The sequence below is a fragment of the Myotis daubentonii genome, chromosome 9, assembly GCF_963259705.1.
Source record: "Myotis daubentonii chromosome 9, mMyoDau2.1, whole genome shotgun sequence".
Lineage (NCBI taxonomy): Eukaryota > Metazoa > Chordata > Mammalia > Chiroptera > Vespertilionidae > Myotis > Myotis daubentonii.
In genome coordinates, this window is record NC_081848.1 from 77016664 (window position 1) to 77087467 (window position 70804).

Sequence of the window (70804 nt, forward strand, 5' to 3'; positions counted from 1 at the left end):
CTAGTTGTATTATAAATGGCAGAGGCTAATGAGGCTTAAATGGGAAATAAGCTTCTATACTTGAATTGGTAAATGTCAATAGCACTAGACCAGCCGTGGGCAAACTACGGCCCGCGGGCCGGATCCGGCCCGTTTGAAATGAACAAAACTAAAAAAAAAAAGACCATACCCTTTTATATAATGATGTTTACTTTGAATTTATATTAGTTCACACAAACACTCCATCCATGCTTTTGTTCCGGCCCTCCGGTCCAGTTTAAGAACCCATTGTGGCCCTCGAGTCAAAAAGTTTGCCCACCCCTGCACTAGACTGTGATAAGTTATCCTATATTAATAAAAGGCTAATATGCAAATCAACTGAACGGAATGACTGGTTGCTATGACGTGCACTGACCACCAAGGGGCAAACACTCAACGCAGGAGCTGCCCCCTGGTGGTCAGTGCGCTCCCACAGGGGAACTCTGCTCAGCCAGAAGCAGGGCTCACGGCTGGCGAGCACAACGGCGGTGGCAGGAGCCTCTTCTACCTCCGGGACAGCACTAAGTATGTCTGACTGATGGCTTAAGGGAGCAGGCCTAAGCCATCAGTCGGACATCCCTAGAGGGCTCCTGGACTGTGAGAGGGTGCAGGCTGGGCTGAGGGACCCAACCCCCCCACCCCCGAGTGCACGATTTTCGTGCACTGGGACTCTAGTGTATATATAATGTCATATTAGATCAACCACTAAAAGAGCTATCAAAATGATACAGTTGAAAACATGACAGATAAATTAAATGTAATTCTAAAAAATATTCAAGTAATCCACAGGAAGACAGACTAAATAAAACAGAGAAACAAAAAACAGAGGCCAAATAGAAAATAAAAAATAAAACAATATACTTAAGGCTGTAATACCAATAATTGCATTAAATGTAAATAGTCTAAATATAGAGATTAAATGAGATAGATTGTCAGAGTGGATTTAAAAACATGGCTCAGCTATATGCTGTCTGACTTCAAATATAATGATATAGGTAAGTTGGAAGAAAAAACGAACAGGAAAAGCTATGTGATGCAAACTTTAATCAAAAGAAAGCAAGGAATATAATTATATGATAAAGTAAATTTCAGCACAAAGAAAATTACCAGAAACAGAGGACATTACATAATTTTTAAAGAATTGATTCACAAGAAAGACATAGTAATCCTAAAGGAGCATTCATCAAACGGAGCTGCAAAATATTTTGCCACTAAAACTTGAAAGGAGAAATAGACAAATCCAACATTATAGTTGGAAACTACAACACTCCTCTCTCAACAATTCATACAACGGCTAAAGAGACTATCAACAGAAACATGCAAGAACTCAACGACACCGTCAACCTAAAGAAGCTAATCAACATTTATAGAACACTACCCAGCAACAGCAGAACACACACGCAAGCATGCATGGAACATACACAGATAGACCCTATGTGGGCCACTAAGCAAACCTCAGCAAATCTATAGGACACTGAGTAGTTCAAATCTCCTGGCGGGTCAGAGTCGGACGCGAAAGCTCTGCCACAGGAGGAACAAGAGTACGACTCCAGCTCGCCCCAGGGAGAGAGGCAGAGGCGCTTCTGCAGAGATGCCCCTGCCACCTCCATGACTGTGCCACACACTGGCTCTGCCAGCACAACCCCTGCTGCCACTGACAACAGCTCCTTTGCAGTGTCCCCCTCCTCGTATTACCCTTTCAAGATCAAAGCCTGCTTTGGGGGTGTCTCAGTGAAGGAGCCTACGTCATGACTCCCCCCTTAGCTTCAAGAGGAGGCTGAGAAAGCTGGCATGTAGGTCCTCCACTGGGGAATCAAGGCTCAGAATGCAGAAACAAACCTAAGGAGATGTGCAAAAAGGATGGGTGCCTCCTACAGAATGAAGGACCCCTACAGGCCTGCACCAGCGCTGTCCCCCAGCTTCCGCCTCTGGCCCAAGGCCTGGACTCCCAAACATCTGCATAAGGAACCCCGTGGCTCTCCTGGAGAGCTCGGCTGCTTTCCCAGCTTCCCCTGCACGCCTGCCCAGACCCAGGCTCACTCCTCACACAGGAGAACGCTTGGGTGGAATAAGTTACCAGTTAAAATGAACTCACTGCAAGCTTCACATTATCTCATCCTCCAATCTTGCTTGAGTGAATTCTTATCTTCAGGTCGGGGTTGTTTTTCACTAGAAGGGAATCAAAGTCGGGCACAGGACCAGCTATCTGTCAGGAGGAGCAAGTAAGGGTGGAACAGGCGAGCGCACACGCACATTCACACATGACAGGGCTGTGCTTGCCGGCCTGAGAGAGAAAGACAAGTGATTTGTCTTTCTCTGCCCCAAACGCACCGTACAAGGTCCCCCTGGTCCCAGGTTTAAGAAATCACAGGCACACCACGTGGGCAGGCAGCAAATAGCAGCTAGAATAGCTCTCCGTATCACCCAAACTGCCCAAGTGCTCGCCCATCCGTGAGACACTCAGGACTTCCGGAGGAAGGGGAAGACAGGTGAGGAGACAGGTGGAAAGTTGCATGGTTAGTGGCTAAGAGCTTTGGTGTCAGGCTGACCTAGGCTCAACTCCTCACATCCTGGCCACTTCTCACTGTGTGCCTTGGAGCACATTAATCTCTCCACATTCAGTTTGTTCAACCGTAAAAACAGGATCAACAAGGCCTTTCCCTCCAAAATTTTTAAGAGGATTAAAAGGAGATGTCAAGTGTTTGGCACATAGTACGTTCTCAATAAATCACTGCTGCTCATAATGTGATTAAGGCAGTGTTTGGTTTTGTTGTGGTTTTTTTTAAAGTAGGGAATATAAAGGGCAGGAAGAATGCTACTATATTTGCATCCCCTTGAAAGTGGGGGGACTGAATTAAATCCCTTTAAGGAAAAAGCCACCTCCCTTCCCAGCGATGTAAATCCAGGTGTGGAGTTGTTGCCATGGCATAGCACCGAGCCCTGGGGTGGGATGCTGTGCCCACTGTAGCCACGTTTCCCAGGGCCAGAGCTGGGCTGGTGGCTCCGGTTGACCCAGCCACCCAACCAGAGGACTTGGGTCCAGCTCTGGATCCAAGGTTTGGGGACACAGAGGTAGCCCACAGAAGAGGGTGTGGCCTGAGAACAAGGTGAGAAAGCACAGGAGCCCCACCTCCTATGAGGGGAGCTCCCCTCATTAAAGAGGGGGAGAGAAGGACCTGGTAGGCTTGAGATCCCAGCTGAGTGAGCAGGTCAGGGCCAAGTAGAACAGGAACCGAGTCCACGGAAACCTACAGGCTGAAAAGAGCAAGCGCCCTCTCAAGTTCATTGTGCAATTCCACACCCCAGGAACAACTGTTCCCTCAAAAGGAAGTGGAAGAATGAGTCCCAGCGATCAATTCCCCCGTGGAACACCTCTGTGGCAGCTGCCAATCAGAAGCCAGGTCAGGAGACACAAAGACTCCAACATCAGCTTCCAGCAAGTTCTGCCAAGTGGATCCTGGGCACATGGTTCAAATCCCAGCTCCACAGTGGCAAGCTGTGTGACCTGAGGCAAGTTTCAGAGCTGATCTGTGCCAGTTTCCCATTGGCAAAAACGGGGAGAGTGATAATCCCAACCATACAGGAGTGCTGTGAGGACCAATGAGATAAGGTCTATTGAGTTCTTACAACAGTGTCCAGAACATACTGAGCATGTAGAACACAGTGTTCAATGTTAGTCATAATTATTGTGATTATCCTATATAATAAGAGAGAAATATGCAAATTAGGCCGGGACATCACTACCAGCTCAGAGCACGTCCCCCACCCCAGCGGACACCCACCACACACCAGGGCTGGGGGCGGGCTCTGAGTCACTGCAGCACAGCTCAGAGCCCGCCCCCAGCCCTGGCCGCGCAGCCTGCCCTGGGAGCAAGGCCCCTGGTGGGAGTGCAGTGCCACCCAGCTCCAAGGCCACTCCCGCCGGGGGTTCGTGGGCAGGCACGCCACACCGCCTGCCCTGGGAGCCTTCCTGCCCTGGGAGCAAGGACCCCTGCGGGTGAGTGGTGCTGCCCAACTCCGAGACCACTCCTGCTGGGGGTTCGTGGGCAGGCACGCTGTGCTGCCTGCCCTGGGAGCAAGACCCCCAGTGGACCTATGGACCCGCCCAGGGGAGTGTGCTCTGAGCTGCGCCATGGCAGGACCAAGGCCCCCAGCAGACCCTCGGACCCAGCCAGTGGGGTGTACTCCGAGCCACTGCAGCCAGACTGGCTTAGGCCCCCTCCTCCTTCCCCCTCCCCCTCCCCCCCCCCCGTCTCCAGGGAGCAGGGGGCGGGGGGCCTAAGCCATTAGTAGGACATCCCCTGAGGGCTCCCAGACTGTGAGAGGGGTCAGGCTGGGCTGAGGGACACCCACCCAGTGCAGGAATTTCATGCACCAGGCCTCTAGTCTATATATATATAAGAGCCTAAGTGACCATTTGACTGGTAGCTATGACCCTCACTGACCACCAGGGGTCAGACGCTCAATGCACAGGCAAGGAAACGGAACAGACTGATGAATCTCAGAGGGAAGTGGGGAGGGGGGAGGGCAGGAAGAGATTAACCAAAGATATTATACGCATACTAGAAGCCTGGTGCACAGATTCGTGCACTGGTGGGTTTCTCAGCCTGGCCTGTGGGGATCAGGCTGAAACCAGCAGTCTGACATCCCCCAAGGGGTCCCCGATTGTAAGAGGGCACAGGCCAGGCCGAGGGACCCACCAATGCACGAATCCATGCACCAGGCCTCTAGTTATTAATATTAGTATCTGTGCTGCTCTCCTCCCAATGTGGCTGTCAAGGAAACAGCCTAGGAAACCACCCTTTCTGACTGTTGCAGGGCCTAGGAAATTGGAAGGGAATCCATAAAGAAGTTAGTGGCTCAGCTGGTGTGGCTCAGTGGTTGAGCATCAACCCATGAACCAAGAGTTCACCGGTTCAATTCCCGGTCAGGGCACATGTCCAGGCTGCAGGCTCAATCCCCAGTAGGGAGCATGCAGTCGATGTTTCCTTCTCATCAATGTTTCCATCTCTATCCCTCTCCCTTCCTCTCTGCCTAAAAAATATATATCAATAAAAATATAATTTTTTTTAAAAAGGAGTGGACTGAAAAAACATAAGTGACCTCAATTCTCAGAGTCCACTCAGGAAGGCCAAGCAAAAAGGCAGCTCCTTCTTAGGCCAAACTGACGGTGGTTCCAAGTCCAGCTTAAACGCTCTGTGACTTTGGGCATGTTGCTTAACTTCCCTGAGCTTCTGAATCCTCATTCCCAAAACAGGGATAAAAACCCACCACGCCACCTTGACAAATTTACTCCTGTGGATAAAATGATGCAGAAATGCACACAAAGGAAGTTTTGCGTGGTGCCCAGCACCTGGTTGATCCCAGCAAATATTGGTTTCTTTTCCCCTGTTCTCAGTAGAAAACTCCTCAGCTTCCGGCTTAAATATCACAGCTATGGATACAACCTCTAAGGTAATAAGAGAAGTCTTCCCCATGTGCCCTGCCATCGTTTCTTCCTCCCATCTGAATTCTACACGACCTCTGGTAATACAGTAACAGCTCACCCACTACTGACCTCCCCGTGTGGGAGGCCCAAGTTCAAAGTCCAGCTCCTTTGATGACTGGGTAACATCACACACACACACGTTTCTTTGCTTCTCTGGGCTTCAGTATCCTCATTTATACACGAGGGATAACAATCTACAACAGCTAGTTTGCTGACTTAGTTCAATGGGTTCAAGCATTAATTATATAGAAAGGGGCCTTAAGTTAGCACCTGGCACATAAGTGTGGCTACCCCACATTTTGCATTCATCCTGTCATCTAATCCTCACAGTAACCCTACGTTCCCAATGTTCCAGCCTGAAACAAAGGCCCAGAGAGGTTATGGCACTAAACCAAAGTCACACAGGTGCTGTGGCTAGCTTACACAGTGGTGGCAAGACAGGTTTGTGGTGAGCCACATGGAGAAAGGGCTTGGCTGCCCTTTGTGGAGAGCCAGTCCAGGGGACCCCAATGTGGGCTCAGAGCCCTGTCAGCAGCCCTCTCCCTGCCAGCATCAAAGCCACCCCTGGCTCTCGGGGAGCCCCACACATGCCGTGGGGCCCCGTTGCCCTGGGCATCAGTGCCCACGGTTCATTTTCAGAAGCCGGGTGCATGCCAGTTTCACAAGGAGATTTTGCTGGCAGGCCCACAGCCTCTGTTACTGGAGACTGGATTGCCGGTGAAAGAGGCCCATTGTGCGTCCTCTCAATGAAGAATACCCCATTTAGAGAAAGAATTCAACTGGTCTTTCACAGAGAAAGAAGACAGCCCAGGTGGGAAAAAAAAAGTGAGAACAATGCAGATCTTTCACTTGATTTTTTACTTAACATCAAAGCTGGGTGACCAACGGGGTTAAGTGCCACACAGCAGGGAGCCGGCTGAGGCCACACAGGCCTGAGCACAAGAAGAGGGAACTCTGGCCCGGGAGTCCGGACAGGATGCAGGGCTCCAGGCCCAGCCCTGCACTGGCCACCTCAGCCCCCTTAAGCCCTGCCCTGGCGCTGAGTCAAGCGGCTGGACTGGCTCAAGGCTCTGCCCCTGGGGGTCGGTGGAAGGACCTCCGTGCCCGGGGCGGTCTCACCTGAGCCAGTTCTGAGACGTGGCTGCTCAGGGAAATCACCTGGAGCGCTTTCTTAGTCCCAGCGTGGGGGCAAGGGGGAGGAGGGAGGCGAAGGGGGGGAGTCAGATTGCACTGGTGTGGGGCAGGGCCTGGGCATTGGGAACGTTTCAGAGCTCCTGGGTGAGGTGAAGGTGCAGCCAAGACTGGGAACCAGTGATTCCCAGGGGCAGAAACTGTTTTGCCCGCAGCTGTATCCAGAGGAGCACAGGGCCTGCCCACCCGTCCATAGCTGAGGGATGAATGGGCGCCTGGGCTGCGCCAGGACTTTGGGAGAAGCTGGCAGCTGCAGCCTTGCTGACGGCGGCGTTGTGCTATCGCTCTCTCATCTGTTGGGATTTGGCACAAGGTTTCTTTCCTTTCTCTTCCTTTTGTTTTAAGATCGTCTGCCTTAAACACTTCTTTGAAAAAACCACTGGACCATAAAATCTCTGAGATTCTTTCCAACAGTGATTCCAAGGCCGTAAATCCCTGCGTGCCCTTTGAGAGCGATCATATTTGGGGAATAAATTATCAGGGTGGACACATCCCGGGAAGGGCCCCTCCGCAGGCTGCTCTGCACCCCACCTGCTCCAGCCAAGCCCCTTGGTTCCCTGCAGCCTGTCCTGGCCTCCGGTGCTGCCTCCTACCTCAGCCTGTCGATGCGCCCCAGGGTTCCAGTCTGTTCACCTGTCACTTTAGGCCAGTGGTTCTCAACCTGTGGGTCGCGACCCCTTTGGCGGTCGAACGACCCTTTCACAGGGGTCGCCTAAGACCATCCTGCATATCAGATATTTACATGACGATTCATAACAGTAGCAACATTACAGTAGCAACGAAAATAATTTTATGGTTGGGTCACAACATGAGGAACTGTATTGAAAGGGCCAGAAGGTTGAGAACCACTGCTTTAGGCTCATTCCCTGAGGGAACAGAACCACTCCCAAAGCTTCGGTGCGAGTTAGGATTGGTCGGTAGGTGACCCCGAATCAGTGTCTCTAGCCTGCCCCTGCCTTCCGGACTCTAGAGCCAGCGTCCCCCGGGCCTAATGGGTAGCTCCACCTCCACCTCCCCCTCCCCGAGGCACCTCAAATCCAGCTGCCCCAGGAGTGAACTCGCTCCCTTCCTCACCCTGACCTGCTCCTCCTCCTGGCGTCCCTATCTTGATGGACAGCATCCCATCCACCCAGTTGCCAAACCAGGAAACTGGAATCTTCTTCCACCGCTCCCTCCCGCTTGCCTCACACCCGACCCGGGAGTTTACCTCTAAAGCAACCGCTGGCTTCATCCTTGTCTTCCCTTCGAACGCCTGGATCCTGCACAGCACGTATCTACACTCTGCCTCTCCGCGGTGCTAGGTCCTGAGCACAGGCCCAACAATGGTCGTTCCCTCCGGCCCTGTTCTTCCGACTGAAACGCCCTGCTCCCCTCTACGTGGCAAACACCCGCTCACTCCTCAGAGCTCGGGTCGCACCGGCTTTTAAGCTCTCCCCTCCCGGCTCCAGGGCGTGCTTGATCAAGGGGCTCCTTAAATAGTAAACAGCAGACACCGGCATAGATTTGTTACAAGCTGCGCACGTTCCTAATTACCTTGCCTGTTTCAACTAATTTCATGCTCACAGCAGCCGGTGAGACAGGGACTACACTGATCCCGATTTTAGAAATAGGTAAACTGAGGTACAGCGTGGCGAAGCGCAGCAGCTGGGACTTGAACTCCCTCAGACGATGCTCTCGATTGCTGCCTCCTAAGAGCATGTATCTGGATACCCGTTTACCTGCCATGAGAAAACTGTCACCACATTTTTTAACTGAGGACACTTCTTCAAATAAAATCTTAGACCGATGCCCAAACTCCTGCACAGAACATAGGGGGCTGAAGATAGTAAGTAGAGAGAATGTAGGTCCCACGCTCCCCATGTCACAATCAATATTGGAGAGGATGCTGAGGAACCCCCAGTTTCCGAGGAGAAGAGTTTGAAAAGCAATGTCCAGAGACAGCGTTTCTGTGCCATTCTGTGGTTTTTTGACAAGAGCCCTCTGTAGCCAGACATCGTTATGAGACTGCAGGAATGTCTGCAGATCAGCCACACAGTTTCTGTCTTGAAATGTCCACGTCGCATCTTAATGACTGGAGGCTCCCACGCTGTTTCCATGTGGCTGAAAACTCAATAGGTTTCAGCCCTTTATCCTCATGGGAGCATATTCTTTTCCATTGACTTTTTAGAGGGAATAGAAGGGAGGGAGGAGGGGGGCAGAGAGGGGAAGCGAGGGGGGAGTAATATCAATGTGAGAGCGACACATCGATTGGTTGCCGGGGAGCAAACCTTCCCACCCTTGGGTCCGCGGGCTGATGCACTAACCGCTGAGCAACCTGGCCAGGGCTCAACACTTTGTTTTCTTAAGCCGATCCGAGTATACGAAGTCTAACTTAACCTTTCCGCAACTCAGGGCATCCCCGCTGGATGTCAGTTGGGCTGTGTGGGAATATCCTGTGCTACTTAGAGCTATTTTCCCACTCTCTAAACGAGCCCGCACTTGAGCCCCCAGTCCTGTGTGCTGGGCTTTTTCTGATCCTATCACTATCAGGGTGTCAGGGGTCACTTCTGTTTTGTGGTCTTATCTCAAACAGCCTCTTCCCCACCCCTCCTAATCGGCTCCTTCTAGCAGCTATGGATTTTGTAGACATCAAACTTGTCACCACTGTGCCCACAGTAGGAGCATATGTCTGAAAAGAAATAGGAACCGAAATAGTAAAACGAAGGCCCTTTAGGTCAGTGACTTTGCAGCTTCTGTAGTGAGTTCTAAAGAGGCGTTTCCCCCTTCTCTTCATTCATTTGATATTTACTAAGTACACATTATACACACACACAAAAAAAAAAATTGGGCTGGATGCTGAGGACAAGAAAGTGGATAAAGCATGGAGCCTTGTCTTTAAGGACTTGCCAGTTTAGAAAGAGAGACAAGTAAACAGAAATAATAATACTGACATGGTATGAGCCTTGTAACAATGATATCTAGAAAGTATTTAAAACGCACTTATCTCTGCCTTGAGGAGTGGCAGCAGTCAGGGAAGTCTTCCTGGAGGAGGTGGCATGTGAGCTAATTCCTGAAGCATCTCTCAAGAAGAAGTCCACCTGTCCCACCACAACAGCCAAAGAAGATAGACCGGGGAAGGGCACACAGGCCAAATGCAAAGACAAGAAAAGATGAGAAAGCCCCATGAGTTTTGAAAGTCCAAACAGCTCAGTCAAGCTGAAGCATGCGTGTGTTTGCAGAAAGGAATAGGGAGGATAGCTGAATGGAATAAGAAGGCTTGGGAAGTAAATTGCTCATATATTTTAAATGCTTGGAGGAAAGATGACGCAAACTTTTAAGGGCACATTAATAGCTCAATTTATCACACCCATATGTATTCAATGAGCCAAGTCAACTGGCTGCAGGGGGGAAAAAACACACCCTAGCTAACATTGAGCAATTCCCCTTTGCCAGGCACGGCTATAGCACTTTACACGTATAACCTCATTGCATTGTCCCAACAACCCTGTGAGCTGGGAGCCAACATCACATTTATAAACGAGGAGACTGAGGCAAGCAGAGGTTCGGTATGTTCCCAGGGACCCAGAGTGAGAAAGCGCAGTCTGCCTGCAGTGATGGAGCATCAGTAGCTCAGTGGCCTTGGAATTGAAGCAGGTGAGCTGACGAGGTCCAGGACTGAGAGTGTGGGAAGGAAAGGAGATGGGAGAAGGAGGGAGAATGGAGAAAGAAAGAGCAAGAGCGTGAGTGGGAGTGAGCAAGAGAGAGACGTGCAGGGGTGGATGTGGAGGAGGAAAGAGGACGTCATGGCCATGGTTTCCTGTGGGAGGCCCTCTGAGCAAAGGTCTAGGGCTGGAGACTCCACCTAGAGACCCTTTGGCCCACACCAAGGGAGCGTGGACAAAGGCTGGATTCCCATGGCTGAGGCCCAAGGCTACCAGCCACACCGGTGAGGAAAGAGCTGACCAGCAGCCCGAGCAGTGGGCGTGGGGCCGAAGCACGGACAAGACTAACACCTCCACAACCTGGAGACATCAGAGCAGGTGGGGCCAGAGGAGTCTGAGCTGGGAGAGCTGTAGAGAGCAGCTGGTACAGACCCTTCCTTGTGCAGCTGATGAAGCTGAGGGGCTAAGTGATTCTCTCACAGAGACTCAACATAAGTGTGTGATTTTTCTCTTTGCCTATAATTACCCACCTGGTAAGGGAAGAGGCAGGACCAAAATCTGGTCTCCTGATGTCCTGGAATCCAAACGTTTGTCACTATCCCTGCGTTTCTACGGGGTCCGTTGCTCAGCCACGGTCTGGAGACTAGAAGTCTAGGGGACTGGCCTGAAGAAAGTGGTAGGGCTTCGAGGGCAGGAGCAAGCGGTTCTCAACCTGTGGGTCGCGACCCCTTTGGCGGTCGAACGACCCTTTCCCCAGGGGTCGCCTAAGACCATCCTGCATATCAGATATTTACATGACGATTCATAACAGTAGCACCATTACAGTTATGAAGTAGCAACGAAAATAATTTTACGGTTGGGTCACAACGTGAGGAACTGTATTGAAAGGGCCAGAAGGTTGAGAACCGCTGGTTAGAAGGCGCTATTAGTGGAGTAAACATTGGCCCAGCCCCTGAGGAACGGGCATTTGCCTCCGGGTCGCATTTGTGAAATAGACGAGGAACCCCAATGTTCTTGCTCGCTCTTTTCTTGAAGAAAGTGGACTGTCACTGACTAAGCAAAGAGAAGGGAGACTTCTGGGGGGGAAAAAAATAAGTGAGGAGAGGCTGGGAGCCAGAGGGAAATGTTTTGTAAAGAAAGTTCACAACATGTGGTCAATGAAGGGATAGCCAGCAGTGTGTCCTGCAAACAGGCTGTGCACACATAATGGCGACTCTGATGATTTCAGGAGCATCTGCCAGTGTTGGCTTGCTGGCTGTTAAACTCTGGTTGACAAAAGTGCACACTGTCCCCCTCGCGGTGCCCTGCTTCCCTGCTGCCCATCCCAGCCAGGGACCGCCGGACTCCCAGGGTACGTTCTGATCCCATCAGCGCTTGCACAAGTACCGCTTCTAAAATAATTTGACTCTCTCCCTAGTTTACAAAACACTCTGCAGTTTGACTAGGTTACCAGAAATAAATGCTGTACTATCTAATGAGCCCGGTGCAGATGTGTAAGAATCCACTAAAGGTCAAGGGGCAAACAGGATTAAGGGGCAAAGTTCTGTTTACAGAATTGTACTCTTCGGTCAGACAAGGTGTTGCGAATAAACGATGCTCCTCCGTGCAGAGTCAGGCTAAGGGTTCCATGTTGTGAACGCAATCCCCACCGAACCAAAAAATAATAAATGTATATGAATATGCTTACAAACTTTTTTTCAGAGCGTTTGGGGGCATTTATTGAGAGCAGCTGCCGTGTATGAAAAGGATACCGAGCTTTTGTCCATCCTCAGTAGGTGTCAGAGCGGGTGGCCCTTCATTGGGCAGACTGGAACGACCACATGGCCACGGGCAGCGATAAAGCCACCCACCATTATCACCCTACGAGATTTTGACTCTCTGTCCAGCACAGTCACACGTCTGGTTTCAGTGGGCCGCGTGTCATCTGTGTTCCTCACCAGGTTGGCAAGTTCACCAGGTTGCCAAGTTCACTTCGTTCATGTAGCTCCTTTCCCAGTTTCCTGCCCCATTTGCTTTTGGCCACTTAAGATGGAATAACGGACACTGAGGCTCGCGTCCTCTTCTTGAATGTTTTCGTGCTGTTGTTGATGGATTTCATCAAAACCCATGTCTGTGGTCTCCCCTGGCTCTGGAAGAGCCACCGATTGGGTGTGCCTTGTTTAGCCCCCACTCCCCACTCCCATCCTCGTCCCCCTAGTCATCCGGCTGGACCTGATCTCTCTCACCAGCCCCGGGTCATCACCCTGAAATGCTCACTCCAGTCTCATATCTGAGGGCCTGCACACCCCCCAGAGGACTATCAGACACCACACGACCCAGCAGGCCCAATGTCAGCTTCTGCGTTGGTTTACAAACCCCACCCAGGACACACTCCCTCCATTGATTTTTGGTTTTATTTCTCCACAGAAGCAACTTGAGATTTTCTCTAGCTTCCTATATCTCGTGATCACTTTAAAAACACTCTGATCACATGGAGGTGGGACCAATGGGAAAGCTTTCTCCTCTTCAGCCGGCCCTAGGGGAGTGGTTTGCAATCCTGGCTGCATGTGAGACTCACCTGGGACCCATGAGTCCACATAGGAATGAATTCATGTCCTACCACCAGCCAGCCCAGTACACAAAGAGTCAAGTCCCTTTCTTGTCCTTGTTTTTTTTTTTTTTTTTAAATGAGCAATACACCTCCTAATCCTTGCGGTTTCCTTTCTTACCAGCCAGAGAGCATTGTCTCAACCCATACACTGCACCCTTAAGCTTCCTTTAAGTTGCCTCGGTCTAAGAAACAGCAGCAACAAAGGTATTATTTTCAGGCTTGGCATTCCCCCTAAAGTAAAGCAAACATCTCTTGTCCCCGGCCGCAGAGTTGGGACACGGCAGAATAAATTCTAGTGAGGAAGTAAGTATCTCGGACGCTAATCCATCGTTCAGCCAAAACTGCAAACTGTATCCCTGGCGTCGATCCTGATTCCCATAACATGACCGTGGGAGCCGTCGCTTACGTAGAGTGGACACAGAGTAAGACAGACAGTGGATATTGTTGAGTGAATAAAGAAAATGCTGAGCAAAAGGTGCAGTTGGTCACAGCCAGGTCTGGACACTCACCACACTGACCACACTCACCACACTCACCACACTGCCTCAACACATCCATTCCAGGGAGGCTCAGAGGCTGCAGCCTAACGCTGTGCCCTGTCTCCTATTAAATGTCAAATGCGTTTTCATTGATTTGGGTACATTAACCACAGTTGTTGCTGAGCTCTTATGCGCCGAGCACTGTACTCAATGCGCTGCCCGGGTCGCTTTAATTATCTCAGCAGTGCTCAGCCGGAGGCTCCTCATTATCTCCATTACACAGATAAGGAAAGTGAGGGCAACACGTTGAGCTGCATGCCTGAGATCACACGGCCGCAAAGGGATGGGGCAGCTTTCCAGCGCTAGCACCTTCTCCCCAGAAGGTAGCTGCCCCGCTCTCCGGAGACAAGGGAAGGCAAGTTACTGAACCTGCATTAGCTGGATCCCTTGGGACAGTGGTCGGCAAACTGCGGCTCGCGAGCCACATGCGGCTCTTTGGCCCCTTGAGTGTGGCTCTTCCACAAAATACCGACTTCTGCGCATGGGCCACAAAGTTTCTTATACGTGCGCGCCCGCACGTGGTATTTTGTGGAAGAGCCACACTCAAGGGGCCAAAGAGCCGCATGTGGCTCGCGAGCCACGCTTTGCCGACCACGGCCTTAGGATTCCAACACGTCCCACGGGGCAGTGTTTGGAGGCTGTTTCTAAAAGGGGGAGTTCAAGAAGCTGCTTCTAAATCCCGGAGCACCCCACCGAACCCTTAAGGAGCACTATCCCAAAAATTCGCTAAGTAAAAGGAGATGGGAGTAAAAAGTGTGTGTTGTCAGTTCCCATAGCTCCCAGGCTCTAAAATGCCAAGGCCTGAGGGCAGGGGTCAAGTCAGGGACGCATCCCCCAGGTAAGGGTTCCGAGAGCACCAGCACGTAGGGAAGAACACATGGCTTCCGGTGAACTGTCCCCAGGGAAGAATGCGATCCTTCTGGCGACTCCTCCCTGCTGTGAAGACCCAGGGGCCATGGCTGAAAATACCAGGAATAATCAGCACAGAACCAAATCTCCACAGGAATGCTCGAGCAGGCATCTCTAGGGTGATAGGAAAGAGCCTGGGGCTGGCCGCCATGGTAACACGAATTTTGCTCCAATCAAGAACCCAGGGGCCAGGCGTGAGTGTGCACAGGTGCACGGATCAGAGGCGGCTACTCCTCTGCCCTTTCAGTTTGGAGGATTCTATCAGGGACCTCTCTCCAGAGGGTCAGCTTTCACAGGATGCTTTAATGGCTCCACATGGGCACCGAGTCCCGACTTACTTACTCATGTGTGTTTCACAGTTTCTCACGCACCTCCCGTGACGGTCCCAGGCAAGCGTGGGGCTCTGTTGAAGATGAGTCGCTCCTGAGCTCCAAGGCATTCCCCCGAGTTCAGCCAGTTCGCAGCAAGGCATACTGAAAACAGGTGCACGGTGTGTGTCCCCGAGTCAGGGCAGCCCGGGAAATGTCGGGGGTCCTGGGGGAAAGAGGGTGGAACACCCGATGAGGCGAACCTATGACACGCGTGTCAGAGGTGACACGCGAGCTCATTGTTTTGGTTGATTTTTCTTTGTTAAATGGCATTTAAATATATAAAATAAATACCAAAAATATAAATCTTTGGTTTTTTTGTTGTTTTTTTAAATTTTTTATATATTTTATTGATTTTTTACAGAGAGGAAGGGAGAGGGATAGTTAGAAACATCGATGAGAGAGAAACATCGATCAGCTGCCTCCTGCACACTCCCTACTGGGTATGTGCCCACAACCAAGGTACATGCCCTTGACCAGAATCAAACCTGGGACCCTTGAGTCCGCAGGCCGACGCTCTATCCACTGAGCCAAACCGGTTAGGGCTCTTTGTTTTACTATGGTTGCAAATATCAAAAAATTTCTATATGTGACATGGCACCAGAGTTAAGTTAGGGTTTTTCAAAATGCTGACATGCAAGCTCAAAAGGTTCGCCATCACTGGCCTAGAGCATCCAAAGGCTGGCATTTGGGATGTGCTCATTAATAGTAACTGAGGGATACGGCTCCTCTAGCATATTCTTATGGCAGTAGCATGAGCCATATACTGTTTTTATAGCCCTGAACAGTTTTCAAAGACAAAGCTGATGGACTCGGTGCTGCCAACAGTATTGTCCACTATATGGGCCATGACTCTTCCGAGGCAGGTGAGAGAAATCCAACTCAAACTAGCTTGAAACAAAAAAAAAAAAAAGGAAGGAAGAGTTCCTGGTTCGTCGAACTAAAAGCTCACACGGAGATTCAGGCATTGCTGGATCCAGGGGCTCCGATAGTTACCAGGATTTGATCTCTGTGTGGATCTCACTCTCGAACCGTCTCCTACCATGTGACGGACCCTCAGCAACTCCAAGCTGACACATCCAGGAGAGAGAAATTCTTTTCCATTGCTCCAACAAAGATCCTGAGGTTGAGTCTTTCCGCAGCCTGTTGGCTGATTTCCAACAGCAAACACTCCCAAAAGTCCCGTGGTGTCATTTCTCCTTCAGCCACGGTCCCACCCAGACTCAAGGGGTGGAAAATGCCGAAGTTACAGCGTAAGAAGAGCATGTGAGCTGGGGTATCGCATGGAGCCATCTCTGGAAAATATAGCCCACAAGTTCCTGGCTTGCACATTCCAGCTGGAGAAGCCCTGCACAATACCACCGTTAGGCTCTCTGTGCGTTTGGTACTTTGCTTCCCAAAGTTCCCAATATGTCCATCCATCGAAAAACCAATGCCTCACTTATAGTATATGTGCAGCAAGTATGGAAACATGGGATATGTTCTAAGAAATATCCTCTTTTCCCTCATCTGTTTCTCCCCAGAGGCCTGGGAGCACAGCATCGTTTTTATGTACATTTTTTTAATTTTATTTTTTCATTAGAGTTGACATATGATATTATCTGACTTTCAGGTTTGCAACATAATCATTAGGCCTTACAAAGTGATCGCCCTAGTAACTCTAGTGCCCATCTGACACCATATATAGTTACTACCAGATTGCTGGATAGATTCCCTCTGGTGGGTAGCGTGTAGCATCTTTGATGGTTGACAGGCAGCCACAATGCATTCATCATTTCTTCCGGCCTCCTGGCAGGAAATTGATAAATATAAATCTAACTCCACAATGTAGTAGGCACCATGTGTTCCCACACAATCTAGTTACTGAGTAATAAATTTTTGAAACTATCCAATTCTTCTAATGACCGTGTACATTCCCCAGTCCCCTTTACACGAGAAGGCTAAATATATAGTGAATTATTAGCAAGAGACGTGCAGGGGTCATCTGTCTTCTGCATCGGAGTATTGGCACATAGTTGGGTGAAGGTCAACAGTGAAATCTGAGCCCAAGAGCTTCTCGGGATCCCTCTGGATGAGAAAAGCAGCTCCATAACCAGGGAGATGGCCGCGTCAAGAGGACTCAAAATCAAGTTTCGGCAGAAATGCCAACTACAAAGAGCTAGTTCCTCGGGGCTTCAAAAGACAGGGGATGCCTCTCCCCAGCCATCCCAAGGGGTCTCCCAACACGGACCCCTGGAATTCTCCATTTAATCTGAGAAGAGTTCTGAGTTCTTAAATCCTCTAAAATGCTGTACAGGACTAGCCTTATTCCCCACAGACGATTTTGCTCAAAAGAGAAGGACCCAAGTACCTGTCACAGCATGAGGAAAACGTGAGGGGGAGTCACAGAGAGAAGCCAGCCCTGAGGGGCCATTGCAGGGGAAGTCCTCCCAGCCTTCTGTGGTCCACGGGACTGTGAGGCACACCTCCATCTGCATGCACACAGCCATCACCCCCCGCGTGGCTGTTCTCAGCCAGAGCGGCATGTCCTTGAGGAAAGGCGGGCATCAAAGGTAATGGCCAGGGCAGGGCTCTTCTAGACGCATGTGATCAAGTCCAACGCAAATCAGCGTAAGAACTGTGCTGGTTTCCGTAACTTCAAGGTCCATGGGTACTGGATGCAGGAGTGCTCTTTCCTGGGGCTCAAACACTCTCTCTCTCTCTCTCTCTCTCTCTCTCTCTCTCTCTCTCTCTCTCTTTCTCTCTCTCTCACACACACATTTTCCAACTCAGATTTACTTCTGTTTTCACATTAGCCTCCTTCCCTTATCCCAGTGGTTCTCAACCTTCTGGCCCTTTTAAAGACAGCTCCTCATGTTGTGACCCAACCATAAAATTAGTTTCGTTGCTACTTCATAACTGTAATGTTGCTACTGTTATGAATCGTCATGTAAATATCTGATATGCAGGATGGTCTTAGGCGACCCCTGTGAAAGGGTCGTTCAACCGCCAAAGGGCTCGCGACCCACAGGTTGAGAACCGTTGCCTTATCCTGAAGCCGTTTTTCTGCACCAGGTCAGGAAAAATGGCCCCAAGAAGCTCCAGGTTCATTGTCCTTCCTGTTCTTCCTCCAAGAGGAACAGAGATCCTCCCTTCCTCAGGACCGTACCCATCCCTCGTGAGAACTCTGATCACCCTGTTTGGGGCCTGTGCCCCCTCCTGGCATCATTGCAAGGGCCAGGAGCTGGACACCTGTGACTAGCCAGGCTGGGACAGGGCAGAGCCGTGACTGGAGCAGGAAGGGGGGTGACTTTACCAAAGGAAAGCTGAGTGGCTGTTACCAAAAGAAGAGAAAAGGAATGCTGGGTGGGCAAATACACACACACACAAACACACACACACACAAACACACACACACACCAGAAATCCCCCACAGTACCCACTGGCTACCACTATGTAGCAAGAACTTTGCTTAAGCACTTTGCTAATATCATCTCATCTAATCTTCTCGTCTGCATAAGATAAGCACTTGTTGCCCCCTGTCTTAGTTGCTAGGGTTGCCATAACAAAATACCACAAACAAGGTGACTTAAACCACAGAAATGTACTATCTCAGCTCTGGGGCTAGGAATCTGAGATCTTGATGTTGATGGAGTGAGTACTTCTGAAATCTCGGAGGGAGCATCTGTCCCGTGCCTCTCTTCCATCTCCTGGGAGCCCCCGGGACCCCTTGGTTTGTAGCTGGCATTTTCCTTCTATCTTCACATTGTCTTCCTGCTGTAAGAGCCTGTCTCTATGTCCAAACTTTCCCTTTTTTGAAGACACATGGCATGAAGTCCCGCCTTCATAAGCCTCATCTTAACTTGACCAAATAAGGCTACATTCACAGGTCCTGGGGGTTAGGACTTTCAACATCTTTTGGGGGGACATAGTTCAGCCCATGACACCCCACCATTTTTATTACACGAGGAAACGGAGCCTAACAGGATTTACGTAACCTGTCACACGCCCCAAGCAGACTAGATGCTAGCGCCTGGGATCTTCACTCTGTCTCCATTCTTGTCCTTTTCCAGAAAACTGCTCTTCCCTGCTTACCTTGTGGCCACTAGGCCATGGGTTTGTGTGTGATTTGTCCCACCTTCTAGACTGTGAGCTCCTGAAAAGCAGGGATTTATCATATTTATTTCTGTTTTCCCAACTCGTTTAGCCAGGGGCTCCATCACTATCTCTCAGATGAACAGCAAGGTCAGGGGCAAATGCTGACCACCCTTTTCCGTGGATTATTTCACTTATGAACCAGATACGGCTGATCGTTGACCAGTTAATAAGAAAAGGAAGCTTTTCATTGGCCACTCTGGCTTCATTCACTCAACAAATATTTAATGAGTCCCTCCGGTGAGTGAGCGCAGTGCCAGACACTGAGGAAACAGATAAATCAGACAGAGCCCACACCCTCTGAAAGCTTCGAACCTGGTAGACAAGACAGATGGGTCCATAAATCTTTGTATTGCAGTGTCTCAAGTGAAGACTGTCTTGGTGTCAGGAGTTCTTAGAAGTGTAATGAAGGCAGGCAAGCAAGGACTCGCACAACTTCTAAGAAGTTGGAGAAGAGAACCTACGAGCCAAGGGCCATCTTAAAATCCTAAACTTTAACATAAGAGAACAGCAGCAAACACTCTGCCCCTTCCTGCTGCGGCAGAGAGGCGGACAGAAAGGAGACTGTCGGAGAAGCTCCACCCTGCAGCTTGGTCAAAGCCAGGAAGCCATCGACAAACCTCACCTGGGCTCCAAGGCCAGCAGACCTGGGTTCAGATCCAGCCTCTGGTACTCATTCGCTGGGCACAGGTAGGCAAGACTCTTAACTCCCAAGTCTTCGTTTGGTTTTCTATAAAATGGGGTGATAATAACAAATGGACCAGGTTATTATGTGGATGCAGTGCAACAAATATGCGAAGTACATCCTGTTACAGTGGCCGAGTCTCCGTGATTGTAATGAGAGCAGATTCTGGACACTCCGGACCTGGGTTTGAATTCTAAGTCTGCTCTAGGGCCGCCTTGGGGAGCTACCAGACCTCATTAGATCTTAATTCCCGCCTCTGTAACACAGGGAAAGTCGTCACCCACCTCCTAGAGCTGTGTGACAATTCAGGGCATGGGTATTACAGGGCTCAGCACAGTCCCTTACATGCAGTGTGAGCGGTTGCTCTAGCCTTCCTGTCTACACTGCCCTATGACTCTGTTTTTTTCCCACCATCTTGACCAGGGCTCCTAGAAGAGCTCTTTTCTTTTCACATAAAATTTATCATTCTAACCATTTTTAGATGTACAGCTCAGTGGCATTGAGCATATTCACGATGCTGTGTAACTCTCACCACATCCATCTCCAGATATTTTCACCTTCGCAAACTAATCCTGTACGTCTGTCCATTAAGTTCTTATTTAATATAAGAATTCCTCATTCCACCTCTCCCTGCCACTCCTGGCAACCACCATCCCTCCTTCTCTCTCTATGAATTCAACTGCTCTAGGTACCTCCTGTCAGTAGAATCATACCCTAGGGGTCCTTCTGTGGTGACTTATCTCCCTCAGACTAACGAGTTCAAGGTTCACCTTCCTGTTTCACAATTGTGGCATGTATCAGAATTTTACTCCCTGACCATTTCTTTTCAGGGTCAAGTCCACGTGTTGGTCCCGCCTCCAATGGAGGACACGCTCCCCTGAAATGGGAGCACGGGAACACAACAATGCACATGACAGTGACTACCTCAAAGGAAACCCAAAGTGCCTTTTTCCTGGTTGCAAACGTAACGCCTATTCTTTCCTGTGGGACCTTTGGTGAAAGCTACAAATTCATCTCACCCCCTGCCCCTTGGAGGAGGGGTGCATTTCATGCAGAAAATGACCCTGTTAACCTTTGCACCCCATGGGGGGGCTGAAGCAACAGGCACAGCCGTACATCTACACTTGCCCCATCACCTGTCTTCCTCTGAACGCAAAGTTGAAAACACCCTCCTGCCCTTCTCAGTTGGCTCATAAATCTTTCCTAAATCCGCTTCATTCAAAAAAATTAAAAATTGTTGCTGTGGGTGTGGGAGCTGCTCCCTTGTGCTAAAAGGCTTGGCCTGAGACTCTTGCCAATCACTGTTCCCTCGCTGGGCTCCGGGAGGCTCGCTCTACTCCAGGCAGTGGGGAGGTGCTACCCTGCCCTGACCCCAGCTGCCACCGTCCAAAAGATCTGCAGTGGTGTGTGTAGCAGTGGGAAACCGGAAACCACCAAAACATCAAACACACGGGAGTTAGTTAAATAAATTATAGCAAATGCATAAGGCAGAATAGGATGGAGGCCATGGACATCATGCTGAAGAACAAGACATGGAAAGGTGTTCAGAACAATTCCAGTGGTGTGTGTGTGTGTGTGTGTGTGTGTGTGTTTTAACTATAGGATTACTTCATTGTGGTCTGGTCTTACTATGATTTTCCTTCTTTTGGGGATTTGTCTGCATTTTCTACACACACACACAAAATACATATTACTTTGTATATTTGATTCCTAGAGCTGCCAGAACAAATTACCACAAACTGGATGGCTTACATCAGAAATGTATTCTCTGACAGTCTAGCGGCCTGAAGTCTGAAATCAAGGCTGTCAGCGGGGCCACGCTCCATTCCTCGCCTCTTCCCGCTTCAGGTGGCTTCCAGCCTTGCTTGGCTGGAGTCCCCGCTGACCACATATCCTTCTCCTCTGTGTGTCTGCCTCTGTGAGTCTGTCTCTAAAGCCCCCTGCCTCTCCCTTGTCAGGACACCTGTGGCTGCATTTAGGGCCCACGCATCCCACCCACCCTACCCCACCCACCCTACCCACCCACCCAGAAAATCCAGGAGAAGCTCTGCCTGTCGAGCCCCCTAACTTAATCACATCGCATCGTATTCACTGCTAACCACATGCTGTAACAGGCACAGCTCTGGGGACTTTGGGCGTAGACATATCTTTTGGGGAGTTACCTTTGGGCCTATTCCACTTTATAATCAACAAAAACAAATGTTCTGTTTTCCTTTTAGATAGTCCCTCCTTTGTGTGTTAGTATAGCCCAGAGCCCGGTGCCGGGTTCATGATAGACACCAAGTATTTGCTGAAGGAACAAGCAAACTACCCAGAGCAGATGGTGTGTTCAGGATGAGAACCTGTAGGTGACTTCTTTCTTTTTTCTTTTTTCTTTTTTTGTTACTACGGTTTTCAGATACTATTTTCTTTTTTTTTTCCTTTTTTTAGCCATACTCTAAGCATTGTCCCTCTAAAGCGAGGGAGCTAAAACCTCACTATAGCCCAATATTGTGGAACAGAAGGGGGAGTCAGGTTTTCTTGGTTTGGAGAACCCCACTCCTCTTGGTCTCCTTCTCAGCAGTTTCTATTCTGCTGCCACCCAAGGCAACATAGAACCAGCGATGGCGTTTTACGAGAGGTTCTTCCTGATCACTTGCCCTTATCCCTTCTGGCACGGGCGAAGTTGGTGGGAACCCAGCAGAGGTTGGGCAGCTAAACGTGAAATTTCCCACCTGAGAATTCCTCCAATCCTACACGCTACTTAATCATTTGAGTTCATACCATGAACCTCTGCAAAGTCTAGCTCAGGAATAGCAGGTAGATGTGCCTATGCTCTGCCTGGCCCCCATTCCTCACCCCCACTACCCACATACACACAGAAAACATTGCTAAGAGATCATGGCCCTCTTTCTACATAACATCAGAATCCTTCTAAACACAGCTCTTCAGGCAGCCACAGTCATCAGTTTAATTTGGTGTGTGAGATAAAAGTGATTTTCCGGTCCTCGTCTAGCCTGTGTTAGAGGATATATCTTTGTCATCAACAAACATCTATTGTGCTCATAATATGTACAAGGGTTTACAGTCTAGGTGAGGATTCAGGAAAGATACAGCAAAGGGTTACAAGGCAATGCCAGGTAGCCAGTGCTAAGGGCCGAGCACAGGATGGGTGAGTGTTGAAGGTGCGTAGATGTCAGTGAAGAAGCTGGTGGCCCTGAGAAGGCTGCTGCAGGAAACCAGACTCCAGGGAAACACCGAAGGGAAAATAGAATGTATATAAGTGGAGAAAAACGAAGACAAAAATTCAAACTTCAAGGAGAGTATGATCTAAAGATTGGGGACCCTTAGGAATGCATGGGCTGTCTTCAGGGAACAGAGATCAAATCACTTTAGCTAATTCCAAGGTCATTCTGGTCACATGAAGCTCCAATGTCACCCTCTCATGGGTCTGCCTGACCCAACTCATGGAGCTTGCATTCTATAGAAGAGGGGCTGGCCCACAGGGTGCCTTTGTAAAAATTACACAAAGGGTCCCCGCGGGGTGGACACAGCCCACGAGTGCTAGTTGGTCAGGCAGACCTCCCCCGAGCGCTACCTGGGTAATGGCATCTTCATGGCAAGTGTGGGCCCTTCCAGGAAACTCAGCTGAGAAGGCAGACTCTGGCTGGATTTCCACCTCGTCCCCCTTGCTGTACCCTGGGATTTGCCATCAACCTGTGGACTCGGAATGACACCAACAGGCACAAGGTCACATCTGGCCCACATTCTTTGTGCAATGAGCAACCTGCATGGCCCTTAGTTGATGTCCTGGAGGTAATCCACAAGCAAATAAATATATAAGTAAACACAATGTTAACTAGTGGAAAGTACTAGATAAAGGAAACTAATGTGAAGTGGGGGGGGGGCAGCCATATTGCATAATTGCAGCAGCCACTGGGGGTACTGTGGTCTATGGATTGAGCCACACGGGCCACTCTGCCAGGAAGTGCGATGTGGGAGAGGGTGGCCAGGGAAGACCTCGCCTATGGAGGGGTAAGAAGAGAGGAAGAGATATGAGCGAAGCATCACAGGAGGGGAGGGGTCCACGGGACATGGTGGCTGGCTTGGGCAAGGGCTCTGAGGGATAAGTATTAAAGATGACTTCAGGCTTTCCTGCCTGAGGAACTAGGGAAATGATGGCGCCGCTCAATTCTGCCCAACTTACTGAGCCTGCCCGAGCGGTGGCACAGGGAACCCCCCTGAGAAAGAGGCCGAGTCCCCTCTCCTGGGGAACTGACCGTCTCCCCAGGATTTCCCAGGGTGTGTCCGGTGGAACACGACCCACGTGCTACGCTAATGGATGTTACTGGGAAAAGTGGCTCCCAGGTTTGGGCAATGCTGGGTAAGCAGAACAAACAGGTTTCTTTCCTGGACGACGTCTTGGAGCTCATACTAGGCCAGTGATGGCGACCTTTTGAGCTCGGTGTGTCAGCATTTTGAAAAACCCTAACTTAACTCTGGTGCCGTGTCACATAGAGAAATCTTTTGATATTTGCAAGCATAGTAAAACAAAGACTTATATTTTTGATATTTATTTTATATATTTAAATGCCATTTAACAAAGAAAAATCAACCGAAAAATGAGTTCGCGTGTCACCTCTGACATGCGTGTCATAGGTTCGCCATCACTGGACTAGGCTAACGTGCTCTGTGAACCTCACACGGGAAATGCAGGCGGCAGCCCGCCCGGTATGAGCTGCTGGGAGATGTTTCTCTTCTTCACACGGGACTAGCGTCCCCCCCAAGAGGAGGGCTGTGCTCTAGACAAAGGCCCACCGGGCCAGTGTAGAAAACAGAGTCAGACAGGGTGACGGGGAGGCCGAGCTGAGAGAGAGAGGGAGCCCCGAGGAAGACAGAAGGCTCCCCAGCTGTCGGGGCCCACAATCTGTCTGGGGAAGAGCTGCCTGGGGTGTCCCCACGGGCCTGGCTTCACCCAAGCTCCAGGGTAACCTCTGAGTCAGCCTCTCTCAGGGCCCAGGGTAGCCTCTGACTGGCTAAGGTGGTTCCCTGACCTCCCGGGGCCTCCACTTACCCTTCTATAAAGTGAGGGAGCAGCGATTACCCTCGCTCTCCGGGGTGGCACCAGGCGCTGCTAATTACTGCTTGGCAGGGCGCTGAGGTGCTGACAAGCTCTGTCTGACACATTTCTCTGTGGCTTCTCCAGACACCACGCGGCCGGCCTCCACGGGAGTCCACGGCCCGGCAGCTGGCTCAGCCCTCGGCAGCATTCGGGGAGCGAGCAGGTGTCTCCCCGGGTCTCCGCCGCCTCTGGTAGCTCCCATCGGAACAGGAGGCTCGCCTAGCCTTCTGCCACCGCGTGGGCACTGTGGAGGTGGGCGCCCCACCTGCCGGCTGCCAACCTGGGACCCGGCTGCATCTGGGAGCCTCCTCGGGGCTGGGACACCCAGAGGAGGGGTCCCCGGCCTGGAGGCAGCCATGCGGTGTCCTTCTCGCTGAGGAGGGGGGGTCCCCTCAGCCGGGGCCTTCTCTGAGCAGAGCGATGACCACGGCAGAGGACCCGCGCCCAGCCCAGTCGGGAGGCACCGGTGAGCGGAGGTAGGTGCTGAGCGTCTGGGTGTGCGGAGGGAAAAGGGCACCCGGTGGGAGAGCAGACACTGGCATCCGGTGGGCAGAGCTGGCCTTGCCCCAATCCTTCCACCAGGAGGAAAAGGGTACCTTCTTTCAAGTGCCAAGGTAACCCTGAGGCTCCGCTCCGTGCTGTTGGGGAGTCAGTAAAGTAACCCTGGAGTCCAGGCTGCAGTCCACGGGACAGCTGTGCAGCGGGCCAAGCGCCGGCCTGGCCCTGAACAGAGGCCTGAGGAGAGGTTGCTGGGCCTCCCTGTGTGATTGTCATCGCCAAGTGGTCGCCTGCGAAATGGGCTCACAGCAGTGCTCCGCTCCTGCCGGCGGCTGCTACCGGAACTCACCCCTGCGCATTGGACATTCCCCTGTAAACCTGTTGTTCCTTTTAATCCACATCTGGGTTATGGATTTTGTGCCGCCATGCTGTCTGCTCCTTCAGGAAGTACGGTATCCCCTTAGGTAGCAGGCTTTTTCTATCGTCCTTGACTCAAGGATATAAAACGCATAGGAGCGTGTTGAGTCCCACGCCTCCAGGCCCATGCCGTGGAATCTCTGTTTCAAATGTATACCTTTTGCCCCAGCCGAGTAGCTCAGTTGGTTGGAGAGTTGTCCCGTATACCAAAAGGAGGTTGCGCGTTTGATGCCCAGTCAGGGCACGTGTGAGAGGCCACCAATCAATGTTTCTCTCTCACATCCCTCCCCCTCTCTCATTCCTTTTCTCTCTAAAAATCAGTAAATATATCCTCAGGTGAGGATTTTTTAAAAATGTAGACCTCTTGATTCCTGGAAATCGGGGATCTAGTCCCAAGGAAGAGATGAGATTTAGGGAATGATGTCAGGGGCTCGTCCAGCTCAGTTTTCAGCCCCCCGCACCCCCCCAATCCCCCACCAACCCTCACCCTGACCCCCCACCCTCCGCCGTCTTTTAAAGCCATCACTGCCTTTAGCCCTAGTATGTTACTAAGTGACTTGTCAATGTCAGAGGAGCCCTGCAAAGAATCCCTGGCATGTCATTAACCTCATTCTAACGTGTAATTAGCCTAAAAGGCCTCCTTGCTGCCTCCATTGAGCGTTACATCATAAAGAATCAGGCATTTTACTACCTGCAGGACACCGGGAACTCTTTAAAGAGTTAATTATGGCTCCCTGGAGCCTGACCCCAAGAGCCCAAGACCCAGGAATTAAACACGGTGTCTTTTCAAGTGTCCGTCTTCGAGGCAGCGTTCATCCACAGCGACTTCCTCCTTGGAATCTGAGTTTGTCATTGGTGTGAAAACAGACCCACCAAGGTACGCAGCGGTGGGCTCCCAGGAGGCGGTCATTTGGGCCTCCCTCCTCGTGTTAGCCAGTGTGTCCACAGATACCATCTGTACAGCGTCGGGCAGAACAGAGAGCCGCGGGGAGCTGGAATTCTCCTTACCCGCCCGGTTCCACGGGGCGAATCCAGCTGGAGCCATTAGTGATCTCTGAGCTGGAGAGACCAGCAGCGTGGCCGGAGTTCAAAGGGAGTTCAGGCCTAATCTGGACGTTACAATCTGAGTCCATCTAACCATGCAGGCTCTGAGGACATTATTATCAGTCAAGTGTAATTATAGATAAAATAGTTTTATTAATCAGCTTCCTAAGGGGACTGCTTATCTGATGGCTGTACAGGACAGTGGGGGTGTGGGGGGGTCTGTGCTGTGCGCAGTGGGTCTGCAGGGAGGCGAGTCTAGGGAAGGAGAGTGGCTGAGAGTGTGTCTAGGAGTTCTGTGCATGACGGATGGAAGTCTTTGTGGGAGCACTGTTGGCCGGTGCGTGCGTGTGTTTGCTCAGGTTCATGCAACTGGAATTGAAATTATCCCTGTTTCTCCTCTATCCCTTGAATTTGTCATAATTCTTTTTTTTTTTAAATATAGACTTTTCCTTGCCCGCCCGGTATGGCTTGGTGGTTGGGCATTGACCTATGAACCAGGAGGTCATGGTTCGATTCCCTGTCAGGGTCCCTGCCTGGGTTTGCGGGCTCGATCCCCAGTGTGGGGTGTGCAGGAAACAGCCGATTAATGGTTCTCTCTCATCATGGATGTTTCTATCTCCCTCTCTGAAATCAATAAAAACAAATTTAACTATATATTTTTAAAAATAGACTTTTTATGTTTGTACTTAGCTGGAGTCTATGGAGATTCCAATCACAGTGCCCACTTTAGCCACGAATTGTCAGCCAAATTTTCGAATCTCACTCCAGACCTATCTTGGCTTATCTTAAATGTCCATGACCGGAAACCAGTTTGTCAGCTGTAAGGGATCCTACAAGGGTAGTGCCCCTCCTGAGTACTGTTTGGCCTGACTTGACGTCAATGCCACTCACCTGAAGGCAGGAGAAATGAACTCCTTGGGGCCCAGACACTAAAGGTATCCCCTGCAAAGCCACCAGTTCTGATTTAAACTTCATTCAATATTAGTGGTCAAGGCTCAGTTGGTTCCTCTACAGAGAGAGGCGAGCAACTGCCCAGAGACTGGCCAACAGGCACGGAGCCAGCCTGGTCCTCCCTGCCCGTGCCCCCCGTCTACTGGCAGCATTTGATACCCGGACCAGCCCTCTCTCGGCACAGCCCGTATCTGCTGGCCGATTGTGCAACTCACTGCTTGCTCTACTGAAACACTTGACCCCAGCTGATTATTTCCTCCTTCAGGAGGCCTTGTGAAAAACCTGCCCTCTGCCTCAACACAGAGGTACTGCCTGAACTTGGCCCAAAGTGACAGGTGCACCCCGGGGTGGATACAACCCAGAAACCAGAAAAAACCAGCAGCTGTTTCCTTCCCACAGAGGCAGGTGACACCCACGCTCCCATGGGTGCTACAGAGAGGTGAACTCGCCAAAGCCCCACTCATAGAGCTCTGTAGAAAGATGCAGAGTGGGCCAGCTGAGATCTCTGTGGTCGTGTGGCAGGTCTGTCGGCCAATCCACAAAGTGGCCTGTTGACATTCCTGGATCTTCTTGGCTCCCAGAAGGACATATTGGAGCTCAGAAAACAGGTGTGGATGACGGAATGAGCATGTCACAAAAGCATTGCTCCATTTAAGATGATTAAGGTCTGTTGGTCAAATAGAGTGTCCTTCTCCTAACTCCCAAGGTTGATAAACTTTTGATAGATACCAGATAATAGACTGAAAGTGAACAAATGGATGGATGAATGTCTACTATGTGCCAAGTGCATGCACCTGTATTATTTCCATTAATCTAGTGAGCAGCTAATATTATTCTCATCTTGCTGATTAGAAAAGTGAGACTTGAATGAGTTTAATAATAATAATCATAATCGGAAGAAGAAGAAGAAGAATAGCCATTATTCTTGAGAATTTAATATATGCCAGGCATTGAGCTAAGTACTTTTTATATTACATTATCTCATTTAATCCTCACCACAACTCTATGAAGTTACAATTTATTTACCCAGGTTTTTAGGTGAAGAAACTGTGACTCAAGGAGATAATTAGATGGCTACCATGCGACAGACATTTGAACCCACATCCATCAGACTCAAAACCCAGTGCTCTTTCCAACACCGGTTTTTCTTTAGCTACTGTCTCGTCTGGCTTTTGCTCTTAGAGCGCATCACGGTTACCTGTTTCACTACTGCCCCACCTGGGGACATTCTCATATCTTACTGTTCTGTGGCACCAAAGAGATAGTTGTCAACATAGAATGAAACCGACCTCCTCCATCTCCATTCCCACGCTAAAAAGGGATTAAAACACAATTTTATGAAAAGAGACACAGGGGAGAGTGATGTCCAGGACCAAAGAAGACAGTTGTCTTCACTTACCTCCAATAGTTCAGTGACAATGTCACCTTGGGGAGTGAAACTTCCTAGTTGGAACCTCCCCATGTTTGCAAGTTTAAGGCTCAGGTGAGTCCGTGTGGATGTGACCTTTTAGTGAGAATGGCAGCTTCCCAAATTTGAGGGTTCTGCCCTCAGATTTTTAAGTACCGGGATTTCTGATAGGATTTGATGACAACCTCTGGAATAAAGTGGTAAAGCAGAAAACTTCGTAATAGTGACAGACTGGAGTCTTGTACAAAGCACGAGGCCTAGATTCTTAGACCATCCTGTGTTTACAACCAAGACTGTTTCTCTAAATTCGTTTCTGCACGGAACCAAACTCAGGGCATTTCAGTAAGTGCGTCAGATCTTTATACTTTGTAATGGCAGATTAAACTGTGGCAGATAGTACAACAAGGCAGGCAAACAATAGTAGCAATATTATTTTACAGTTGGTGGAAGAAGAAAACCCAGCCACAACCTCCATAAGAAACAACAGTATGATCCCCGGAAAATATATAGGCAAAGAGAGAGAGCAAAATCTGTGTTTCTCACCGTGTCTCATCTTGCTGCCCTGTACACGCGCCCCTGAAGAGCAGACAAGATCTGAGGCCTCCTCAAACTCGGAGACCCTCCTTGTTCATAGGGCCTGATATCCAAGGCACCACAATTCAAAACTCCAGGGCTGCCTGGGTGACACATGAGCAGTCTTGGGCTACCCCACTCTCTTTCCCTCCTCCCACACACCCCCAGGTTTCCTCTTATTTTGAAAGAGCATCTCCTTCTGGTCATCCCAGACATCACAGAGCATAGTGGGCAGTGGGGTGGCCTTTGAGTCAATCCTAGGATGGAATCCAGACTCGGCTATTTGTTAGCTGTGTGCCCTTAGGCAAATTATTGAAATTCTTTGAACCTCAGTTTCCCCTTCTGTAAAATGGGGATAATAACAGCTCCTATTCCGACAGTCGTTGTGCTTGGCACATAATAACCAACCATTTTTAGCAAGTCATTCCAATTTTTCATGGCCCAGCTCAAGTGCCATATTTCACGGGAAGTTTTTTCTGGCTGCTCCAGCCCTTACTGACCTCCTTCTCATGAAATCCTATAGCCCCTAACTCGAAATTTGGCTTGGAATCATAAACTACCTCTAAATGTTTCCTCATGAATTCTCTGTTAAAATGTCTCTTACTTAAAGGCCACAACTAGGTCTTAGTCTTTTTTTTATATACCTGGCAATACCAGCCTATCATATATATATATATATATATATATATATATATATATATATATATATATATATATATATATATAATTACCATATGTATTTAGCTGGCAGAAGGCAGGAGTTCAGTCTGGAGACATGGAAGTCAATGCGGCCACACACATTATCAAAATACATGTGTGAGCACTCCCACTGATAGGTGAGAAAACTGAGGTTCGAATAGTTAAGCTCACCTAGCAAGTCCAATGTCAGCTCACCTATAAGGAGATTGTCTTTAATTAAAGACTGATCAATTATCTACTGATAGCCTAACCTTCATTAGTGTGCTTTCCAGATTAACCAAGCTAATTAGCCATGGCTGGAGGGACTGGGTTATTCAATACCCAAGATTTCAATGGGCAGCACCACTAGCACTGATCGCATGAATCAATGTCATCTATTCCTCACCCCCCGCAACTCTCTCTGGAAGCAAACCCTCGTGCCTGCCAAGGGACTGATGTTTAGCAGGAAAACAACTAGAGAAAATTCTGTCTTCAAAACCCCTCCATTCGAGTCTCTCAAATCTGTGCCTTTATACAGCCATATTGCTTCAGATTTATTCAAGCTGACCCAAAACACAAATGCTTTGATTCGGTTAACTTCCAGAATCCTTACAGGAAGAAGGGAGTCTAGAAATAGTCATGTCCTTGTGTCTGCTCTTTCATGAGTGTTATGATAATTTAACCTAGTAACAACAAAATCAGTATTCTTATCCTCCTTTTCATTATGTTTCTGCCAACCGTTGACTTTGCCATGCTGACCCACCACAATTATCTTAGTGTTGGAAATCTCACAAAGTTCCATTACTTCCATGAGACTCATAGCCAAGAAGGAATTATCAGGGGAGCCACCTCACTGTTGCTGTATACTGAATTAGGGTTCCTGGTCAGGAGAACAGACAGCACGAGCAGCTAAATGAGGAGTTGGATATAGGAGACTGGGAAAATATACCCAAATAGGAAATAAAGCAAACACACCATCAGCCAACAAGAATTGCTTGAGTACTTATTTGTGCTTTGGTCTGTGGTTAGGTGGTTTAGGGGACAATAGGTTTATAACTTATCCTTGCTGGCAACTTGAGACGCCTAAGAAAATTGATACCTCTTCAACTTAGATTCTGATTCCTTCAGAGGTACCACATGACAGCCTAATGGTGAGGCTTGTGGACTCTAATGCCAGCTGCCTAGGCTCAAATCCTGCTGAGTTCTATAAGATGTGTGATTTGGGGCAAGTTACTGAAACTCCCTATGCCTGTTTTCTCATTGGTAAATGTTAGATAATATTAATGGCACCTACCTCAGAGAAATTATATAAGGATTAAATGTCTTAATACACATAGCATGCCTAAACTGTACTTGGCACCTACTAAATGATTGATCTAGAGTAGCAGTTATGGTTATTGATTGTAGAAGGACAACATTATCCTACTTCCTATGGTAAAGCCGAAAGGTGGCGTCTCAGTCAATATCTGCATGTCTCTCCATCAACCACAATAACTGCCATTTGGTGAGAACTTACAATGCACCAGAGATCACAGTAAGCCCTTCCAGATGAGGAAACGAGGCCCTGAAAAGCTGATGCCGCATCTAGTGGCTTCCAGGTGGCAGGTGCCAGGAGTTTGCTGTTACACGTAGGCACTGTTAGAAAGCTTTTTATTCTTAAACATCTGGATGAAGGGAGCATAGAAAAATGTAATTTCTGCAACAACTGTAATTCTAATAGTATCAGGATAATGGAAACAGGGGGCCTAATTCAAGGTCCTATGTCTCACTACCACCCTGCAAATCTCTCCTGCGTAATGCCATCATCTATGAAGTTTTTACCTAAATGTATTTTTTTTAACTCACTTTTGTCCTCAGCCTCTGCTGCCTGCTGGGGTGGTGGTGGAGATGGCAGATTGGAGGAGAGAAGAAATGACTTTTAAAAATTGGCTTAGCTTAAAGAGGGCAGATTTGAAAAGCATGGAATCTATTATATCTAACTAGAAGCCCAGCACGTGAAATCGCGCAGCCCCGCCTACCCGTGCCAGTCTTTGGTCGTTACAGCATTAGGGCCACTGGGTTTTTATAACATAGATAAGAATTGGATAGGAACCTCGGGCCTTCTCAGGTGACTTGTCTTTTCGTTCACTCTGCGGTACATGCATGGATGGAGTGTCTTCTTTGTCCCAAGAACCATACTGGACACCAGGGAGAGTCAAGGAAGTGCCAGAATTCCCACTCTGCCCTGAAAGGCAGACTGTGCCTGTGATGGCCACTGATCTTGAAGCAACAGAGAGGGAAGGATCCTTTCTGAGGCCAGAGCAAAAGGAGAGGGGCCAACTGGATCAAGCGCCGGTGTCTATGGTGTGGTTTTAACATTGGGCAGGCCTGAGTTCCACCAGCTTGGCCACTGATAGGGGAAAGACTTTTAGAGAGCAGACACGAAGGCAATGCAAAGAAACTGCTGGGTTGGCTATAGCGTTAAGCCACTGCCTAATTTTGGAAAGCCTAGTTCATTGTGATTGGTTGGTTTTAAATTCCCTTTTTTTTCCGGATACAAGTGCATTTACAATCGACTCTGGCTTGGGTCTCAGTTTGCTTGCATAGGAGACCAAGGCATTAGAACCAGCAGAGACTAATGGCCTCCCTGTTTGGCCACTGTAACAAGTGTCACAGGCCAGCACAAGGTAATAAAGAGCATAAGAGTTCTCAACACTTATAACATAGATAAGAATGGTGTGAGCTCATTTAATTCACCCAACAACCCTAGAAAAGATGTATTCCTTTTCTTCATTTTTAGAAGAGGGAACTGGAATGCAAGGATGTTAAATAAACAAACTTCCCAATCTCACCCAGTCAGCAAATGGCAAGGCAGGGATTCGAACTTAAGAAGTCTCCCCCCCGAATCTGGTTTTAGTTGCCAGTAGCTCTCGTAAGCCTAGTGTTACCTGTCATTACTGTGTGGCTGAGATACCAGAAGGAGGGTCCGCTGGAAATTCTAAAATGCTCCATTTCTTCTGCCCGCCTCTTCCCTATCCCCAATCCCCATCGCTTGTCTTTGATTGACATTCATAATACAAGCTTTTTACAAGCTTAGTGTTTGATATCATCCAAGATCTCCACTCCAATCAAATTTAGGTTCTGTATAGTAATTAGACTTAATTAGAGTCAAATTCCTCTTTTATTTTGGTTTTATCTTAATCACCCCTTCCCTCCACTGTCCACAGGCCTGTAATTTCCCAGACTCAGAGATGCCGTACTATACATTCAGACCCATGAGACAGTTTGTTGTCATACACATTCAATGCCAGAAAACTTTTCACTCTGAATCTTTTCAGCCACGACAGTGTAGAAAAAAGTGTAATTTCTCCAAAAGACTCTTTTCTAAAAACAACGGAAGAATATATTTTCCTTGCACATCTCTCTACTGAGAAGAATGCTTGCGTGCATGCACAGTACAAGCATGAGAAGCATTTCAGAAGCCTGTGACAAGATGGGAAGATGCCCAACAGCAGTAAACGTGGTTATAGGACCATCAGGGTCCCCGAGACACAGAAGAGGAAGAGGCAGATCACAGAATTTTCCAGCTAATCTAGTTCTTTCTCAAAGGCCATCTAATCTAGTTCATTGCAAATTCTTTTAAGTACAAATTCTTTTGTTCAAATGAAATCTCGTCCTGAAGATTTGTATAAAAGATGAGATGCTCTTATTGAAGCAGGGAGGAGAGGCCTAGAGCCTAATCCACTCCACTCCCATCCTCACCCCCACCCCCCCAACCCCCCGCCCAACAGCCCTGATGGGGGCTCTGGGGAACCTCTGGGGGTTCCTTGGAGCACAGTTTGAAAATCACTATTCTTATCCAACCTCCTCCTTTTATCACTGGGGAAAATGAAGCCCAGAGAAGCTACGTGACTTGGCTGAGGTTACACAGCAAGTCAGCAGCCTAGGCTGCTATCTTCCTTCAACTATTTTTCCATGATGACACCTGGGTCCTCAGATGAACTACCTTTTGTTTCTCCGGACTGTACGTGTTTTTGTATTTGTATGTTTGTCCCAGTGCCCGGTGTTCCAAAGAAAACCTAACAAACCAGTCCCCGCTTTTACTCTAAAGCTTAGAGTCTGCACGTCGGACACATGTCTTGGCTGCCCGAGAGAGCTGGAAGCCCAGAGCAGAAAGGCACAGGGTCATGAATTCTGCCCCGTAGCTGACCAGGGACACTGTTTCACAGCCTAAATTAGGTGGGGTTTCTACTCTCTCAGGGAAATCCCCCAAATCAGGTAGTCCTTAGCTAGACACCTGAGAGCTGGCAGCCAAGCCAGGTCCCACCTCATGACACCTGACTGGCTCTCCATCGGTAAGGCGGGGGGCACGGGGGTGGGGGGGCGCAGGGTTGGAGGGAGAAAGCCATCATGTGGCTCATCACATCCAGAGATGTTAGAAGTTGAATAAGTTCATGTGTCCAATGCCCTGTTGATGAGTGGAAAAGTGGAAGAAAGACCCAACAATGGTTCTGCAAGCTGGTTCCCCTCGCCTGGTCCAAAGGCACAGATTGGAGGACATGGTAGAGAAGGGGTCCTGCGCTCCATCTAGGAAAAGGCGATGATCATCATCGCTAACAAAGAGCGTCTTCGGGGCTTCGCCTGCATTACCTGCTGTGACCCTCAGAGCAGCCCAGTGGGTAGTACTATTCTTTGCACCAGAGTGATGAGGCTCAGGCAGGCTGATTAAGTTATCCACGGCGACACAGCTAGAAAATGATGCACCTAGACTTTGAATCCAAAGCCATCTAGCGACAAAGCCTGTGTTCTTAACCACTGCCCCATCCTGCCCTTCCTCCTGGCCACACAAGGGAAAAGGGAAATGAACTCCTACTCAAAAGCGCGAGACTCCACCAAACCAGGGGGAAGGCTGGCTGCCTCTGAGAGCTCCCCCTATGGCTTGCATGAGTGAGAATCCCCAGCCAACGCAGGGCTGGGCAGAGCACAGGGGCAAGAATTCTGGGCTTGTTTACTGAATCCCCTGGGCCACGAGGGAGGGTGGTGAGCTGGGCACAAAAGCAGGATAAAGGTAAACTTTCTGCACGTGAGAACCATCCCCCCTCCCCTCCGAGGAGCTGTGTCACACTGTATGTCACCGTCATCAAAGGGGCTGTGCGTAAACCTGAAAAACCAAACGGACCTGTCTGTAGGTGTTACTTATATCACAAGGCTACAGGTGCCTTTATTTCCACCGGGCGCTGGTGCCGGGAGCACCTGCTTTCTCTTGCCTTGAAAGCCTCCTCTTCGGACCTAGTCAGCGCTGTCCTCACGTAAGCACCCTTTTCTTTGCTTTTTTGGATGAATTGTAAGGGGTGTCAGGGCTTAGAGGCTGGGGCTGGGGGCCCGGGTCGGTGGGTCGGTCTCCAGCTCCAGGTTGCCAGCTCCCCTGCAGGTTCCATCAGTCACAGGGCCTCCCGGGAGCTGTGTGACTGGGATTTAACTGCTTGTCTGGGGGAGCAGGGGGGGACACTTCTGCCCCCACAGGCTGTGGAGCCACCAACCCCCTTCTCCACAGCCCCCTGCCTCCAGAATCGCTTGACTACACCAAGGGGAACCAAGAGAATGCAGACAGGCACTCACTGCCCTACGCCTCCTAAAGCTATCTTTAGGAAGGAAGGCTGGGTTTTACACCCCAAAAATATTCAGCTTCAAGGAGAGCCCACCTCCCGCTGGCCAAACTCCTCCTTTCCCCATTGGCCAGCTCAGTTCCCTCTTGATACAGAGAAAATACGCTGCCTTATCACAATTTGGGGATTTTTTTTTTTCCAGGAATTCATGTGTATGTAACAGCTTAAAAGAAACCCATTTTGCCCTCTCACGCCACCTTCGTATATAGAGAATCTTTCCCGAAAAGCAGTGATTAGGGTTTTTCCACTGTATTCTCAGACCTTTTCAGACTCTGCTGTGTGAGAGGGTTCTTGTTCGTTCGCCCCCTGCTGGCGGCCACTGGTGGCACATGCTCCCCCTCTAACTGGGGGCTGGGGACGCACCTTTGATTGTGCTAAGAATTTTACGAACTGGAGAGGATGTCAGAGACCCTAAGGTACAACCTCTTCGTTTTACAGATGGGGAAACTGAGGCCTAGACAGTTAGCGTGTTTCAGAGAGACAGCTTCGTGGTTTAGTCTAGAGGCCCCGTCCGTGGAGAGGGGCGGTTTGCCCCGCAGAGTGAAGGCTTAACTCTGTGCCCTCGTGGTCTCCGCGACAATGTTTTTCGTGATTCAAGGTGTTCTCCACAGGAGTTTGTGCAGTTTGGCTGTCTGCTTTTCTCACAAGTCCCCTGTATAACAACCTTTTAGACGCATTGATGACGACTGATCCCCCCCAACCCCAGAAATGAATATATGTGTTGTGCCCAGGGAATATATGTGTTGTGTCCTCTGCATATTTAAATAATTTAGTTAAATCCTCAGGAAAGTCTGAGGATCCCGTTTTAGAGATGAGCTCAGAGAGGGTCGTGGATTTGTATGCACCACACCTCGTATGAAACAAAAATCATTTTGGCTGGCTGAGCCCTAAGACGTGGGTCCCATGTTTCTTTGCTTGTGCGGGCAGAGGTAACATTGAGCCCCACCATGGGTTTGATCCAAAACCAACGAGCTTCGCATGGGAGCCCCTCGTAAACCATACGGCAGACCTCCTATGGGTCTCTGCTGCACCTTCAGAAAAGCAACCCAACACCAACCCCCTGGCGAACTCCCTGAGCAAGCCGGGGAAAAACGAGGACTTTGGCAAGACGTCAGCAAGGCAGTTCTCAGCCGCTCTGGTTTCTCCCAGAAGAGCAAACACTCAAGCACCCCACCCACGATCCTTTAACAGAAAGTGTCGAAACAGTCCATTGGGTTTCCCTTCATGGGTCCCTTCTTGGGGGCATCTGAAGAGTGGGAAATGGACCTGCCGGGCCCGCAGGGCTGGGGACCTGGTGGGCACTCTGGTGTCACTGAAGCATCGAAGGAGGAAAACAATCTTGCTTCCCGATGAGACTGCTCAGAGGATGGGCTCAGCGAAGGCCCTTCATGGCCCCCTTTCCCATAGGCTATATCCCGACGGCCTGGTTCTGCCCGGTGATGTTTTGGTGCATAAACAGCCAATGCGTCGATGCTTAAGTGGGTAAAATGTTTGGTCACATGCCCAGAGTGGAGTTGATGATCTCTGCCAGGGTCAGGCAGGAATTTTCCTCCTCTGACAAACTGGCCAAGGCTGGGTGGTTTGCTCCTTCCCCTCTCGCTCCGGAAGGCTGGGCAGAGGTGCTGGTTGCGCAGGCCATGGGCACCGCACCTGCCGCTGCTGCCTCTGACTCGTGCAGGGCGAGAAGTCCCTCTGGCTGCACGGACCCTCCCTGGGCGGACGTGGTGAGTGAGCCGGCTCTCGGGAGGGCGAGGAAGCCCCTGGAGTCAGCGGGGACTTCAGCCTCCATGCCTTCAAGGTCTCACTTTGAAAGGTACCTGCGGCCAGCCTTCCTCGGGCCTGGCAGGGAACCACCCCTGTGTGGATGTATTTGAACTTTCTCTACTTCCAAGGCAGCCAGCATGGGGACAACATGTGGGGGGAGCGGACTCTCACAGCTGTGGGTCTGATGACGGGCAGTAAGTGAGGGACCAGAGTGCCCACGGGGCCTGGCTCCAAACCCAGGACCCACTGCTGGAAGTAGCGGGCACAGGAGGGAAGGGAAAAGAGGAAAGCAGGGGGCCTTCTCAGAGATAAACGTTTAACCTCTGTTTGCAGTAGACTGATGAGCTTGCTTGACTGAAATAGCATCCGCACCTATGCATCTGTAGGTGCGGGCATGTGTTTGGGTGTCAACCCGGTCGGGTGGGTGCCTGAAGAAACCATGGAACCAGGGCCCGGCGTGGAGTCCACCACCTCCGTGAGTTCATGTAGCAGAAGAGGAACTGAGGCTTGGAGAGGTGCAAGAGGCATAATCGTGACTCCCAGCCCAGTGCTCTCTCCAAGATCACACGGCCGCCAGCCTCTCGGAGAACAAACACGTGCGGCCGGGGCAGCAGGCCCAGGACCCGCCCTGCATACCCTCCTTGTCGTGCTGCGGACTCTAAGTCTAGCCCAGTGCTGCTCAACCTTTTTTTTTTTTTTTCGTTATTGCCCCCACTCAGGAGCTTTTTGAGATAATTTTTCTTAGTCGTCTCCCCCCTCCATGAAATGTTAATTCCACAGAAATGCTGTAAGTCCTTAATATGCTGTGGCCTTTTGGAGGCTCATGAAACATAATAACATCGAAGATTTTTTGACACCAAATTCCCCACCCCACCCCGCCATAGACCAAATGTTTCCCCTCTGGGGTCAATGTCACCCCCTGTTGGGGATGTATGGGCTACCTTCAGGGTGGGGCCTACCTGTCACTGGGCCTCAATGTTCTCACTGAGAAATGGGGGCTCCAAAATGTTGTGGGTTCAATTCCCCATCAGGATACATGCCTAGGTTGTGGGTTCTATCCCTAGTCAGGGTGTGCAGGGGAGGCAACTGATCAATATTTCTCTCTCACATCGATGTGTCCCTCTCTTCCTCTCTCTCCCTCTCTCCCTTTCTACTTCTCTCTCTTTTGCTTCCTCTCTCTCAGTAAAATCAATAAACATATACTCGAGTGACGATTTTAAAAATCCTAAAAAAAAAAAAAGAAATCTTAAGAGCTAAAATGCTCAATTACCGCAAGGACCCTAGAGGGCCTAGGACGCTGAGCCACTGGGCACAAAGCGGCCATTATTCCTGAACTCACACCTGGAGCACGCTGGCGATGGGGCCAAGGCCTTTTGTGGAGAGCCCAGAGTTAATGAAATCCTCTCCTAAAGCAAACAACTTCTGCTGCTTTTATAAAAGGCATTTCCCCCAAAGTAAGAATGATTACAGAAGAAAAATAGCACAGTGTTCACGTGAGAGAGCCCTTTAAGGAAACTTAAAGGATGTAATTGGCCATAGAAGGAGTTACCAAAGGGAATCAAATACAGCCCTGTGTCCAAAACTAGGGAAATTACAGAGCAAGTGAGTGGACTGGTGTAAGGGGGGAAAAATACTTAAAGGAGGTAAATGTCCTATTGATCAAACATAGCCCTAATTTTTATATGACTCAACTGAATTTAATGGTTGACTTTTGAGAGCTGTTTGTCAGGTGTAGATGGAGCGCTCACTCCTACTGTCGTATTTTGTAGCTGGAGGGTTTCTAACTGACTTTGCAGGCCTGCGGATGGTTTTCTCTGTTCTTCTATGTGGAGCCCACCTGGCCTTTCCCCAAACCCACCATGAAGTCAGGTCAGAGGTGTGCCATCCTCTTCCTCAGTTTTCTGAGCCTCTGGCCCAGAAAGGCAGGGGGCCTTTTCCCCTTAAGCCCTCACTTAGGAGAATTCCCCGATGTGGATCCCAGGAAATGGAAGGGGCTTTGGGCTCCAGGGGCTCTTTCCTTTCTCATAACCCCTATCCCTTTTCAGCCTGCCTCCTGTTCAGGGTATAAAGCCAGCCAATCCGTGGGAAAATCAGAGTCCGAACGCAAGCAGCCTTGACCTCTGTTTGATATGGCTCCCAGGGGGAGATCCATGGGCACGATAATCTGCCTGCAGCATTAACCCTCTGTGGGCCTCGGGAAGGAGGTTCCCCGTGGGGTCTGGCAACTCTTCATGGGCGGCACAGAAAGGGACCTGCATGTGAGGCTTTGAACTTGGTTGCTTATCTATGTCAGGAGCATGGTTCTCATGAACATTTGATGATGATGATGATGATGATGATGATCATGATAGATTTGCCAACGCCCCCAAAGAATCGGCCTTTGGTTCTGGAACCACACAATCCCTGCCCCTCTCAGTACTGAGGTCCTACTTGGTACGTAAGAATGCGTGGGATGTCCTGAGGGTGTCGTGACTGTGTTTTTAGAAAGGGAAGCTGATGGGCTGAGAGTTGAGGGTTGGAAAACTTAAGAACTCTCTACATGCAACGTAACATTGCCACCGACTGGCCCTGTGACCTGAAGCAAGCGACACAAGCTCCCTGGGCCTTAGCTTTCTCAGTTCTGGATGACAGAGCGATGCACTAACTCAGTACTTTCCAGCACTCATGGTACCTACAGGAGGTGAAAATGGTCGAAGGTAGGCACACTCTCACGTAAAAAGGCAGAGAGTACCTATTATAGGATTGGTGAGCCAACAGGCAAAATCCAGGCTATTGTGTAAGTACCTACAGAGCCCTTTAATACGTAACCATTTAAAAATGTAAAATCATTTTTAGCTGCAGGCCATTCAAAAGCAGGAGGTGAGCTGGATTGGGCCTGCAAGTTGTCCTTTGCTAACCTCTGACTTAGGTGGTGCATGGATGAACAATTTTTATTTAAGTGCTTATGTCTCCATTTTTACGTTTGTTCAGGAATAGTGACTTTTCGTGGATAATGGTGATATCGAGTTTTCCTTTTAAGTAAACGTATTTATGTTCAAACAAAAAAGGGGTGATTTTGTTGAATGTATTAAGTAAATTATGGTGATGGGAGACACATGACTCGCGTCAGGAAACACTGCGCTAGATGCCTGATAAGCTCCTGCCCATCTTAAATTTCCTGAGACCCAGAGCCCAGTCTCTGCTCTGACACTTACCAGCTGTGTGGTCTTGAGCTTCAGGGTCCCCTTCACAAAATGGGGGTAGAACCCCCATATCTCATCAACATTACTTCCGTAAGAAGAAAAGAGAAGTGGGGCCAACACATATTTTTAATCCACCAGGTACGAATTCTTTTTTGTCTGAATTGTGGGGACATGGGAAGCAGCAAAGAGAAACTCGAGAGATGAGACTGGTGGGCAAGAGTGCACGAGAGTGGGGGGCCCCAGGCCCATCTCTTCTGCCCCCACCCCAGCCTCGACCAGACACCGTCTCCCCAGTGTCCCCTCTGCCAGTGTGAGCAGGGACGAGAGCAGAGCCACCAGGTCTTGACGTCACATACACAAACCTGAGTTGTCACTCAGACTCCACCCCTGCCAGCTGGGTGGTGTGGGCACGTTAGCGGGAATGTCAGAGAGTCCCCTCCTCATCCGTGGTACAGACCCCGCCTCAGGGCTCACGTTCTGAGGAGCCCATGAGGAAAGGATGGAAGTCCTGAAGTACTCAGCCTGGAGTCCAAAGCGATTGTGTGTTACAGCCACTGGTGCTCACTCTCTTACCCAGACCCCTGGGGCGGGCGTGCTGCAGAACTCACTCTGGTTCAGGCACCAGAAGGTGCCGGTGTACACGCAGCAGAAGACAGACCACCCCTCTCCGGGCGTTTCTTCTGGCTCAACTTAACCCCATCGATGTTCCTGCAGCACACCACATGAATGTTGATCAGGCAGAATAACACACTGCGACTAGGGTTACAAAACTATATAGCACATATCTCATTTATATATGTCTATAGTGTATAATTCTTATACATGGTCTGCATATGTATAGTGTATAGTTTATATACATATAGATGTAACATTTATGTAACAGTATATAAAACTACGTCAGATCAATTCACAACTGTTTTTTGCTCAGAAACGTTTGCACCAAAGACACACACACACACACACACACACTTTTGGTCTCAGAGCTCTGGGATTTCAGAATTGTAGATAAGGGTGTGTGAGTGCGCTCATTGATAGCAACTCTGGCCGTGTTTCCAGAAGCACACTGTTAGACATTATAAGCCAAAGTTCAGAGGTCAGATGTGAGTGAATAGGAGAAGTAACGGAAGAGGCAGTATTGGCTAATAAGAGCTCCCATCCTCAAATCCCCGTTTTGCCACTTGCGGGTCATATTCTATGGGCAATTGTCTCAATCCTTCTGCCTCAGTTTCCTCATCTAGAAATGGTCAATCGTGGAAAGCACTTAGAGGGGGGCCTGGCTCCCAGGAGGCTGCCAGTTGCGAGTCTTTGCTGTCCTTGTTAAGCCACCGTGACCCGCTGGGGTCCTGCAGTGGCTCCCAGCAGTCACCGCCTCCTCACAACCTCTCCTGTCGTTGCAGGGTGATGTTGGACTCAGTGACACACAGCACCTTCCTGCCCAACGCGTCCTTCTGCGACCCCCTGATGTCCTGGACTGACCTGTTCAGCAATGAAGAGTATTACCCTGCCTTCGAGCACCAGACAGGTAGGTACACCTGGGGAGGGCTGGGCTGGGGCAGGAGGTGGTGCTGGCCTGGGCTGGTGACAAGACTATGCTAGGGGCCTGGAAATGCCACCCCTCACCCATGTCGAGGGCAGGGGGCCAGGGGAGGCCTGAGTGGAAGGAAGGAAAGCACTGGAACCTCACCCCGACCTGCCCAGTTCTGTGGCCTTGGGGTTCTGCTCACCTCTCGGAGCCTCATTTTGCTATTAAGTAAAATGCAGGTGATAATGGCCAATCTCCTGGAGTTTACTGTATTTAAACACTGTAGTAGAAAGGAACCCTTAGCCTGGAGCCTACTGTATTGTGATCGTTCCAGCCTCGTGGTTCTAGCTAACATTTGCTGAACACTACCTGCATCAAAGAGAAGCCCTATGAGAAACAAACAATTGTGATGCCCACTTTAGAGATGAGGAAACTGAGGCACGGAGAGGTTAAGTGACTTTCCCACGGGCTCACGGCTTGTTGGGTTTCATGCACATTTACTGGAGCAACTGTAGTCTTAACTATCCCACTCGGTCAGCTCATGAATGACATCACTCTGGGTCGTTGATATTAACCCTGTTGTTCTCTGAGATTCTATTTCCTTTATCCCTGAAGCAAGGGTGATGAGAGTTACTGTAAGGATCAAGAAGCCAAAGTGTGTAAAATGCGTAGCCTGGCACAAGCAAGTGCTCAGCAAATATGAGTCCTGCGGTGGTCCCCCAGGCTGCCCTCCGCACCCTGCCTCCTCTCTCAGCCGGTTTTCCCCACCGGGATGCAAGGATGGGTCCTTGTGCAAATCCCATGCCAAAGGGAGGCCAGCTGAGCTTTGCCCCAGAAACCCTCTAGGGCCTCTGTCCCCAGGTGCTCGGGTGACTGCACCTCACAGCAAACCTGGCTGACTGCTAGCCCGGCAGGTGCACACCCTGCTGGGGAGGGCGGTGACGCAATTGCTGATCAGCTGTCAGCCCTCAAAGGTCCTTAACCCTGTGTGCCCTGCCGAGCAGGTCCCCACTCAGGGTCAGGAGACAGGGTCGGGGGGCTACACTCCCTGAGAGGGGAGGCCAGGGGAGGCCCAGCCTCTGAGGCTGCTATGAAATGTCCGCCACCCCAAGGAAGCCCCTGCCTGCAGGCCAGATGCCAGGGCTGCACAGACAGCCTGGAGGCACTTACCTACCTAATTCAGTCCTGCACCCACTCCCAACCCAGGCCCCATGCGCACAAGTGCACCCATGACATCTTGCACCCTCGTCGGCAGGGTCCAGGTCATTGCATTTGAACCTGATTCACTCGGATACATATTGCAATTCTCCTTTGGGCCTAAGAAGCACCTGGTTTCTCAGAAAGGCGCTGAGAAATGTGTCTGATTTTCTCTCCTCAATATTTGGTTAAGAGGCTAAATTTGAAGGAGGAATATGAAGGCTTTCAGGGCGCTGTCCCCTCCCCACATGTGGCACAATGGTAGGCCAGGTCCTGTCCTTCTCTCACCCATGTATATCGCAGACCTGCCATCCTGGGGGCCCCTGCCCTGTCTGTTCCGCAATTGTGGATGTCTCCACAGCAGCTTCTATAGTCATTGGAGCCAGGCACCACCTTTACCTCTCAAGCCTCAGTTTTCTCATCTGTAAAATGGAATTGTAATGATGCCTCTCTCATAGAGAATGAAGTGTATGGGACACAGTCGGGCACATGACAAGCACATGTGGTTGTTTAAAAAGGAAGGATGAAAAGGTTCTAGAGATGGAGAGTGGTGATATGGTTGCACACCAATGTGGATATATTTAATGCCATTAAGCTGTACACTCAAAAAATGGTAGATTTTACAGTATGAATATTTTACTGCAATTTTAAAAAGAAGAGTTAACCTGAGTGATCACCAAGAGGATTGCCAGTGCTGCTAAGACCCAGCAGTCTTAGATACTGGCTCAGCTCTCTCCTGTCTGAGGACTCTTCATTCCCATCATGCAATGAGGGGTTAGACCAGGTCATTTCTAGAATCCCTTCCAGAAGCTTCTCTGATTCCCACATCAGGCGGTATCACAGATGTAGCCTTCGTCCTCCGTCACCCATCGAGAGAATAGAAAGGAGGCTGCCGAGGCAGGAGGCCAGTGGAAATGAAACGGCCTGCAGGAGCGATCCGGCTTCCTGGTGTTCCCCGAGGGAGCAGCCAGCTGCGGAGCTCAGTGGGATGTCAGACCTCCCACAGGCCGAGGCTGGTGGTCCCAGCGAGCGCCTGGCGCTGGGCGAGCCCCATCTGCGGAGGAGGGCGGAGGGCCAGGGGGTGCTTCCGTCAGGTTCTCGCCCAGACCGACGACACGTGGCTTTAAGTGTCTGCACAAGCCCCCACCGAGAGGGATGTGTCAGGAGCCAGCCAGCTCCACCTCTGGACACGGCTCTGCAGACCTTACGTGCTCAGAGGTCATCTCCTGCCTCATGGGAAGTTCATCTTGAATTCAGAGTTGTCCCAGGGGCAGCTTCCTGTTAGCTTCTGCCACTCCCCAGCCCGTGGCCCCACGTTTTCTCTAACATCGCTATCCCAGCTGGAACAGCACCGGCCTCCCAGAGCTGGGAGGACGAGGACAGCAGATCCCACCCAGCAAGCGTGTAGCGTAGCACCTGGCACCGGGTAGGCGCTCCCGGCTCATGGAAAAACAGCTTTTTCTCATCTCTCTTCCTTTTTCACGTTGAACAAAAGCAACACCGGTCTCACCCTTTCCAATGCGGAATCTTTGACAGGCTAGATGCTCTGAGACCAAAGGGAGAAAGAAATGGAGTGCCCAGCAGATGGGTGGTGTCCACGAGAGGGCAGGGAGGGACACTCAACCCGTCGGGAAGCCCGCGGTCTTCACAGCCTCCCCACACGGCTTTAGCAGAGGGCAGTGGGGTCGGTGCTAACCAAAAGGTGACCTGCTCTTTGAAGCAGGACTTCTGGCGTCGCCGGACTGCGGGCTGGGACTGGACAATCAGATTGCAAAATACTTAGAATTTCATGAACGCACCCTGGCCCTCCCTTCGGCTCTTAGAAGAAAAGAATTGCAAATACTGGAAAATTTTATCAAAGGGATGCTGCAAATATTTCACAAGCATAGGATATTTTCAAAAGATCACTTCTCCAAGCAAATTCCAGCAGCCAAGCATCAAACGAGTCATGAAGTCTCCTGGCCTCACCCCTACGTGCTAGAGCTCCATCCTCAACCTACACACACACGCACACACATGCACACACACGCACACGCACACACACTCTCTCTCCCCCGATTGCCAAGGTGGCCACTCCCACATGTGGTGCCCCCTGTGCTCTGGAATCTGGATTATACTCTGCAGCAGAGGTTTCTAGGTTGGGCAGCTCTGGGGGTTCCTGGGAGGTCCCTTGGCAACCTGGAGTGACAGCTGAGAAGACCGGCCTCCAGCTCCTTCCTCTCCATCCCCACCCTCCGGGAAGGCTGCCGTGCTTTCATTCCGAAGACAGTACGGCACAGCGGTTATCAGGGCGTGGCTGCAGGAGCGGGAGGAGACCTCTATGACCTTAGCTCTGCCTCTTGCTCATGTGTGACCTGGAGAAGGGACTTCACCCTCCCGTGCCTTACTTTCCTCATTTACTTTGTAAAATGGGTGGCAGGATCTAAGACAGTGCTTCTCAACCTTCTGGCCCTTTAAATACAGTTCCTCATGTTGTGGTGACCCCCAACCATAAAATTATTTTCGTTGCTACTTCATAACTGTAATGTGGCTACTGTTATGAATTGTAATGTAAATATCTGATATGCAGGATGGTCTTAGGCGACCCCTGTGAAAGGGTCGTTCGACCGCCAAAGGGGTCGCGACCCACAGGTTGAGAACCGCTAAACTAAGACCTCACAGCATGGTGTTGAGGACCCCGTGAGAAAACGCAGAGTGGAGCAGTAATTGGCACACACTGAGCGCTCCGTAAACATGTTAGCGATTGTGACCCAATGGGACATTTTATTTGAAGAAAGGTGCAAAACCCACTGATCTTAGCTATCAGCTTCCTCCCAGGTGATCAGGGAGGAAGGCATTTGGGTTCCATGGGGGCTTTTCTAAGCAAGATTCACGTGCTGGGTATAGAAGTTTGAGAGCACATGCGAAAGAAAGAGTAATGATTTCTAAATCAAAAGCAGATAAATAAATACAAAATGACTGGACACCCCAGAGCACCCCCAGGGGGGCCTCACGTTCGCCACTGCTCCCCTATCCTACACAAGTCTGAGCCTTCTGGGCAGCCGTGGCCCCGGGACCACTCGGGGCTTGGCGTTCCCCGTCCCACCTCCTAACTCCGCACACACCTCCGACCACAGCCCTTTGCTGACACCCCACCATCCCTTCTCCTCTTTTCTCCATCCAGGTCCTTACACTGCCCAGGTTTTTGGTTTCTTGTGTATTTTTTTCCCCATCTCCTCATCTAAATCGTTCCGCAGGCTTAGAAGGAAAGCCAAGAAGGGCTCTCGGACGGGGCTAGACCAGCTCCGGGAGAAAACCTGGAAGCAATTTATCATTTCAGGTTTCCCTGCAGAAGGTACTTCCTTTCAGTGACAAAGCCGCAGTTGATGGTGCCTGAGCCCCCAGTTCACGCACCGGCTGCCCTGGGCCAGAAACTCCCCCAGCTCCCTTTGCTCATCAATCATGCTAATCGTGGTCCAGCCGCCTACCTCGGCCTCCTCTGACCCCGGCTGTCTGTCTCCCCCTCCCGGTCCCTGGGCTCACTTTGTTCTGTTGTCCCTCGGCGAGACTGAGGCCCGGGTAGGGAAGGCCTCATTTCCCTGAGAACAAATGTAGCCCCAAAATAACAACGAATCTCAGGCGGCATATCAAAAGCTTACTATCGTCCAGATGAACAGAGCCAAGTTCTTGACATTCATCGTTTCTTCTCCTTTTCCCAGCAAACTTCCTAAGAGCTGGGCGCTATCATGATTCCTCTTTACACAGGAGGGAAGCTGAGGTCCAGAGAGGTTAGGAAACTCTGTTAGGATTGCACAGCTAATAAGTTGAAGAGCCAGGACTGCACGTCAGGAAGGGCCCTCCCCACAGCCCCAGCTCAGTGACTCCACACCGTCCTGCTCCTCCCATCGGAAGGTCCCGTTCTCTCCAGGTCAGTTGGCAGAGGCTTAGAGTGGACGGTGGGAACCAGAGTCCGCAGGTTCACGTGGCTTCACAAACTTTCCCACCCGTGCTCCCCATCAGGAGAGGAGAAAGGTCAAGCTCTCCGGCAGAGGATCCAGGGACCATAAATCTCTAAGCTCACACTACTTTTGCAATGCACAGACTTGGCATTCTGCTGCGTATCTATTTCATTGTCATTTCTAAAGAGTCAGAATCTCCCCCCAAATTTTTGTTGCAAGTGAGGCTCCAGGAAAGTCTTCAAGAAAATAAGCAGCATTGGCTCCAAAATGTCTACATAGGAAGGGCACAGGGGCAGCAATCCCTGTGGAGGAGAAGGCGAGGGGACTTGCATAACAAAAGATGGAGGTGGGGGATTAGTGGGCCCACTCTCTGGCATTTCCGCTAAAGATGCACATACGGCCTGCTCACCCCGTCACCTGCTGTCCACCGGGGGCTTAGCCCTGCCTTCCCACCCGTGTCAGAAGCAAGGGCCTGGGGTATGTCCTGATCATGAAGCATTTACAAAGTCACACAGACTCACCTGTGCCCCAGGTATTGAACAGCACTGGCTACCTTACTCATGTTAGCCGTACAAGGACAGATTAGCATGGTTAATAATATAATACCCTTATTTCATAAAGAAAATGAACCCAAAGCTCTGGAAGGGAACAGAGGTGCTGGCCTACAGAGAGAGAGGAGAGAGAGAGAGAGAGAGAGAGAGAGAGAGAGAGAGAGAGAGAGAGAGAGAACATGTCAGAAGTATTTGGGGAAATGCAATTAGAGTAGTGGTATGGGTAGCCCGAATGTTAACAGTATAAATGGGAGGCATTTAATGAGCATTTACTGCATACCTGCCCCTGTTCTAAGTTCTTTCTGTGTTTTGATTCACTTAATCCTCTCAAGGGCAGGAGAAGGAGGTCCTGTTATTCCTATTTTGTAGATAAATCCCAAGAAGTCAGGACCACTAAGTGAGACCACATACCTTCTCGGGGAATCCAAACAGCAGGAGCCCCAGTTTCATGTTCTAGAGCAGGGTTTTCACGCTGCCCTGTGGTGCTACGGAGGGGAAGTCGTCTCGTCCCTCCACCTCAACTCCCAGCAAAGCAGCGCTGCTTTTCTTCCAAATAACTTTTAATTGGAAGGAAATGCTACTCAACTTACAAAAGGTGGCACTCTTAGCACGCCCACTCTAAACAATGATCTCCAAGGAGACGGCTGTCCCAAAGCAGGTGAAGTTCTCCACCACAAAGTGACTTCCAGGGAGGCCCAGCCTGTGAAAGAGTCTTCCTCGGCCTTCAGGGTGTTTGTTAAAAATGAAATCACTTGCCAGCACTTAAAAAAAATCATGCGATTTCACATAACAATCTGGACCTGGCACCACAGGGCCCACCTTCCCGCATGGCACGTCTCAACCTCCCCACGTGGGCCCCTTCAGGCATGGACATTACCTGCTGGCTCTGTGGGCATCGGAGCGTGCCAGCCCCGCTCCGAAAGCTCAGATCCTCCTTCTAAATGCATGTGCATCCCAGGCTATCGCATCCTGGTCGGAATCCCTCCAGAATTGTCCCTGTTACGTCCCAAGTTCTTCTTCCCAACGCAGCTGGCCCTTACACAAGTGTCCTGGCCCGCCTCTGACTTCCAAGGAGCTGGCCAGCCTGCTGCTCAGCAGTGGCCTGTGGACATTTGGATGAAGGCTACCGGGCGCTGGATGCCATCCGTCTCTAACCAGTAGATGTACGCAAAGGGCCTCAGACCTCAGCTTCTCCAAACAGCTTAGATTATTTTATGAATGGCAGACGCATGAAGGAAAACACTTTATATTTTCAAAGGATGCAACTTATTAAAGATAACATGTTCTGTGAGTGTATTACCCTTTTTTGGGGGGGGGGGTGCCTGAGTTTCTCTCTTCCAAGTAACCAAAGGGCAAAGCGTCTGCTTCAGGTCCTTCCCTGGGGTTGCAAACATTGTCATCACCAGTCTCTCCACCTTTTTCTGATTTTTCAAACCTAGATAATATATCTGATACCTGCCATCATCCAAATCCTTCTTAGTTAGACTTCAAGGTGTGTATCCAGTTTGGTCCTCCTCAACCAAAGTGATAGGATGCAAAATTCCCACAGCCAAGGAGGTCAGGGTTAGCGTGGGGGCTGGATCCCTTCCTGACCAGCTGTGCGGCTTTATTTAAAGCCATCGAACCTCCCAGAGCCTCAGTGTCCTCACCGGAAAGTGGAGGTAATAACCACTGGCCCTTTGGCCAGCCGGTTACCCTCACTGAGCACCCACGGTGGGCGAGGCCGGGCCCCCACACCTCTGATCCTGGGAGAGCCAAGCAGAGGTGAGGCAAGCAGAGGTGGCCCCGCCTCCTGGGGCTCACCACGGTCTGGAGAGAGAGCGAGGGGGGGGTGTCCGAATGAGAAGGGCATCAGAGGGGGCTGTGCAGGGAGGGAAGCCTGGCTGAGAGGGGGCCTGCGCTGTGGCCTTGAGGAGGTGCAGGAAGTAGAAGAAGGCAGATGGGGACCTCGTCCTGAGCAAGGGAGGCACCTGTGGAAAGGTGCTGAGCTGGAGGCAACCTGAGGGAGCAAAGGGGCCTCCTCACCCCTGCCAGCCTCACCGCTGCGGCCTCAGCATTGCCAGGACAGGACCGCGAGGCACACCACAGCCCAGAAGCGCCCCAGGCCCCCGAGAAGAGCATTTCCCTCTCAGCTCCGGGGCTGTCCTGGTCCTGGCTTCCCTCCAGGCCGAGCAGCACACAAAGCCGGCTCTGTGGCCAGATGCAGGGGAGAGCTGAGGAGGGAGTCCTGCCAGCAACACCTCCCGGGTGTCGGTGCCCACCCACCCCACCCAGGCATTTCTCCGAACCCTCTAGCTTGGCTTCCAGAAACAACATGGCCCTCTCCAAGCGCCAAAGAAAATAATGAGGGGGTGGAGGCGGAGAGGGGAGGGCATGGAGGCTCGGAGAACCCTTTCCATGAAAAGAAGCAGCAAGCTGTGCCCTCCACCTGCAGGGCACCTCTGTCAGCTCTCAGCTCGGGACCAGGACGGAGATTGTCAGGCTCATAAAAATCTCTCGTCAGAACACCAGGCAAGCAAAGGGCCCTTCTTAGGTTGGCTCAAGTCAGAAATCAGCGGACAGAAAGCACACAGAGACTCAGGAGTGGCCGCACCATTGTCCCAGGAGACCCTGCTGGCCACCAGGCACACCCCACTGGCCAGGAGGCCAGCTCCAGCCAGCGGCCAGGGGGCCAAAGAGGCAGTGCCAGCAGGCCCCTCACTCTCCCCACCAAGGCATAGCGGGCATAGAGGCAGTGACATTGGCCTCAGCCACCTGGCATGGTATCGAGCCTTTGAGCCACGTGCACATCGAATTCAGATGAAAAATTATAAATACATTTAAAAAATTTATTAAGTTTGACTGCCCCTCGATCCACTCTAGGGGAGGAAAATCAGCTTCTGGAAGGACTCAGAGCTTTAAGGGGAGCTTCCATTTCCGTCTTCTGAAATGCCCAATCCTGCCTATTTGGGGGGACTTGAGGAACTTGAGAAGCTGGCATGGGGGTGTCGGGGAGCGGTACACCTCCCAGGGCAGAGAACCCATCCCCTACCTAGGGTCAGAGGCTCCAGGGCTCCCCTGGGGACAGTGGCAGCCAACGCAGCATTTAAGGGGGGCTCAGACAGCCTCACTGCCATTAGCTCTGCAGACTAACTCGTGAGTGACCCTTTCTGTCGTCCCCGTGACCTGGGCCGTCAGCGGTGTTGTACTCTGCTCCCCGCCTCTCTCCGCAGGCCTTCTTATTCTCTCTGGCTCCCCAACTGCCTCCCCCCTCGCTCCCTTTTCATCTCTTCTCTGCACTGAGCCTCTGAGGACCAGGGTGATGGAATGGGAAGAGTAACGGCTTTCAAGTTCAGACTGGGGTTCAAACCCCAGCTCCGCCACACACTGGCTGTGGGATCACAGGCACGTCCTCCGCGACCCTCAGCTTCCTCACCTGTGACCTCCCAGGGGACAGGACCAAACTCTTCTTTACCCTGACTCCTTCCCACACGAGTTCTTGCTTTGCATAGAGCAGGTGTTCGATGATCATCTTAATAGAGGCACTAAACTCTCCCGGGCTCCGTTCTAAGTGCTTTTATATAGATTCACTCATCTGATCCACAGAACAGCTCTAGGATGCAGGCGCCGCCATTCTCCCCATCTTACCAGTGAGGAAGCCGGGGCTTGTTGTGGAATGAAGGGCCGCATGAATGAGTACGATGGCGATCGCGAGAATTATTTATGTCCAAGAGCCTGACCGGGTACTGGTACCTCACCTCTTCCGTATCCTGTGTCCACCACCCTTTCTGTTTCTCCTGCATTGTACCCCAGGCCAGGCACCGCCGCCTCCCAGAGAGGATGGCGCCCCCTCTGTCTGAGTGTGTACGGGGGTCCTCTGAAGGAGGGAAGGAGCACTGGTCTTAGGATAGAATTTCTTTAAAACACCCTAGCAGCGGTTCTCAACCTGTGGGTCGCGACCCCTGAAAAATACATCCTGCATATCAGATATTTACATTACGATGCATAACAGTAGCAACATTACAGTGATGAAGTAGCAACGAAAATAATGTTATGGTTGGGGGTCACCACAACGTGAGGAACTGTATTAAAGGGTCGCGGCATTAGGAAGGTTGAGAACCACCCTGAAACAACACTGCAACCAGTGCCCCCTTTCCTCCAGAGAAATCTGTTATGGAGACCCACAGTCTGCTGGTCTCTGGGCAACGTCTCGCCAGCCCTCGGCCCCTGCCTCCAGGTGGCCAGAGGCGGTGCACAGACCAGGAGCGAGTGCTGGCAACTGTGCATAAGAGCAGAGCGAATCAAATCAGCTTCAGAGGGTGCCCGGCACACAGGAGGCATTTAGCAACTATTGAACGGATGGATAGTTTCCTGTGTGCCACACAGCCTCTATGTGTTAACCCCACCTGCAAACAGCCCTGTGTGTTGGGCACATAATCCTCATTTTACTGATGAGAACACTGAGGCTTAAGTTGCTATGGACCTGGCCCCAGTGGGAAGCGTCAGAACCAGGATTCGGACCAGGCCTGTCAGGCTCCAAAGCCTGTCATCTTGACACCATGTCGTCTGACACGGAATCACTGAAGGGCCTTGTTCTTTCCTTCCCCTCTAACTCCCCTCTTTCTAGGCACCCAACTAGGCCTAGACACTCCCAAGCCACAATGCCCCTGTCACTCGCTCTTCTGCCCTCATGTCCACCCGCAGGATGCAGTCCCCTCTGGTTTTTACTGCGGAATGGAAGGTGGCCTGGGCCCCAGCAGAACGCATCCCCACTCCCCACCCCCCACCAGGGCTGGAGCCGCTTTCAACTCGTGGGCAAGGGATGAGGATGCTGATGCACCCGGGGCCGCCTTCGGGGACCTTCCCAAGGCTCTCCCAGGGGCGTCGTCCCTCACTGCTCTCTCCTCCGGTGCAGCCTGCGACTCCTACTGGACGTCCGTCCACCCCGAGTACTGGACGAAGCGCCACGTCTGGGAATGGCTCCAGTTCTGCTGCGACCAGTACAAGCTGGACACCAACTGCATCTCCTTCTGCCACTTCAACGTCAGCGGCCTGCAGCTGTGCAGCATGACCCAGGAGGAGTTCGTGGAGGCGGCGGGCCTCTGCGGGGAGTACCTGTACTTCATCCTCCAGAACATCCGCTCCCAAGGTCGGTGCCTGGAGGGTGGGGCGGCGGCCGGGACCACAGGACCCGTCAGGTCCCTCCCTGCCGTGGGACTCCCAGCGCAAACCTCCCTCACTGGCACTTTCTGTTCGGCCAAATCCCGTTAACCAAAACCTCTCGGAAACCAGAAGCTCTAGAATGACGGGATCGGAGGTTGTAGGTGAAAGGGAGCAGGATACAGGAAGGCCAGTTGGGTACATTTTTCAAAAGAAAAAGGGAAATTGAAAATAGCATTCAAGGACCACCCGGGCTATACAACAAAATAATGTATTATGTTCATAAAGATTGGCAGCTATCGCCTGGCTGGCGTGGCTCAACCTATGAATGTTGACCTATGAGCCAGGAGGTCATGGTTCCGGTCACAGGGCACATGCCCAGGTTGCAGGCTTGATCCTCAGGAGGGGGCGTGCAGTAGGCAGCCGGTCAGTGATTCTCTTTCATCATTGATGTTTCTATTGCTCTCTCCCTCTCTCTTCCACTCTGAAATATATATATATATATATATATATATATATATATATATATATATATATATATTAAAGATTGGCAGCTATAAAGGGTGGACACAAAGAGGTTTCTGCTTCACCTTTCATTACACAGAAAGAGAAGAAAACTAACTAGACCCTTCTCCTTCCCATTTCCGGGGGAGTCGGACGGTTGTTTTATTTGATCCCGTTCCTAATGGTCCAGGACCAAACAGCCCAAAGGTGGCTCTGGGCGCATGACTCACCGCTCCAGCCTGCTCCACAAGCGGACAGGGGTTTTGAGCACATATAATTCTGTGTCCCCCGTGTCGCAGATAAAGGAACAGAGGTCCCAAGCGGTCATGTGGCTTCTCCAAGGTCACGCAGCAAAGGGGTCTGATTCATGGGAAGTCAGTACAAAGCCAGGACTTTGGGATCAGGAAGATCTCAAACCTGGTCCCAACCCTGGTTCCAACCCCTCGAGCCGTCGGACTCTCTGAATGTCCCTGGCCTAGCCTGTATGATGGATGGTACACACCTCCACAGGCCCCTAGACAGGAGCCGGGGAAACGTTACCTGGCGCAGCAGACAGGGGCGCCAGCCAGGTAAATGACAGCTTGTCCTTGTCCGTGTGAATATAACCAAAAGGCAGACAGTTTTACAAATAAAAGAAACACATCTCAGCTCAACTCGAGGAAAAGTCCTTTCTGAAAGTTAGCACCTTCTTTTGGAAAAGCTGCTTCAGAAGATACCAAAGGTAGGAAGCTCCCTGTCCCTGGAGATAATCAAGCAGCCTTGCAACTCCCTGCGTGGTGGGGCTGCTGTGGCAGGATTCCTGCTTGGACAGAAACCCACAGAGACCTTCGGGGTCGGGGGACTTTGCCCTCCCCCTTGATCGTCTCCCATCACGCCTGTCTGAGGGCAGGGGAGCTAAGGATGGTGGCCCCCGGGCACTGCTAAGCTTCTGCCCTGAGAGCCACGGCCCACCAGGAGCGCGGAAGGGACACGCAGACCTGCCATCCATTGTTGCACAGCCCCTGCCTCACTATCGCCTGTGACAGTGACCTGCCAGGAGCCGGGAGCAGAGGCTGCACTTAGAGAAAGCCCTCCCTGCACAGGGGCAAGTCAGCAGGTCACAGCGGCTCAGGGAGGAACCTGCCTGAGGGGCGGCCTGGCACACGGATCCCAGGCCAGGGAGAGGGTATGCCATCCTAGAGGTGAGCGCAGCCGGCATTGCCAGCCGTAGCCAGACGTCAGGTCGATCAAGTTCATCTCCAGGACCCAGCAGCCCTGTGCTGAGGTCTCCCAGCTCGGGCACCCCCCTGTCCTGGCACTTGTTACATAAAAACAAACACACACAAACCTGGTCCCATTACCTCAGGGTCTGAGCAGAACAAATAAGCTAAGAACCAACTCTTTTTGAAACAGGCCTCTTCTCATTCTAAGAAATGTCTGGAGCCACGGGGCCACCTGGAACGGTGGGGTTCAGGCACATGGGGCCAGGGCAGTTATCATGCTGGGCAGCAAAGCCCTCGGCTCCACCGCCCTGCCCCCCCTCTCGGGTTCCTCCTTCGATGCTCCTCAGACGGGAGCATTGCTGTGTATTGAAATGCATGCACCGTGGCCGACCTTTACCACGTCCCAGTCTGCCCAGGGTACATTGTTTTCACCTGTTATCCTGGAAAACTTACTATTAGTGCTGTTTCATTCTCCATTTTGGACAGTAAATTATAGGGAGAACTGCTTGTTACCTGGTTTAGGCCTTATCTTACCCCGTAGATTAGGGCTCTGGCAGACAAGGACACAAAACAAATGCTCCTCAACGGGAAAGGAGCCACAGGGAGCTCCGGGGCCCCACGTGCTGCCTGGCTCAGTCGGTTCAGGAGGACCGAAGGGCCCGGAAACATGGGACACGGGTCACTGGCAGGCGAGGTTAGCAGGCAGCAGGGTGGAGGGTGGAGGAGAGGAGCAGCCCCTCACCAGTCCCCCTCTGGTCTCGGCAGCCCCTTGGGCAGAGTGAGCTGAGGCACGTGGCTGACCAGAACCAATCAGAGAGCGGCCCTAGCAATGCACAGTCACAAATGTGCCCTCCCTGTGCCAGTCACCTTCGTAAATGGAAGGTAGTCCTCACATCGGTCCCCCAGCCAGAAAGCAGGTGTGGTTTGGCCTATGCAGCTTCATGAAAACATGGTCTGAACCTCCAAATCCACCCCCAACCCACCCATTTTTCAGACAAGCAAACTGAGGCCCAGCAGTGTCCCGAATCCTCATTCAATCCTCCTAGCAGGTTGTGCTCTTCTCGTGGCCTCCTATGTCCATTTCCCCCCTTTGACCAGCACCCAACACGCATTCCAATCCCCGGGGAATTAGAGCCAAGTCATAGACCGCAGACTCTTAGAGCCAAACGGGCGTTCAGTGGTGGCTTTGCCAATGAGGACCACGAGCCCGGAGACTGTGACTGGGCAAGGCCTCACAGGGGTCAGTGGCCCAGCCCAGCTCAGAACCCAGGTCTCCTGGCCCCAAGCCAGGACTCCCTCCCCAGTGCCCGCTGGGAAAATCTCAGAGGCTGCTGGGAGCACACTGACCACCAGGGGGCTCTCTCCAGGTGGCCTTTACAGACAAGGTTGTCACCTCTCAGGGCTGGCTTCCCGTGGCCCTATAAAAACCAGGTGGTCTCCAAGATCCCACAGAGGGGACAATCCCTCCCCTTCTTCCTGGCGTCTCTCGGGCCTGGCCAGGGGAAACCGGGATTGCATGATGTGAGCTGTGCTTTGCTTTTTCCTTCCCAGGTTACTCCTTCTTCAGTGACGCTGAAGAGTCCAAGGCCGGCATCAAAGACTGTGAGTAGCCCAGGTCCAGCTGCCCGGGGCTCTGCTGCGGCTGCTGTTGGGCAGGGGCCTGATCGCTTCTTCAGGACCACCCTGAGAGGGTGACGGCCTGAGACAACCCCAGCCCAGGAGACGGCAGGAAAAAATGTGGTGGACAGAGCCTGGGGCTGGGGCCTGTGATCTCCTAGCCTACCCCAGACTCAGTTTCCCTGTCTGAACGTGGTGCGTAAGATCCAGAAACAATGCATACAGAGCGCCTGGCATGCGCCAGTAGCATAGATGCTCCAAAACTAGTGTCCGCGAGCAACAATCATCCTAATGACTGACCACTAGAGGCCTGTGGTTGAATCCGGGCTCACTTAGCAGGCCGAGTATATAATAATAAGGTGATGGAGGACCTCAAATGGTTTGGTCCATTCTGAAAATTAGACTCGCTGTTTTGCTCTTGCAGATGGAGGTTCAGGAAAGAGAGTTTTGTGGCTTTGATTTTTTAAGACGATGACAATGATGATGACAGTGGTGGTTGCTGTTAGTTGCTGAGCCCACGCAAAGGCTCTGGCCTGGGCACCAGGATGTAGGCCCTGGGCAGGCCCCTCCCCTCCCGGACTTCAGCTCATTCATCCGCAAAAAGATAGGGTGTATGGTGACTCCAGAGAGGTGCAAGCTGAGGGGCAGACGGACAGATCGTTTCTTATGATTTATTTTTTCTCTCCTTAAAGTCCCAAGCAGTCACCTAAGGATTCAGATGATCTGGTTGATGAAGGGCTTTTTCTTCAGTTTGAGTGCAGGCAGCCAGGTGCAGGCACCACGTGCTGTGGGTTTAGGCCGGCGCCCCGTGCCCCACGGAGCACGGAGCCCTCACAGAGCAGCTCTGCATTCCCAGTGAACAAAGCTTCCACAGAGCTCCCTGGTGCTGGTGGAGCCCCTTCTCACCCATTTGCAGCCATCGAACCCCAGCTTTCACCACCCAGCCCAATCCAGGCATAGCCCCTAGAAGAATTGAGCCCACCGAGGCCCCGGGGCCATTCCTGAGTCTGAGGCCCAAGGCTGGAGCCCAGGGCAGGCCCTTGCTCTCTTTTCTAAGCAGCCGTGAGTTTGACCTGACCGCTCCTTTCTCAGGGTCAGGTCTCCACTTTATAAAGGGGTGTCTATTTGTCAGCCTGCCTTCCTCACAGCATAGGAGGAGGAGGGGCTAGGAAGGAATACTGTGTCCCATAAGTTCTTTAGAATATATACTGAATATATAACTAGCCATAACTAGAGTCAGGACAAGAATACTAACAATAGCAGCTAGCTTTTATTGAGTGCTTACTGTGAGCCAAACCCTGTGCTGGAATCTTTACAGACATTGTTTCGGGTCATCTTTCCTATAACCCTGTAAGGCAAGTCCTAGTACCATAGCCTTTTCACAGGGGTAGAAACGAACGCAGATGACCCGGGTGTGTCTAAATCTGAAGCCCTGAATTGCTTTGCTTCCTCGTCCATCTCTTTCTTTTCTTTCATTCATTCATTCGACAAACATCTATTGATCACCTACTATGGGCATGATATGAGCTGTGCTTTGCTTAGGTCCCTAGTGTTGGGTGCAAACTCTCCTGAAAGACAAATACTGAGTCTTCGGCATCTTTGCACCTCCCACCTATTAATCACCCCCAAAGCGCCTAGCGTGGTGCCGCCTCCCAGAGAGGTGTTCAATCCATGTGCCCACTCGGGTGTGACTTGAGGCCTGCATGTGGCCTCTCCATTCCTTCCTACAGCTGTGACTCATTCTGTTCCAGATGCTGATTCCAGTTGCCTGAAAACAAGTGGCATCAAAAGTCAAGACTGTCACAGTCACAGTCGAACGAGTAAGTGTAGAGACACCCTTTTCATTTCTAACTTCCTAAAGCCATTCACGAGGCAAGGCCACCTAGTCTCATAGGCTTTGAAACTGGCTGTTTATGTGGGACCCGTTATTTCCCGCTTAGAAATCAGTACAGAAATTGACAAGGATTTTGATGAATGCTGTCAAATTCACGTTTATTTCTTTCTCACTTGGGAATGGTACTATAAGAATTAAAATGAGGAAGACAGTGTCTAACCATAACGAGGAAAGGTTTATTTGTCCTGGTCTATTGGTGGGAGGGCTAGCGGGGAGGTCTTCACACTGAAGTGCTCAGGGGCAGCAGCAGAAAAAAACACCAGGAGTTGGCAGTCCTGTTAGCCTTTCCCAGAACTGAGACACCTACCCAGTGCCACCCGCCTGCTGAGCTTGGTTCCGGCCACTTGATCTGTATTAAATCCTAACCCTCTAACCTCCACTATGAAGTAGGCACTCTTATTATCCCATTCTACAGGTGAGGAGAGAGGTTGCAATGACAGAGCTGGGAAGAGGTCAGTCCACGCCCCAATCCCAGGCAGCTGGACTCCAGAACCAGCCGAAGCCACAATACAGTGGAACAAGGGAAATACCAGCTTTTTGTGAAAAAATATAATTGTAGGATTGGTCCACCCAGACAGTTGTGGCTGTGGGAGCCTGATACAGCCCACCGCCTGTCAGAAAGAATGAAAAGATTATTTGACAGTCATTTCATGAATTCCCTAAGGATGACCCCGTGGTGCCACAGAGCAGGGGCCACAAGGCCACGGTACTGCTCATCCGTGCGTCCCCAAATGTCAGTTTTGAGACAGACGTTTCCCAGCTTGGCGAGGTTCCGTCCTAACCCCACAAGGCAGCAATTCTCGTGTTCGCATGGGTTCATGAGAAGTGGCACAACTCTCTTAAAATTTAAAAAAAAAAAAAAAATTAAGTCACTTCCTTTCCTTCCGAAGGCCTCCAAAGTTCTCACCTCTGGGAATTTGTGCGCGACCTGCTCCTGTCTCCCGAAGAAAACTGCGGCATCCTGGAGTGGGAAGACAGGGAGCAGGGCATTTTCCGGGTGGTGAAATCCGAGGCCCTGGCCAAGATGTGGGGACAAAGGAAGAAAAACGACAGAATGACGTACGAGAAGCTGAGCAGAGCTCTGAGGTGAGTTAATGGCCACAAAATGCCACGAGCCCCCGGGCAGTTGCATAAAATGGCCAGCCTAGGACGGTAAACTGCTTTTGCAGGTGTGTGTGTGTGTGTGTGTGTGTGTGTGTGTGTGTGTGATGATCCAAAGGTCATGAGACAACACTCTGCTTCTTAGTTCCAGGTGGGATTATGGTCTGTAAATGGACACGCCGTCCTTTTCATTCTTGGCAGTGTTCCCGGGGATCACTGTGAATCCAGCCACCACACACACACACACACACACACACACACACAGAGAACACGTTGGGAGCTGAATGTGGGAGGTTCTGTAGTTGAGGTGTCTGGGAAAGGTTTCAGTGTAAGCTGAGACCAGGGTGTGAAAATACCAGGGTAACCAGAGCCCAGGCTGTCCCCTGAGAAGAATGGGGAGAGTGTTTATGTTCCGGTGCTGGCCTGGGGTGCACGCCCTCCTCCCCCCCACCGCCACCCCCACCCCCACACCCTGGTTCTCATCTGCTGTCTTTCTCAGGTACTACTATAAAACGGGAATTCTGGAACGGGTCGACCGAAGGTTAGTGTACAAATTTGGAAAAAACGCACACGGGTGGCAGGAGGACAAGCTATGACCGGCTCCATCGCCTGGCTCCTGTTGATGGATTTCTGTTTTAAAGCAATCACGTCGCAATAGACATTTGCAAGTCTTGGTTTTCGGTTTGTTTGTTTTTTGAAACGTGCAAACATGCTGATAAAGTTTCTCCACATCTCCGCTTACATTTGGATTCAGAGTTGTTGTTGTCTCCTCACGGGTGATGGCAGCAACCCTTAAGAAATCCCACTGCTCTTTTTTTTACCCGGGGTGGGGGGTGGGGGGGGTCTTTCCTGGTACCTTGAGCAAACATGGCTTCCCTATTCGAGAGGCGCAGAACCTCAGCAGCCAGAGCCACGGGTGCAGCTCAGAGGAAAGGACCCAGCTCTGCCTTTAGACTCACCTGGTGCTCCCATCCCCAAAGCTCCAAAGTTTTCACACACTGAGCTGTGGCATCTCACAAAGGGAAGAAGTGATTCGTTCGTATTTAATGTAACAGGAAGGGGTGACGTGCTAAGACAAACATGCTGTAGGTTTTACATCGTTAAAATTCCATAGAAAAGCTTCTTAATTAGTGGAAGGGCTAAGCCATCCAGCTGAGCATAGGTTAACAAGACGTTTCTCAACCAGCACATCTTCATGGCCACTCATCAACACTCCCACAGCATCCTTACCGAATAACACACTTGCCATTAGACACATTCTTCATTCTTGCTGAGTTTATTTCCCCTCTTCTCCTGCTTGGGGCGGGGCTGGGGGGGGGGCATCCGACAGGCAAAGGCACTTGCATCAATTTCCAAATCACGGCTGGTTCTATGACTCAAGCTGTCAACACGATGAAATCGTAATTCGTTGATTCTGCCTGTGCCCAATGGAAATGTCCTGACAGCTCAGTCACAGCCAATGAAATTGAGTCTCTTCTGTGTTGCCTTCCTACCTGATGTGTCCTCAAGCTCCAAAACATATTTCCTTGACAGAAATGGCGACTGAACGCTCACAGGTTACAGGGTGCACCAACAGTCTCCTGGGCCACTGGTAGGGAAGCCATTAGTGACCTCCAACTAGGTGAACGGCCGGGACTTCTATGTCACCAGAGCAGGAAGCTTCGTGTGGCGAGGCCCTGCACCACAGTCCGGCGCTGAGGACCTCCATGCTTAGAGTTTAACTTCAAAAGCAAGTTGTGTGAGCCCAGCCAGAGTGGCTCAGTTCGCTGAGTGTTGTCCTGTGCACCTAAAGGCGAAAGGTCACCAGTTCAATTCCAAGCCAGGGCACATACCAGGGTTTCAGGTTCCATCCCCCGTCGGGGCACATATGGGAGGCAACCAATGGATGTTTCTCTCTCACATTGATGTTTCTCTCTCTCTCTCTCTCAGCATGTCCTCGGGTAAGGCTTAAAAAAAATAAAAAGGAACTTGTTTTTAAAAAAATGTGAATGACTGTAAAATAATCTGTTTTTGGACTCATGTGTTTCCCAGGTGGATATAGTTTGTAAACAATGTGAATAAAATATTTAACATGTTGAACTGTCTCTGTTTGTTAACTTCAGCTGGACATACCCAGCTAAGGTACATACTGGCAGCCTAACCCTTTGAGGACCCTTCCGTTGGTTTCATAGCGTAGGAGATGGGGATTTTTAAAGTGCCCCAAGATATGCAAGAAATACATGGAGTAATCCTACCTCCATAAGACAGAGGTCTCCTCAAAAAACAGCCCTAGCCAGTATGGCTAAGTGGATAGAACGTCGGCCTGTGGACCAAAGGGTTCCAGGTTTGGTTTCAGTCAAGGGCATATACCTCAGTTACAGGCTTCTCCCCAGTGTGGGGCCTGGTCAGGGTGTGTGCAGGAGGCAACCAATCGATGTGTTTCTCTCACATCGATATCTCTCTCTTTCTTTCCCTCTCTTTTCCACTCTCCCTAAAAATCAATGGAAAAATATTCTCAGGTGAGGATTTAAAAAACAAACAAACAAAACACACGCATGGGCTAGTGAGGCCTAGATACGTTTTTGTGTGGTGCACACATACACAAAAACTCCTTTTTGCTTGTTGTTCTGATTTTTGTTCTGTGTCTTACTATGAATTAGTTTCCTTGATTACAAATCAGGAGATTTACAGAAAAATCCAGTTTTCCCATTTCTTAAAAAGCCAGACCTGGCAGCACTGGTTTCCCTGTGTCTGGAGCTGAGTGGAACTCTCCCTTTGGGCAGAGCCTCCAGGCACTGCCTCCCTCCGCCTTCCAGCCTTGCTCTTGCACTACTGTGGTTGGTTTGTTAGTTTCATGCATCCAGAGAGCTTGCACATGTTTAACTTGGGATCCCTGTCCTGGCCACCTAAAAAGGTAGGTACCATATTAATGCTCTGGATCAGAGTCCACAGTCCGGCTAAGAGTGTCCAGGAAACTGGAACGAAGGGAACAAGAAGGGCACTGGGAGCTTTCGGGCAAAGAGCGTGGCAGAACCAAGCAGCTCAGGGGACGGCAGGGACTGGGGTGGGAGCAGAGCAGGCAGCACTGAACAGGACTGGGGAGCAACGTACAACCTAGGAGATGCTGTCCTACCCCCAGAGGGGGCATCAGGCAACTCAGAGAACTCAAACCATGAATCCCTCTGCTACTCCAGAAGTTGTCGCTTTATAAAACCATTAAATCCTTTTTGTATTAGTTTCCTAAGGCTGACCAAGACAAATCACCAAATTTGGTGGCTTAACACATCAGAAATTGCCCTGGCCGGTGTGGCTTAGTTGGCTGGGTGTCATCTGGTGCACTGAAGGGGTTGCTGGTTCGATTCCTGGTCAGGGTACATGCCTGGGTTGTGGGCTCAATCCCCGGTAGGGGACATGCAGGAGGCAGCCAATCCATGTTTTGCTTTCACATCGACGTTTCACTCTCTCCTCCTTCTCCCTTCCTCGCTCAAAAATCAATTTAAAAATCTTTAAAAATTCCGTTAAAAACCTAGAAATTTATTTTCTCACAGTTCTGGAAGCTGCAAGTCTGGTGTTGGCAGAGCCAGGCTCCCGCCATGGGCTCTCGGGATGGGCCCTCCTGACCTGTTCCAGCTCCTGGGGGCTCCAGATGTTCGGTAGCTTGTGGCTAAAGCTCCCATCTCAGCCTCCCTCTCCATACGGCCCGCCCCTCCTCCTCCCTTTGCTCTCTGAGGACGCTTATCATTGGATTTAGGGCCCAGCTCATCTCAAGACCCTTAGCTTAATGACCTGCAAAGATCATTTTTCCAAAGCAGGTCGCCTTCACAGGTCCCAGACGTTGGGACATGGACATGTCCTTTGGGTGGGGACCATCATTCAGCCCGCTCTGCCCTTTAAAATGAGGGGAATGAAGTATGGTAGATAGTTTAACTTTAACCCTGCTGTTTGGCTTCTGTACTTATTTGCTTTGTTTAACAATAGAAAAGTTATTTTGGTTTTCTGAATTATATAAATCATCCCATTTGATTAAATACCCTATTGATTGTAATGTGAAATCCCATTTGTAGTGGTCATACCGGTCTTAGAAAGCACATTTTCCTTTACCTGGGAAGGACAGCACAGTTATCCCAAGGTCAGAGGGCTCCATTTAAGGTGTCCCTGTTGACTCAGTGTTCCAGAGACCCAAAACTGTAATTTAGATAACATGCCTAAGTTTAACCCAGGTTCCTCATTCCAGACCCGAGGGCTCTAGATAATGTGTTTCTGTCAATTCAGTGGCCCCAAGACCCAAAACTATAATTAACATGCTGCTTCTGCTTCTGTAAACTGCTTTTTTGCAAACCAGGTTCCTCATTCCAAACCTTGAGATGTAATCAATGCCTTTGTGATCTTTGTCTATATAAGTCTGGCTTTGCCACCATCTTATCACTATGAGATTTGGGAAAGCAAAATGGCCCCTCATAGTCCCGGACTGCAATAAATGTGACTCTTCAATTCGGGAAAAAAAAAAAAAAAAAAGAGGGTTTTACTTAAACATAGAGTTTCATAAGACAATTCATCCAAGAACAGAAAATACAACGGACTGTTTAAAATAGCACACTTTAAGCAAGCAATACCAAATAACCTAAAAACAACAGAAAATGCAAAATTCGCTTAGCAAACAGTCAAATGAGAGAATACAGATCCCCTCCGTAAAAAGGATCACCATAGAGCTTTCCATAGCAAACTTCCCCTATGTTACTAGGAGAGAAGATGGTGGAGATAGCGAAGTAAAGGCAACTCTTTTCAGATACTTTTCAATAAAGGGGGCAATGACAGGAGAGGCCCGGGAGATGAAGAGAAGATCTGAGTGGATGCGTGACAGCATGTCTGCACAGCAAGAGGACTGATACGGGAAGAAGGGAAGAACTGGTGATTCGAGAGAGGGCAGGGGTAACTCCCGAGGAGGCAGAGGACGGTGCGTGTGTGGGTCTGACCTCCGGTGGGAGCACAGTTCACCTCTGTCAACGGGAAGGAAAGAAGAGCACGTGGCTGTCGATGCCGGCAAGCTGGGGATTCGGGTGGAGGGACAGATGGGGGAGTTCTTCTATCCTTGGTGAATAAGGAGCTGAGAGGGCAGGGGGACATGTGGAGAGCTTGCTGAGGACAGAGAGACTAACTTCCGCACAGCGCCGAGGGCCCACTTGAGGTTTGTGGTCACGTGTGTAAAAGCCCAGGCAGCGGGGCTGTGTTTGGCTCCAGCCACAGTCATCTCAGCCCAGGAAGAGGCGTATTTTACCAGGCCACGTCTGGAGTAACTAGGACTTTAAGGCATAAAATGTAAACACAGTCAGAAGGGAAAGTAATAGCATGAAGAGGGTGATGACCAGTGAAGTTTCCCGGAGTGTGGAAAACTGATGGGAGGGGAAGTCTGCGCTAAATTGTTCAGATATGTTCATACACATGCACATGCGCGAGCACACACACACACACACACACACACACACACAAAACAATCAGCTCCATGGGCAGAGTACACTTCCTCACCCTTTGACTTTGGGCTTAGCCATATGACTTGCGTTGGCCAATGTCGGTGAGCATGATAAAAATCAAGGCTTGAGCCCTAACTGGTTTGGCTCAGTGGATAGAGCGTCAGCCTGCGGACTCAAGGGTCGCAGGTTTAATTCTGGTCAAGAGCATGTACCTTGGTTTCAGGCACATTCCCAGTAGGGAGTGTGCAGTAGGCAGCTGATCGATGTTTCTCTCTCATCGATGTTTCTAACTCTCTATCCCTCTCCCTTTCTCTCTGTAAAAAAATCAATAAAATATATATATTTTTAAAAAATCAAGGCTTGAAACACCTGTGCAACTGTCACCCCAATTTCCCGAGAAAGGAAAAACTGTAGGTTTCCTTTTCTTGCATTCTTGCACTTTTGCCATTGTTGCTGGCTAGCCATCACCATGGGTAGCATGTATCTTAATGTCACTTAAAAGAGATATAATTAGATAGTGCTTCCTAGGAAGTAAAAGCTACCTGGGGAAGTTAACCTCACCAGTATTTATCTTTGAAAATCACAAAAGAGGTCTCCAGAATGAAATTCGAGGCACTTCCATGTGTCAGACTTTTACATACAAGAAACATGGTAGATACATGTGATTTTAACTATGGACTTATTTTTACACAACAGAATAGAACAAAGCAGAAACTTATCTCAAAATTTCTCTTTGTTTATAACCAATATTTAAGTCAATAACCTCTTTCCCATTGTCAAGTTATATGAATTTTTATCAGTTTATCTTATATATTATATTTCATACTATAGAGAGATATAACTATAGTGAAGCTACTATATTGAAAGTACTCACCAATACTTGGAAAGTGGGTACAATTGGATACATTTACTTTCTTTGTGTAAAAATACAACAGTTTCCAAGTGCACTCAAACATCAGAGGAATTTAGGCAGGAGAGTCTGATAGAAGAATAAAGAAGTTTGAGCTCAAAGACTGCAAATTTGTATTGCTAGAGGTCTCATGAAAGCCAAAGGTCTCAGGGCATTCCTAAGAGTGGTACAAACCGGTTTTGAAGATCTGAGATGAAGGGAATGAGTATTTAAGGAAAATAGGTTTTCACTTAGTATTCAAAATTTACCTTTAAAGTATTTCACTTGACTTTCGAGCAAACATGGGTTTTAAGAAAAGAACTTGAGGTTCTGAGCCCTTATTTTAAAAACTCATAAGCAGATGGAGAAGTAAGCTAATGAACAAGAGATCGAAGTAATTTTCAAAGGTGGGCAGTTTGCTATTTGTATAATATAATTAAAGTTCTGGTCCACAGGGTCTTAAGGCAAATAACATAGTATCCTCATGATATTGGTGTTTCCAATTTTAACGGTAAGCATCTGATAACAGATGATATTCAGATTAAGAGTTTGGTGGGACATGCCAAGTTATATATGGAGCCGAAAGAAATCAAATACCATTCTTCTAGTCTTATGAACAGATTATTTTATTGTAAAAATGTAATAATTATAAATCGGTCTGTCGTAAAATCAATGCAGTATTAGCATAAATGTAATTCCAAGTTGTCGTTTTTATAAATCTGATCAGTTCCAAGCAGAAATAAGCATTAAGACACTAAGGCGTTAAAAATGTGTTTTTCCTATAAGGAACTCAGAAAAATTAAAAATTCTGAGCGGCTTATCTTTATCTTTTCTTCATATATATAACAACCATATTTTTAAATAGGCCATGAGATGATATGTAAACATACTAATTTCACCAAGATGTTTTTTTCTTACCAAAGTTAGTTGTATTTCTGCTAGAAACTTTCATTGTGATCATTTCAAGAACCCAACCAATTGTCAAAAGCAAACACATGTTGTTTTTTCAATGATTCTTAAGCCCTAATCTTCATCATCCCCTTCATTTTCATTAAAAGCCATTATTACATTATTTGCTATGGGAACGAGATTATCATCTGAAAGACTTGCGTTTGCACATCTAGCACAGCAGAATCTATCCAGCGGTGAGTGGTGAGTGGATTATGGGTGTGAATTCCATGTTTTGCTTCACAGGCGGAGAGCAACTCGGCTCCAGACCAGGGCCCCGACCTTCACAGGTTCGCTTTCTCCCTTGCAGCCAGGTGAGACCCGTGCTGCATAAAGGTGTGAATCGCGTTCTGTTTTAAAAGAAGAAGAGCAGCAGATTAATTAGCTTGCTGGGCAGCAGCAACCTGGTATTTATCTGAGCTTTCATTTGTGCTCAAATAAAAATAACAACAATTCAGAACTCATTCACCTTAAACTGCCTTATATTGTCCAGAGCTAAAATAAAGAGTACATGTTTTGCAGGTGAGTTCTTTAGATCTCAAGTGAGTTTCTGAACAGCTGCTTTAAGAAATCTAATAGCTGTGCCTGCGGAGAGCCATCCTAGAAGGAAACTACACGATGCCTCGTCTAGCCCGGGGCACACACGCTCTGCCTCAGCCGGCCCGCTCTGGGCTCACCTTAGGCTTCTCGGCGTTGTACTTGTCCAACAGAGCCTGGATGCGGGCGCCATAGTCAGGATGGACATCGCTGAAGTTCTTGACCTGAAAATAAATGGAGACATTACCTTAGTCCCTCCCAGGACAGTGTCTGGTTCGTGGTGTTCACTCCGGGGAGAAGGAATACTTCCTCGGGAAGTGGAACCACACAGTGGTCAACAACACAGAATAAGGCTGGGGTCCAGTGCCAACGCTGACAGGCACTGCACAACCTGAGACAGGCCATTCTTCTGCGCGTGCCCACCACCCACAAGGTGAGTCAGATAATGCACCTCCCTCACACACGCCTGTGAGAAAACGCACAGGAGGCAAGCTGCGCTGACTGCGTGCAGAGAGCTGACCTCAGAGAACGCAAGTTACAGAGATTTGTATTCAGAAACGGGCCCAGACGCTGCCTGAATTTAAAATATACAAAGTCATGGCCACATGCTGGGCAATTCCACACACTTCAAGCAGGAATTCCCTGCTGGGCTGGGCCCCAGCAGGCAGCAGGATGAAATGGGGCATCATAAATCCACAGGAAGCCTTACAGCTTCGGCACATGTGAGAAGAACTCGAAGAGTTCGCTCCTTACACACTGTGCCCTAGTCATTATCGTCAGGAAGATAAGATCCAACCTGCCCCAGCTACCTCACGGGGCAATTGTCTGGCTCTCCGCAGGAGATATGCCATATCCACTGGAGAGAAAGTAATCAGAGGCTGAGTGGGGCTTAGTTCCCATTTTCTTAAGTCCGCTGGCTCAAGTAAATAGAAAGGACACTGTTCCTTTTACGGGTTCTCTCGCAGCTGCACTCTCTTCTCCAGCCAGCAGAGGCCGCCCTTCAGCTGCCAAGGTCTCACTCACCGCTTTCCTCTGGATGAACAGCTGGGCGTCCTTCAGGTGGCCCGCGATGTTCTCACACAGCCGTTTCCTCTGCTCCTCGTTCAGTACACTCGTATAGAACGTCCGCACCTGCCCAACGAACATACACAGGGTGGGCGCAGTGGAATCATCGCGTTATCCCACGCAAATCTCACCCAGGATGCCACTTTTAGGTGAAAAAGTGAGACTTTTCATTTGCGGAAGAATGGAAGTTTTTAGAAGTTAAGAATAATCTTAAATTACAGTTAAAACTGTCATTTGTGTTGAGTTCTTCACTTTTTGTTTTGTTTTATTTTAAGCAAACTAGGAGGAATTCGGTTGTTGATAATAGCTCATAACTGCTATTCAATAATGTCTTTTGTAGTCACTGCTAATAAATCGTTTATAAAGTATAAGGCATAGCCTACAGTTAAAAATCCCACCGCACTCTTCATACTGAGAAGTCCAGACTGTGCAAATGATCATCAAATATCCAGTTAGCACAACCTTTGTTCAATTCACCCAGAACCAGAGGGAAAAAAGAAACTAATTCATTTATATCCTTAGTTATTCAAAAGTCAAGATTTCTTGGAGAAGATAGATGTTAAGTGATATTTTCCTTAGATTATTGGGTTTGCCGCTAAAATGAATAGCAATAGATTAAAATTGAAAACAGGAGCTAAGTACCAGCCATGAGTTCTAATAGCCTCTGCTCATTTCTGAAATCAAGCACGGTGGTGGCAAAACCGCAGCCATGTCACAACAGAAGCTATGAGGCAACGAGGAGAAAAGCTTCGAAAGCAAAAACAGATGAAGGAAGAGTAAGAGAGTCATGTGAACGGGACGCCCCACACCTCCACTCCCGCTACTGAGGCTCCCAGAGCTATTTTGAATCCAGCTCTAGTCCCTTAAATCTGCCAGCCCTGCCCGGATTCTGAGATTTGCTACCCTCAAGCTTAACTTGCCCATTTCTTAGATTTCCATGGACTCACTTCTTCCCCAATGGCCCCCACTGTACCTTAGGTAACATTTGGGAGAACTGAAATGAGGCATCCCTCGTACCGAGAGAGCAGAGTAACACAACTCTCCCACTCCGCCCAGTAAAGGGACTGGTGTATGATTAGAGATGACTTCCCTGCATTCGACAGGAGACCTGTTAGACACTTTGAGAGGGGGAACTGGCAGACTCCCCTAGCAGACAAAGAAGGCACTACCTGAGAGACGTTATCATCGTTGGCAGTGTTGCAGCGCCGCACCTCCCCGGAGACGCGGGTGCTGCTCTCCAGGGCCAACCTCGGCTGATGTTCTGGGGCACTGAAGCTGTTGGGGTAGTAGTTGGGAGCACCACCTTTAAAGGCAAGCCACACAGATTCACTAAGGGGGAGAAAAAATGAAGGGAGTCTGCATACAATGCAATATGAAATACATTCAATTACATGTACAGTGTATGTATACACACATACACACACATACATCTACTTGTCATGCACATGTTATTTTTAATGTACCATATTTGCCCACAGGCAATACTCAGATTCTTAGAGAATACTGCCATCTTCCAAACGTTCGCATGGGCTGCCTCACTCTAGGTCAGTGGTTCTCAACCTGTGGGTCGCGACCCCTTTGGGGGTCGAATGACCCTTTCACAGGGGTCGCCTAAGACCACCGGAAAACACTTATATAATTACATATTGTTTTTGTGATTAATCACGATGCTTTAATTATGTTCAATTTGTAACAGTGAAATTGGGGGTCACCACAACATGAGGAACTGTATTAAAGGGTCGTGGCATTTGGAAGGTTGAGAACTACTGCTCTAGGTCTTAATGAAGAGATCTCAAATTCCCCTTGAACACGTCAATGATCAGATCTGTGAAATCTGATGCTTGTCAGTACAAATACATTTCTTCAGGTTTGATTTGACACCACCCCCCAATAGAAAATGAGACTCAAGGACACGTTCCAAACTTTAGGATTTCATGCGGGCTCAGGTTCGATTCCAACACTGAGTCACAGAATTCTTGGGAGCAACTCCAAGTTCCAGCTCCACTCTTTCAATGACTGAGCCCTGAGATCTTAACCGCTGCAAAGCCACGCAGTAATTAGTGGTAGGTCAGGATTAGAACTCTGGGTCGTTTGCCTCCTCCATTCCAGCACACACTATACTCCCATGACACAGCTCTGCTTTGCTTTTCGTTAAGGCTTTTGGATCCTCAGGGTATCTCTCCTGTATTATTATGACTTTATTCAATTCTACTTCACTCTGACTTCTCTCCAAAGATAAATAAAATAGGAATTTTTAAAACTTTGATATATTCCTAGTATATCAGCGTCATTTATCTGGACTTATAGGAAAAGAAGTGAAAAATATAATCAAAAAATTTTATGACTTCTGGGGAAAAAAATGAAGCCCCCCCCATTTTGGCATATTTATTTTTCTAACTCCTCTCTGCTTTAGCCGATATTAGTAGACG

The 70804-nt window shown here is 49.9% G+C and overlaps 2 protein-coding genes across 5 annotated transcripts in view; one reads left to right on the forward strand and one right to left on the reverse strand.

The window, feature by feature from the left end:
- The first annotated feature begins 35414 nt into the window (after positions 1-35414).
- ELF5 (E74 like ETS transcription factor 5) lies at positions 35415-60309 on the forward strand. Of its 3 annotated transcripts, none has more exons than XM_059709716.1 (7): positions 35415-35521; positions 42222-42346; positions 52927-53160; positions 56429-56479; positions 58246-58314; positions 59279-59474; positions 59989-60309. In XM_059709716.1, exons 2-7 carry the CDS (start codon positions 42226-42228, stop codon positions 60083-60085), a joined length of 768 nt encoding a protein of 255 aa, XP_059565699.1. In that variant the 5' UTR covers positions 35415-35521; positions 42222-42225; the 3' UTR covers positions 60086-60309. The 3 variants fall into 3 exon arrangements, with proteins under 3 accessions (XP_059565699.1, XP_059565698.1, XP_059565700.1); XM_059709715.1 differs by lacking the exon at positions 35415-35521 and adding an exon at positions 37210-37691; XM_059709717.1 differs by lacking the exon at positions 35415-35521 and adding an exon at positions 37211-37602.
- Positions 60310-66433: 6124 nt separating this feature from the next.
- CAT (catalase) overlaps positions 66434-70804 on the reverse strand; it is a 25357-nt gene continuing 20986 nt past the window's right edge. The window contains exons 10-13 of one of the 2 annotated variants that reach the window (XM_059709713.1): positions 69545-69678; positions 68334-68441; positions 67451-67534; positions 66434-67123 (exon numbers count right to left, since the gene is read on the reverse strand). In XM_059709713.1, coding sequence (XP_059565696.1) covers positions 67058-67123; positions 67451-67534; positions 68334-68441; positions 69545-69678 — 392 coding nt within the window. In that variant the 3' untranslated portion in view covers positions 66434-67057. Of the gene's footprint in view, positions 67124-67450; positions 67535-68333; positions 68442-68509; positions 68971-69544; positions 69679-70804 lie in introns of those variants that run through there. The other variant, XM_059709714.1, reaches the window with a different exon arrangement.

Excerpts from the sequence above, each read along its gene's own strand:
- ELF5 (XM_059709715.1), top strand. The coding sequence starts at position 37,366 with ATGTTTGGTCACATGCCCAGAGTGGAGTTGATGATCTCTGCCAGGGTC. Across the intron at positions 42,347-52,926 it reads TGCCTTCGAGCACCAGACAG|CCTGCGACTCCTACTGGACG; the intron begins GTAGGTACACCT and ends CCTCCGGTGCAG. Across the intron at positions 59,475-59,988 it reads AAGCTGAGCAGAGCTCTGAG|GTACTACTATAAAACGGGAA; the intron begins GTGAGTTAATGG and ends TGTCTTTCTCAG.